The sequence below is a fragment of the Bubalus kerabau genome, chromosome 7 (genome assembly GCF_029407905.1).
Source record: "Bubalus kerabau isolate K-KA32 ecotype Philippines breed swamp buffalo chromosome 7, PCC_UOA_SB_1v2, whole genome shotgun sequence".
Classification (NCBI taxonomy): Eukaryota; Metazoa; Chordata; class Mammalia; order Artiodactyla; family Bovidae; genus Bubalus; species Bubalus kerabau.
The window spans coordinates 88,336,318-88,393,904 of NC_073630.1; the positions used below are offsets into that span (position 1 = coordinate 88,336,318).

Genomic DNA, 57,587 nt, shown 5'->3' on the forward strand with positions numbered 1-57,587 from the left:
CTCAAGCAACTTAGCACACACACATACATGTATACTATGAAATGATTCCTGCAATCAAGTTAATATGCATCTCTATCCGTTCACATAGTTATAGTAACTTTTTTTTCCCCTTTGGTGTGGTGAGAATACTTAAGATCTACTCTCTAAGAAAATCACAAGCATGTGTAAAATACTATGAACTATAGTCACCATGCTGTACATTAGATCCTAGAACTTAGTCATCTTAAAGCTGTTGTAGCTCTCCTAATATTGTACTCTCTTATTTTATTAAACTTCTTTTTTAAAATATGTATGTATGTATGTGTGTTAGTAACTCAGTTGTGTCTGACTTTTTGCTGCCTTATGGACTATTTAGCCCACCAGGCTCCTCTGCCCATGAAATTCTCTAGGCTAGAATACTGGAGTGGGTATCCATTTCCTTCTCCATGGGATCTTCCCAACCCAGGGATCGAACCCAGGTCTCCTGCATTGCAGGCAGATTCCTAACCATCTCAGCCACCAGGGAAGTCCCTTTTTAAATAGATGTATATATTTGTATTTAGCTGTGTCAGGTTTTTATTGCATCACGAGAGATCTTTCAATGAGGCGTACAGGTTCAGTAGTTGTGGTTCACTGGGTTTAGTTGCTCCTCATCATGTGGGATCTAGTTCCCCAACCAGGGATAGAACCCAGGTCCCCTGCACTGCAAGGAGGATTCTTAACTAGTGGACCACCAGGGAAGTCTCAGTTATACTAAACTTTTTGATGTTATTATTTTATAAAGACACATCATCCTTACCAGGCATAGGTGAAGATGGGAAAATACAGAGGCAGGAGCATAAAATCAGGTCCTATTAAATTAGCTCACATAGTACTTTACAGAGGCACTCAGGCTGGCAGTAAATAGAAAAGAGGGTGGAAGGTGAAGGCATGCTAGGCTTTATGCATCTGGAGGTCCAGATAAGCATTTCAGTAAAAGATACAGACTCCTATCTCCTGCTCTCCTCTCACCTACATGCACTTGCTTAGAAATAGGAAATGTTCTCATCTGCATCAAACTCTTCAGAATGAGCAGAAACAAGGCCTCTAGTGGAAAAGGCCTCGAAAGAATGACAGTGGAATGCTCGACTTCTTTACTACTGCCTTGAGTGACTATTTTAAACACAATTGCATGATCTGTTCAATGATAAGTTCAATTTAGAAATTTGCCTAAAATTCTTCATATGTAATTTTTAAAAATGAAATATTTCAAAGACACTGAAGACAGTAACGTAACCCTCATATTAATGTATTAATAATTAATAATACTTAATGTAGCATGTATTAATGTCATTGCTTTGACATGTATTTCAGTTCTTTCTTGTCTTTAAATAAAGCATATCTGATGAGCATTAAATCCTCCTTATACCCCTTCTCAGTTCTATTCCTTCCTCATGTCCCATAATTTTGTATTTTTCATACATTATTTCTGTATAAAATAATACATTACTTTTATGTGTTTTTTACATTTAAACAATATTACGATAGCGATCTGAAAGCTCCTGTTTCACTTAACATTATGTTTTTGAAATTCAGCCATGTTTTAAAGGTAGCTCTTGTTCATTTTTAATGCTGTATTATGTAACTGTGTATGAATATAACAAAAATTATCTAGACATTTAATTCTATATTCCATGCCTAGGTATGATTATATCATACTTTCAGTTCAGTTCAGTTCAGTCGCTCAGTTGTGTCCGACTCTTTGTGACCCTATGAGTTGCAGCATGCCAGGCCTCCCTGTCCATCACCAACTCCCGGAGTTCACTCAGACTCATGTCCATCGAGTTGGTGATGCCATCCAGCCATTTCATCCTCTGTCGTCCCCTTTTCCTCCTGCCCCCAATCCCTCCCAGCATCAGTCTTTTCCAATGAGTCAACTCTTCGCATGAGGTGGCCAAAGTACTGGAGTTTCAGCTTTAGCATCATTCCTTTCAAAGAACACCAAGGGCTGATCTCCTTTAGAATGGACTGGTTGGATCTCCTTGCAGTCCAAGGGACTCTCAAGAGTCTTCTCCAACACCACAGTTCAAAAGCATCAATTCTTCGGTGCTCAGCTTTCTTCACAGTCCAACTCTCACATCCATACATGACCACTGGAAAAACCGTAGCCTTTACTAGATGGACCTTTGTTGGCAAAGTAATGTCTCTGCTTTTGAATATGCTATCTAGGTTGGTCATAACTTTTCTTCCAAGGAGTAAGTGTCTTTTAATTTCATGGCTGCAGTCACCATCTGCAGTGATTTTGGAGCCCAAAAAAATAAAGCCTGACACTGTTTCCACTGTTTCCCCATCTATTTCCCATGAAGTGATAGGACCAGATGCCATGATCTTCGTTTTCTGAATGTTGAGCTTTAAGCCAACTTTTTCACTCTCCTCTTTCACTTTCATCAAGAGGCTTTTTAGTTCCTCTTCACTTTCTGCCATAAGGGTGGTGTCATCTGCATATCTGAGGTTATTGATATTTCTCCCCGCAATCTTGTTTCCAGCTTGTGCTTCTTCCAGCCCAGCGTTTCTCATGATGTACTCTGCATATAAGTTAAATAAGTAACTTGACAATATACAGCCTTGATGTACTCCTTTTCCTATTTGGAACCAGACTGATCTATTAATCTATCTGTCTTACTTTACCACACTGTGTTACTATAGTTTTATGATAAGTGTTGAAGTCAGGTAGTGCTAATCCTCCAAATTGTTCTTGTTTTCCTAAATTATTTTGACTCTTCTAAGTCCTTTTCACTTCCCTACAAATTTAATTTCACCTTGTCAATTTCTTTTAAGAAACTCCACTGGGATTTTGAATGAGATTGCTTTGAATTTATAGATCAATTCAGCGAGGGTTGACATCAATAGTGAGTCCTTCAATGCATGATGAGTATCTTTTCATTTATTTAGGTCTTCTCTAATTTTCTGTCTTCACTGTTTTATAGTTTTCAGTATTCCTAAGTATCTTATATTTTTAATGCTATTGTAAATGTTTTTAAATTTTATTTTCCAATTGTATGTTGCTATATTTAGAAATACAATTGACTTTAACATATGGCATTTTATATTACTTCTCTAAGTGCCATGTAACAACATACCCCCAAGTTTAGTGGTTTCAAGAACAACCTTTATTATCTTTTGTCATTTCTGTGGGTCAGGAATTTTGGAACCACTTAGCTGGGTAGTTCTGGCTCAGGAAATTGAGGTCAGATTAAGGCTGCAGTCATATGAAGGCTAATCACCTTGAACTTCTGTAGGTTGCATATTTATGTTTTTTAATCTTTTCTAATATGCAAGACTCAACTTCCACATTTTGTTTCCTCTTGTGGCTCATTCTGGACCTTGGTTTTAGTCTGTTATACAAATTAGCAACCATTAATATCTACTGTCTTGATCTGTTTATCTCATTCATGGTTATAAAATGATGACATCCTAACTTATAACATTGCTTTGTCCTGGACACATATTAGCTTGAATACCTCCCTAAAGAGAAACTTTCTTTCATCAACTACTTGCCTGGTAACCATGAGATACAGTTCTAATTTGAAAGACAGGTTAAATGATTACTTCTCTTGTTTACCATTTTTCAAAATAATGAACTGGTTCCCTAGCATAATCCAAAGGGGACTGATAGATTTTTTTGAACTATGATGAATTCAAGGATTTAAACATATTTGGTATATTTCAGTCCACTGCAATTTTATCTTTACAGCTGCTCAAAATGCCTCATAGTTTGATAGGGCCCTAGCATTCTCTCTCTTCAGAGAAGGCAATGCCACCCCACTCCAGTACTCCTGCCTGGAAAATCCCATGGATGGAGGAGCCTGGTAGGCTGCAGTCCACGGGGTCGCTAAGAGTAGGACAAGACTGAGCAACTTCACTTTCACTTTTCACTTTCATGCATTGAAGAAGGAAATGGCAACCCACTCCAGTGTTCTTGCCTGGAGAGTCCCAGGGACAACGGAGCCTGGTGGGTTGCCGTCTATGGGGTCGCACAGAGTCGGACACAACTGAAGCGATTTAGCAGCAGCAGCAGCAGCAGCAGCAGCATTCTCTTATTACTCCTTTCTAATATGACAAGATGTTCTAGGTTCATATTGTATAGTCCCTTTATTGATATTCTCTTAAGACTCTGTACTGAGTTTCCTTTACTCTTCACTCTACATAACCTTCCCAGGGCAACAGAATCCAACTACCATTTTTTTTTTTTTTTCTGAATCCACACACTTCATAGATACATACTTCAGTCAGTAACGTTGGACAAAGGTAAGGCAGTTGAGAGGGATGGTGGAGGAAGAGTCTTACTGGAAAGTGCCTGCCCCAATTAAAGGAATTAAGCTTCAATAAAAGCACAGAACACTGATGCTTCAAGATGTCTTAGGTTAGCAGGCACCAGTTTGCAAACTGTTCTATAGGACCTGGCCCTGGTCTGATTTAACAGTAAACGTTGTGGAAAATGTTTCAGAGATGTTTAAGATTTTGCTGTTTTCCTCTTAGGTGTGCTGCTCATCTTGAACTTGTGTTGGCTTATTTTCACATTTTATAGGTGTGGATCTGTGGAAAGCCAGAGGTGTTTTCCATCTGCCTCCAGTGGGCTCACCCCTGAATTTATGTCTCTCTGTAGATACTGAGCTGCTTTTGTTTTTGGTTGGGTCCTGATTAGGCCCTTACTCCTAAAGATGTGGCCTGTTTCTCAAACATTATCTCAGCCACTTGCTCTCTCACTATCTGGGTGGTAGCTCAGTGATGTTCTTTGTGGATCCTTGACCACACCAAGGCCTCCTTCCTGATCAGAGCCTTTGGGTGTGCTGTTCTCTGCCTGGAAGACCCTTATCTCCACCTTTTACTTGGTATCAGTCTCAACTTTATCTCCTCAGGACTTTTTATAAAAAGCCTTCACCTATCCCCCCTGCCTTGCCATATTAGCTTTTTCTTTCTTAGAATTCATCATGATTTTTAATTTTTTACTTATGCTTTGTCTTCCTCAGTAGAACATAAACTAACTCCTTGAAGAGAGAAACCAATCAAGGTCAAAGAACAAGGCAGCATAGATTCTGCCTTTCTTTGAATTTGTTATTAGTTTGATTTTATATCTTAACAATGTTACTTTTTTTTTTTTTGCGTTCAAATTTTCTTTCCCTTGTAAACTCAGTTATGGAACAGTGAAGCAAAATTACATTTTCATCCCTTTGACAATGAACTTTAAGCAAGTGTCCTCAAAGATCTTACTCTATCATGTAAAATGATTTTTGGTCACTTTCGTAGTTTTAATTTCTCAAGTATATTTAACTCAACTGTGTACCCTAGGAGCTCGATACATGTTTAAATCAAATTTACGTGACTTTACAAAGCTATTTTAAAATACAATATAATTCCTTTCCCCAGTGAAAAACAAAACTAGTAGGCTTTTGTTACAAGTGAGCTGATTGCATCCTGCGCTGCCTTTAGGTAAGCCTTCAGCACCAAATTAGAAAGTACATCTTGTACTTAGTGTAGAAAGTGGTGGCCGCACAGGGACTGGCCTAGACTTGTCCTAAATAAGCCTTCAATTTTCAGAACTGAATCAGGTGTCCTGCGGAGAGACAGGAAGCATCTCTGCCTTGAGGCTGGAAGGTACTTTAACAGGCGCTTCAGGTGAGAAAACAGAGAAACCTGGGAGTATGCAGGATAGCATGTAACTTGGAATACTTGATCACTAGAAATGAAACGCACTCCAGAGACTTCCGGGGTGCAGGGGGGCGGCACGACGTGAGGACGTTACGTCACGTTCCCTTGTCCGTCCCGCCTCCTCGCCCCTCTCCGCACTGTGACGTTCCCAGGGAGGAACGTAGCGTAAACAGCGCAGGGCACTTCGGGAGCTGGATTGTTTCACGCAGGAAGCAGGCTCCATTTTAGCACCGCCCGCCGTCGCCATCTGTTTCCCTCCCCCCAACCCCTCGCCTTTCCCCCCCTCCCGTCTCTAAGCCCCAACGGGAAGGCTGGGCCTAAGCTGCGGGTGGCTAGAGTGAAAGGAGGGAAGGGGAAAAGAGAAAGGGAAGAAGCGGGGAGAAAGGGTGAATCGGGAAGGGTAAGTGTAGAGGCCACGGTGCCGAGCGCGCAGCCCAGCGGACGGACTGACGGACGCGCCTGTTTTGCTGCCGCGCCTGCGGCACCCGCGCGAGTCGCCTCGAAGCCGCGGCGGCGGTAGCAGCAGCAGCGGAAACAAGAGGGGAGCAATGGCGGCCGACAGCCGAGAGGAGAAAGGTTAGTGCGGAGAAAGGTGACGGGCGGAGTCGGGGCTCTGGAGCGGTCGCCCGAATCGTGGTCGTCATTGTAAGTTGGGGGTTGAGGTGGTTAGCTTGCTCCGCGCGGAGCCGGTCATGGAGACTCTCGGACTCACTGGCAAAGACCAGGCTTGCCCTTTCGTCCTCGGTCTCCACATGACCTAACACTTCATCTAGCCTTGGATTTTTTCTCTGATCCTAATTTCCTTCTTCACGTAACGTTTATCCGTCCTGGGCGCGGCTGAGAGAAGGCCTCTCCTGAGTTGCAGGCCCTTGGGTTTATTTCCTGGTAGTATTATGCGGAGGTAATGCGTATTTTCAGAACAGTCTTTTCTGTTAGGCTGAATTTCGAAAACCCTTAATGCCACGATTAAAGCTGGTAGTCTAGTAAGTAAGGATGTTTAAGACGTGGTATAGATAGATGATTAGTACGGGGAAATGTCGACAAGTAATTTCTGTTCCTGTTAAGTAGGCAGTGGCAGGAATGGCCTGTTTGGTTACATATTTACTTATTTTGGGAAAGGTAATGTTTGAAAAGATGATTATGTGGTTCAGGCCTGGTAGAAAAAATCTTGGCCGGTATTCTGAAAGACACACGTTTTGCATAGTTCTTGGAGGGTAACTAGGAACAAATGTAATTTATAGAGTCGGAGGGATACAGTTGCTTTGAAATTTGGGAGGAACTGATGTTGCCAGAATGAAATATCAGGTCTTTTGAAATACTGGCCTTCCGGGGCCTAGATGTAGATCCAGACTCAATACAAGTTTGAAGAGTGGCCTAGATTGGATGGTGCGTTAAGGTTTTTTTTTTTACAACCCAAAGATTACTATAATGGTTTTGGGAAGGATATAGCTGATTATTAAAAAATATATACATATATGGCCAGCTACTGCCCTGTGTTTCTCGAATCTACCCTTTTGTGTGGTGAGGGGAGCAATTTGTTAAATGGACTGTAGAGTCAAGTTCCATTATATTTGTGATCTCTGATTTTGCTCCTTAAAAGAAGAAAGAGTCAATGAACTGGAAAAATCAGTGAACTGTTCTAGGGAAAGGGACAACCTTGGGAAATGGACTGGGTGGGAATATGTTTAAGATAACTGCTCCTGGTTTAAGCAGGAGATGGTGACTGGGTTTAGTAGTTGAATTTTCCTTCCTTAAATGAGTCCTAAAAATCCTCTCCCCTGCTTTTGAGCGATCCAGAAGGAATGCAATCATGGGATTGATTAGGTTTTAGTAGTTTAATTTTCCTTCCTTAACGAGCCCTAAAAATCCTCTCCCCTCCTTTTGAGAAATCCACAAGGAATGTGATCATAAGATTGCATGATGTTAGTAAATACAACAAACTGCTTTTAATTAGAAGTATAGTAGTATTAAATAGATGATTTTAATCAGTAAGAATTAACTCAGTCAACGATTGTTTCAAGAGTGTTATCTATGAGCTGTGTGTGGGGTGACGGTTGTGGTATGTGAGATGAGCTAGATAAAAAATGAGTAAAACTCGGTACTTCTCAAGAGTTCATTGTCTCAAGATGAACATAGTTGTAAGTCAGTTATGGAGTAGACACAGTTGCACACGAGGAAAAAGAGTAGGTGCTATATTGAATTTTTTGCTTTGGAAATGGATTTAGAGGTGAAAATGTCTAACTACATGAACTTTGTCACTTACTGGGAAGTAGTAATGCCACCTAAGAGCAATACTTAGGATAAATTGTCCAGCTTTTGAAAGGCCCCACATTTGTGTAGTTTTTAAAAACTTAATTTTCATAATTCAGCTTTTTTCAAAATTTATGATAAAAGTGCTTATCTTATAGTTTAAGATTGTCTATAGTTTACTGGGAAAGCTAGGAGATACCTACTGGAGTTGCTTATATAATTTTGAAATGGGAAGATTTCTAGAATAGCTTACTTTGCAAATAAGGAAACTGAGGCCTAGGGTGTCTTATTTTCTTGATATTTGTCAAACAGCTGGAAAATAGCTAGAATTAGAATTAATACTTGACTTTATTTTCACATTGAACAAGGAAAAATGAACAGCTCAGTACTTACTGTCATCAGATGTCTTGAATGAAACGTTAAGAAATTATAAAGATAAGCCCTGTAAGAATCTTAGACATGCCACACACCTTAGGCCTTTCTTTAAAGATTCTATAAGTGGTGTAAGATCTTGGTAAGAAATGAGTTTAAGTTGCAAAAATTTGCTGTAAATAACAAAACAGTTAAACTTTTGGTCATAAACCCCTTGTATTATTGGGCTTTGCATATTAGCTATATAGTAAGCAGACATTACCTTGTATAAATGCTTATGTAATACCTGTACTTGAAAGCTCAAGCCTGTAATTGGAGAAATTGCCTGCTTAATTCCTGTGGTGATTATCCAAAATGGAGATTTGTAAGATGTTGAAATGTTGGTGGTATTATCGAACGTTATTTGCCATTTTTCTGTATAAACATCTTTGCATTTTATTTAAGTTCTTATAAAGTTCTTTCTGGAGAACAGTTACACAAGTTTAATATATCTAAAATGTGGATAATGAGGTACCACTTTAAAAAGTAACATGTTTTTTGCGTGTTACCCAACTGGAAGCTCCATGAGGGCCAGGAATATGTCTGTCTTGTTTACCCGATTCCTGGTGTACAGTAATTGTCTCAGTACCTTGAATAAATGATTTAGAAAATTGTAAATCGTTAGTTCAAGGTTGGACTTCATTAAAAACTATTTATGTGATATTTGCTATTCATGTCCAAAGTTAAGAGTTTCTCAGTTTATACATAACACACGTTCATGCAAATACATACAAATATGTGCATTTGGTAACACACACACACACACACGTCCTCACTCTAGGAAGTCTTTAGGGCTAGATAGTGTTCGTTCACTTTAGGGCTTTATAAAGCATAGAGTATGTTTGATAGTCCAATATATTTGTTTTATCCATAATAGAAGTAGGACAGAAAGCTACAAATGCTCTCCGTAGACTTCAGTTGTTTGTTTTTTGAAAGACAGGAAGTTTGGATGGGATGGGAAATCCAAGTCTCTTCTTTTAGAAGAATGACAATTTGAATGACAAAAAAATAACTGAGAGACTGGTCTAATCTAAAACAAAACAGAATGGGAGGCTCCAGGAAATGTTGCTCCATAGCCAAACCCTACCATATTAACTGAATTAAAATAACAACTGTAATGTATTGGTGCCATATGTTTAGACACAAAATGCACAATATATTTAACTGCTCAGGTTTTTTTTTTGTTTTTCCTCCCTTTAAATACTTAAGGTCTTAGTCTGAACCTGGATCCTGAAATAAACAGTACTCTGTATCTCCGGATCCAGAAGCTTCCAGAGTCCAAAAAAACAAACAAAAAGCGAACCATTTCTCAGATAAATATTATTTTCAACACTGGTATCCCTGAGTTAAGGATTGTGGCCTTTTAGGCCAGGAGTTTCAAGGTTGAGGTGTAATTCTGGTACAGTGGAAAGAGTACTAAATTTGGATTCAGAACTGTGAGATTTTATTCACAGTACTTGAATTCATTGGGCTTCTTTTTGGAATACTTGTTCCATACATAACCTTCTAAAGGTTAAAAACTACTTTGAAAGGCAGTTAGATTTTAAAGTTCCTGTGTTTATCTTATCCAAACAAATACTCCCATCTACAGACGACAAGCTTTGTTAACTAACACAGTTTTGAACAGGTTCTCTAAAAACAGTGATTTTTTTCTTTCTTTGTTTTGTTTCCTGTATTGTGGATCTGTATAGTTATCCCAAAACTCAGTTTTTTAATAGTTTGTGATGGTAACATAAGATGATGCTTGTTTAACCAGTGATGATAATGAAGTCCATGTATGAGCATCATACATTGCGAATGCAAAATGTTCACAGATGATTGTATTTCCATAAAGGAATCAAGCTAGCACCAGCCTGCTTTGTTTTGTTTTAAATCAAGGAGTATTTGAAAGTCAGACCATTCAAGTAAAAATCTGAATTTAGAAATCCTCTTGAAAATTTATAAGATTTGACAGGGTCTTGGATTTCGCTTAAGACAGTGAATCCACTGGAGTTGAGTAGACTTGTCCCCTGTAGCATTCCTACTCTTTCACAAGGTATCCTGTGTACTAAAAGTATATATGTTTGGTGTTCCTGTTACCTCAGTGTCTTGAATTGAACCATAAATTTTTTTGTAGTTACTTAATATCAGTGTTGTTTAAGAGTTAAGGGTATATGCATTCTAGGGTCGGGCAGATAAAATGCTTTAAAAATAGTGTGTGTTTGTCTTGGCAAATAGATGTGTGTGTGTGGCAAATAGATGAGAAACAGTGGAAACAGAGGCTGACTTTATTTTCTTGGGCTCTGAAATCACTGCAGATGGTGATTGCCGCCATGAAATTAAAAGACGCTTGCTCTTTGGAAGAAAGCTATGACCAGCTTACACAGCATATTAAAAAGCAGAGACATTACTGACAAGGGTCAGTACGGACAAAGCTATGACTTTTTCAGTAGTCATGTATGGATGTGAGAGTTGGACTATAAAGGAAGCTGAGCGGTGATGAATTGATGCTTTTGAACTGTGGTGTTGGAGAAGACTCTTAAGAGTCCTTTGGACTGCAAGGTCATCCAACCAGTCCATCCTAAAGGAAATCAGTCCTGCATGTTCATTGGAAGGACTGATGCTGAAGCTGAAACTCCAATATTTTGGCCACCTGATGCAAAGAACTGACTCATTTGAAAAGACCCTGATGCTAGGAAAGATTGAAGGCAGGAGGAGAAGGGGACGACAGAGAATGAGATGGTTGGATGGCATCACCGACTCAATGGACGTGAGTTTGAGAACTCCGGGAGTTGGTAATGGATAGGGAGGCCTGGCGTGCTGCAGTCCATGGGGGTTGCAGAGAGTCGGACACCACTGAGCGACTGAACTGAACTGTGTGTGTCTTAGTTGCTCAGTTGTGTCTGACTCTTTGCGACCCCATGGACTGTAGCCCACCAGGCTCCTCTGTCCATGGGGATTCTCCAGGCAAGAATACTGGAATGGATTGCCATGCCTTCCTCCAGGGGATCTTTCCAACTTGGGTCGAACCCAGGTCTTCCATATTGCTGGCAGATTCTTTACCATCTGAGCCACCAGGGAACCCGTATTTAACACAATAGGTAATGGCAAGTACGGAGAAGGCAAGGGCATCCCACTCCAGCACTCTTGCTTGGAAAATCCCATTGATGGAGGAGCCTGGTAGGCTGCAGTCCATGGGGTCGCTAAGAGTCGGACACGACTGAGCGACTTCACCTTCACTTTTCACTTTCATGCATTGGAGAAGGAAATGGCAACCCACTCCAGTAGCCTTGCCTGGAGAATGCCAGGGACGGGGGAGCCTGGTGGGTTGCCGTCTATGGGGTCGCACAGAGTCGGACATGACTGAAGCAGTCGAGCAGTAGGAATGGCAAGTATTGAGGTAATAGAGAATAGAGGGATAAGTATGGTCTATGTTCAGGAAATATTGGTAAATACCCTGATGTAAAAAACATAAAGCTAGATTGTCTCATGCACAACTTTGACATAAATTACCTTGTGTGTGTCTTTACCAAAGACTGTCAGGACTGCTCCAACTGGTAGTTTTCAGGTAAGAATCTGGGCCCCTAGGGAAATGGCCACCCACTCCAGTGTTCTTGCCTGGAGAATCCCAGGGACGGGGAAGCCTGGTGGGCTGCTGTCTGTGGAGTCGCACAGAGTCAGACACGACTGAAGTGACTTAGCAGCAGCAGCAGCGATCAAATAGTCTTTTTTTAAAATGTAGAATATATGTTCTTACTTTAAACCCTTGGAGCTTTCAAAAACAAAGCATCTGTGAGCTAAATTCATTCTTCAGGCTCTTAGTGTATAACTTTGAATGGATTTGAACTTTAACTATAAATGGGAATACTGTTTGTGTTTCATTTGAGTTATTTTGTTGCATCGACACATTGTGAAAAATTCATTTTTTGTTGTGACTTTAAAAGGGTGTTTTTTTTTTTAAACACTCTATATAGATTTCTCAAAAAATAAATAAAGCACTTTAAATACTGCATTTGAGGGGCTTCCTTTGTGGTCCAGTGATTAAGAATCCACCTTGCAATGCAAGGGACTCGGGTTCAATCCTTGGTTGGGGAAGATCCCACATGCCACAGAGCAGCTAAGCCCATGAGCCATAACTGTTGAGCCTGTGCTCTAGAGCCCAGGAGTCTCAACTGCTGAGCCCATGTGTTGCAGCTGCTGAAGCCCTCACGCCCTAGGGCTTCTGGTCCGCAACAAGAGACGCTACCGCAATGAGAAGCCCATATGCCACCACTCCTGAGCCCAAATTCTAGAGCCTGTGCAATGAGAAGCCACCACAATGAGAAACTAAAGCACCACAAAAGAGTAGCTCTTGTGCAGTGAAGACTCACCACAGCCAAAAAATAAAAATAAATAGATCTTTAAATAAATAAATTCATCTAAAAATCCTATTAGGAAATGCTGCATTTGAGTTATATTTTATATAGAATTCTTAACCAGGCATCTGCTAACCTTTGTTCATTTTATTGCTAATATTCTTATGGTGCTGCTGTTCAACTACTGTGATGAAATTGAACATGTGCATATCACTGTGCAGAATAATGTTAAATTTCAGGATAAAACGAGTGATTTAAAGTATAAAAGAAGTCACACTGGAGAACCAGTGGATGCTACTTTCTCTTTTCTTCCCCCAAAAGATGTACCAGGGGTAGGTTAATCTTTCATAGTGGTAACTTCTGAGATTACTAAAATAATCCTTTATAGCTAATTCATTTTAAATTAAAAACATGAATTAAAATATATACAATGTGTACGTTTTCTAGCCAATGAATGGTCATAGGAAGCAGTTAGCTTTATAACCCAATATCGTTATTTTAAGAATACATCTTAACATTTATAATTAAATAAGCAAAACTAAGCAAGTGGTGATAGTTTGGATAACACCTTCCAAGTATTTGGAACATTTCTTCTACAGTAGTTGGAGTCCCTGGCTCCTCTCTTTGAACCTGAGTAGACTTTTATGACTGTCTTGGAGTAAAATACTATGGCCCTTTTTCTTTTGGGCTGTATTAATGTATCTTTAGAGCTCTAAACCACCATGAAAGAGGTTGACCTATGCTGAAGCTGTCATGGTAGAGGGTGCCATTGAAAAGCATGGCCTAGGAGCCCCAGCTGTTTTGAATCTACCCAGCCAGCGTGAATAAGCAAGCCTTCAGATGGTTTTAGCCAGCCTTTAACTGCAGCCACATGCGAGACTTTAGTTGAGCCTCAGAACCATAAGCAGTAATAATAAATGACTGTATTGTTTTAAGTCACCAAGTTTTGGGATGGCAGGTTAAATTTACTGCAATAGTCAGAATATTTATGTATTTTTGTTATTGAGAAAAGATTTTGTTTTATATTTAGGACTATATTTTGTGTATCATGTACCCTAGTTGTTATATTAATGCAAGGTTCAGGAGGGTCAAATACCTGCCCCCCCGCCCCCACCCCAAACAGTGATCTTTTTATTCTAATTGCCTCTTACCAGAGGTGAAGAAACTGGAGCTCAGATTGGGACTTCCCCAAAGATAACTAGCTCTTAAATGATGACCTGGATTTTCTTCCTTCTAAACACAAATCTCGTGTGTATCATATTTCAGCAAATAAAAGATTTCAGTGGTGGAGAAAAGTAACATACAATCTTTTATATCAGGGAGTCAGAAAATAATATTTTAGGCTCTGTAGGCCTCCTAAGATCTTTGTCATATATTCTTTTCTTTTTTAAAAACACAACCTTAAAAATGTCGAAACCATTCTTGTCAGTCAAAAATAGGCTGTGGGCTGAATTTTGTCTTGCAGGTCTTAGTTTGCCAATTTTGTGATAAAACCAGTTACATTTTTGTTGTCATAGAGTATAAAATGGGTAAAAATTTATAGACATCAAATGAGGATATTGTGGTTGAACTTAAAGTAAATTTAAGATGCTGCAATGTTTAGGATACAGGGCTTTCTGATGCACTAATTTGAAATTAATTACTAGTGCACCCAACCTTTCAGTGATGTTTTGTGGTTTTGTTTTCTTACACTTTGTTTAAAGGTGCTTCTATTGTTTACATGTAATTTAACCATATATTTAGAAAGCCTGAACTCTAGACAAGTGAATTTGCATAACTTGAACTTCTGAGCTTCTATTTATCTGCAAAGCAGTCTAAAATATAGTTTATGTGTGTCATGTATGATGTGTATGAAAGTGATAAAATGTTAGAAAAGCAAGTATTGATTAGTATTTTAAAAATTTGTAGATACTTTCTAAAACTGCAACTAATCTTTGGATTTGTCTAATAAAATTATTGAAGTTTTTAAAGAGAGTAGTACCCTTTTTGTAGGGAAACCATGATTTAGGCATGTCTGAAATTTAAGTTGATATAATCAGCTTTACAGTATTTCTTTCTGTGTTAGATTTAGCATGTATAAAAGTATATAATTTCATGTGACTGTTCAAGCTTTTGGGTGGATATTTCTAATCAAGAACTAGCAATTTCTTGCAAAGATTTAGGTAGCACTGTATTAATTGTCTTACTTGCTGTCATGTCATAGTTTTTATTTATTTATTTTTTCTTTTTTTTTTTAATTTGGAGGGGCGGGAGGAGGAAGAGGAGGAGGTTGGAGGGCGCTGTTTTTTTGTTTTTTTTTTTTCTTTTGGTTCTACAGATGTCTTATCTTTCAGGATTTGTTGGACCCACTTTTTTACTGACTAGAGAACTTTGACCCAAAGATGGCTTAATATCTGAAATACATGGATTTCTAAAAATCAAATTATATGTTTTTATTTTTTATTTATGATATAGTATCCAAAAATTGTGTCTGCACTGTTCAGGTTTCAAGGGGATTTTCTTCAGTGAAAACATGAACCCAGAGGATGAGAGAAACCATTTTGGCTTACATATCTTGATTTTCAGTAACATTAAAAAAAAAAAAAAGGAAGCAGTCCATATAGTATATATTCATTTTAGAAAAATAGTAAAGTACAGGTAAGCATTTTTATGGCTCAGGGAAATGAGTTACCATTCTATTTCAGGCATATGTAATTTTCAGTGTTCTAAGTAGCAACTGTGGCTCCAAGTACAGAAGATTTGTTTTCTGTATCCTGTGTCACCTTGCTTTTCCTCTTATTTTACCTACATTATCTGCTTTAGTTCTCTTCAGTACCTGATTTCTGTCCCTCTTTGGGGAAATTTGAGTTATATCTAACCTGTTCAAAGACCTCAGGTTAATAAACCTTGTTATACTTTGAATGGGCTTTGCTTTTTGGCTAGAGCCATGGGTACAGTTGTCCTGTCTCATCAGTTTTTATGATTTTATACATCTTGTTATGGCGCCTTAAATTTGGAAAGATATTTTTGGTGCTTGTATGCGTAGTGTTTAAAACATTGACCATTAACTTTAGTGCCTTATTTGGGGGGAAGAAAATCAAGTTTAAAGTAGTAAATACATAATTGCGTATATTTCTAAGAATTTTTTTGTCCTTTTAGGATGGGGGAGGGTATAAAGGAGGGTGGGATGATGAAACTGAGTTGTAAGTTTTCGTGATCATTGAAAGTATCAGTTACAGTCAATGGTTTCTTTGTCTGGACAAGTTACACTTTTTATAGTCCAAACCAGCATCACTAATTTTCTTCTTTTAACCTGCTTCGATGTTATTTCAGACAACAGGATAGCTGTAGGGATAGTACAGAGATTTTTTTGCTTTTCAACCACATTTCACATGTTAACATTTTTTACCATATTTGTTTTTCTAATTCATTCACACTCCATCTTTTGTCTGTTGCAGACATGATGCTTCTTTGGTCCTAAATACTTATGTATGTATTTTCTAAAAAGTAGAATTCTCTTTTACTTAACGGTAGTACTATCAAAATCAGGAAATTAACATTGATACTTGTAGTCTGCAGACCTTATTTAGATTTCACTAGTTTTTCCAGTTAAGTCTCAGATCATGTGCTGTATTGCGTATCTTTTAGTCTCCTTTAATCTGAAGTGTTTCCTTAGTGTTTGTATTTCATGATATTGATGTTTTGGGATGACTCTAAATTTGGGTTGGTTTTGTATTTGTTTCCTTATGTATAGGTTTAGGTTTTGCATTTTGCATAGGAATATTGCAGAATTGTTCCATGAGTAGTGCGTCATACCAGGGTCCATGATACTGATTTGATCCACTGTGGGTGATGTTAACTTTGATTACTTGTTTAAGCTGGAGTCTGCCAGAGTTTCTGAATTGTAAAATGGTAATCAGTAAGTATTTTTCCCGAAATACACAATCTTTGATAAATATGCGTGCTGTCGCTTCAGTTGTACCTGATGCTGTGTGACCCCATGGACTGTAGCCTGCCAGGCTCCTCTTCTCCATGGGATTCTGCAGGCAAGAATGCTTGAGTGGGTTGCCGTGCCCTTCCCCCAGCGATCTTCCAGACCCAGGGATCAAACACACATCTCTTCACATCTCTTGCATTGGCAGGCGGGTTCTTTAGCACCACCTGGGAATCCCTTTGATAGATATGTTTATTTAAAAGTTATGCACCTGTATTATTATTTTTTTTATTGTGCACATTTTAAAGCAGTTGACAAAAAACTAGAGATGAAAGGATGATGCACAAATAAGTTCTGACTTTTTCTTTTTGTACCCCAGTATATATCCTTTCATACCCTAGTATCATATCCTCTACTTTGTATGGTTTTATAGGAATTATTCTGGTGTCTTGATCCTGAAATAAAAGCTCCTTAAAGGTTATGTTCTCATACTTAAATAGCTTCACAGTAAGTACTCAAAAATAAATGCTTAATGGTAATGATTTTTCCCCATTACTTTTTAATTTCCTTGCTTTCAGATGGAGAACTTAATGTTCTAGATGATATTTTGACTGAAGTACCAGAACAAGATGATGAACTCTATAATCCAGAGAGTGAACAAGATAAAAATGAGAAAAAGGGTAAGATTTCTGTTTATTTTGTTAAAATAACAGTGTACGTAGAGATAAATATCTTAAGTCTTTGCTTTTGTACTTGTTCCTTGAGGCTCTTAACACCAAAAGCACAATCATAACAAGCAGTAGTACCCAATTCCACATGAAAGAGAGTAATATATATTTTTTCAAACATGTGAAATGTCTTAGATAAGTGAATTTATTCCAGTATTTGAAAGCTGTGTTTTCTTTATAATTAACTTTGGAGTACAAATATTTCAGAAGACATTTTAAAGAAATGAGGCTTTTTTCCTCTCTGATGTATTTACTTGTTGAACTTTGGTGAAATAAGTCTAAATACCCAAACTTTTTTTTTGGTATTTTTAAGGTTCAAAAAGAAAAAGTGACCGAATGGAATCTGCTGACACAAAGCGACAAAAGCCTTCTGTTCATTCAAGACAGTTGATTTCTAAGCCACTGAGCTCATCAGTTAACAACAACAAAAGAATGGTTAGTACAAAAGGAAAATCAGTCACAGAGTATAAAAATGAGGAATATCAAAGATCTGAAAGAAACAAGCGGTTAGAAGCTGATCGGAAGATTCGTTTGTCAAGCAGTGCCTCCAGAGAACCTTATAAGAGTCAGCCTGACAAAACTTGTCTGCGGAAAAGGGATCCTGAAAGGAGGGTCAAATCCCCTACACCAGATGATTCTGAGGTAGTCAATATTATTGCAGATATAATACAGAGAGCAATTCTTTCATTTCTGTGTGAGGCTAGAACTATTTATTCACTCTGACCTTGTCTGTTATATGACTGCTGATTCCCTTTTTCTTTAAACATCAGAGAATTGGGCTTGAAGTGGATAGACGTGCAAGCAGATCCAGCCAGTCTTCTAAGGAGGAAGTGAACTCTGAAGAATATGGCTCTGACCACGAGACTGGCAGCAGTGGTTCTTCTGATGAGCAAGGCAACAACACTGAGAATGAGGAGGAGGGGGTGGAAGATGTGGAGGAAGATGAAGAGGTAGAAGAAGATGCAGAGGAAGATGAAGAGGTGGATGAAGATGGAGAGGAGGAGGAGGAGGAAGAAGAGGAGGAGGAGGAGGAAGAAGAGGAGGAAGAGGAGGAAGAAGAATATGAACAGGATGAGAGAGACCAGAAGGAAGAGGGAAATGATTATGACACTAGAAGTGAGGCTAGCGACTCTGATTCTGAATCTGTTACCTTCACGGATGGGTCTGTCAGATCTGGTTCAGGAACAGATGGATCAGGTACTAATTTTTATATGTTAAAGTTTGTCTTTATTTTTTAATTGACTTGTTAGTAAGACTCTGCTGTGTTTTTGTTCTTTTTTTTTTTTTTAATATGGTGTGTTTTGGGATGTATTATGCAATTGAATAAGATTTACATATCTTAGTAAAGGTGTTTCTCAGCTCCAAATTGATTGTATTGCAAATGCACATTACTTCATTTGTTTCTCTAATAAGGAAGTATATCTGAGGTTTTATTGTTATAAATTCTTAGATTTACATACTAGTCGACACTAGCTTAAACACTGCTGTACTTAAAGTATATTCATATGGAACCTATCTGCTAGGTATTACAGTATTTTCATGTTAAATGCCTCTAGATTTCCATCATGTGGCAACAGAAATCAAAATAACTTTGTTTTTCTTTTGGGAGCATAAACTTTCATTTTTATACCTTTGGGTTGACTGACTGAGGCAATGCCTCCAGAGGGCTGGGTATAAAAGGTATTAGATGGAAAATAAGAATATAAAATTCGTGTGGAGAGACTGGGAAAGAATACTAGATGCTTTGCCACTTTCTCTGACCCAGGAGACTTAAAGTAGGAATGGTAGATAGTTGTAGTCACTAGGCTGAAGGGACCCTCTTTTGGGGAGAAATTCAGAAGGTAGAGCGAGGAGAGGTCAGGGTCCTTAAAGATCATTGGCCACTATATGATGATTATAGTGCCATGGCTGTCTTAATGTAAAGGTGCAACCAGATCTGCTACATAGGCCAAATGTAACAAACATTGGAACACAAGAAAAGTTCTATTCTTTTGATATATGTGATAGTTACAATGTCATTATAGAATTTTATCATTTTAGTAGTACATTGTTGGTTAATCATATTCTTGATAGTGTAAATGTTAGAGCAGATGGCCAGGTATTCTCCAGTTGACAGCTGAAGTGCTGCTAGCCTTTTACTCACCAGAGTTCTAGGTTTGGGAGTTAGACAGGTTTTTGAAGGTGGTTAAAGAGTTAAACTGAACAGATGGGTAGTTGGGTTTAATGCAAAAAAACTTGTGGAATCTATTACTATTATTCCATCATACTTTGCACAGACTGATGGGATATGCATTTATAATTTATGATAATGGATGGAGAACAAAAATTGCATAGAAAGTATGAATGAATGTTCATTTATTGTGGAGAGTGTGAAAATATAAAAGTAGGGGACATTTTATTGTAGGAATCTTCTTTTTGGTGTCCGTATTAGGAATGATATTTCTTTGACTTAAATGTTTATCTTGTTTAAGTTACATAGGGGAGACTTATTTGGAGAAGGGAATGGCTACCCATTCCAGTATTCTTGCCTAGAAAATCCACGGACAGAAGAGCCTGGCAGGCTATAGTCCATTGGGTTGCAATGAGTTAGACATGACTGAGCAAGTAAACACACATGCCAAGGAGATTGTATAAATAGATCAGACCTGAAATCGTGTATTTTTAATAAGCTCCTAGATGCTGATACTTAGCAAGATACTTATTCATACTTTTTATGTTTTTTGTAGATTAGATATTTTGTATTGAATACTAACCAATGGTTTTTAGAAAACCTGGATATTAAAACTGTTGAGATTTATTGTTAGAGATACCTGGAACTCTTACTTTCCTTATTAAAGAAAGCTTTGTGACTTTTCTTTGGAAGAACTCTTACATGGAACATGTTTTAAAGACTATTTAGTATGCAGGATATTATTATTTTTATCACGGAGCAGTTTCTATTACTGTGAAAGAAAAAGAACCTGAAACTTCAAAAGAGGGGTACCAGTTTTTAAATACAAAGAATGACAGTTTAGTTTCCTTGTCATGAATTTTCTAGACTCTGGTTTATTTTACCTTATTTTTTCCTCTGAACTTTAGCAACTTCCTTTTATAATAAAAGTGACACAGTTGGTGCTTGTTAAAGGTTATTTTTTAGGTAACTTTTTTTTGATCTGAGAATAATAGTCAGGAGAGGGGATTATAAACTTAAGAACAATGAAAGTTAGTTGTACAAAAAAGATAAAAACTCCTTGGAGATTTTTCATGGTAATACAATATTTAACGTTATATAAAAATTGTTGGGCAAGATCTGCTTCTGTTATTTTTCCTGCATCATCTTAGTTGAGAGATTCTTTTAGTACTTATAATCATAAAGTATTATTTTTAAACAGCAGTAGGAGTTGTATTATTCTTTGTGATCAATTTGTAATGTTTGGAAGTGGAAGTGTTAGTCACTCAGTTGTGTCCGACTCTTTGCAACCCCATGGACTGTAGCTCCCCAGGCTCCTCTGTCCGTGGAGTTCTCCAGGAAAGAATACTGGAGTGGATTACCATTCCTTTCTCCAGAGGATCTTCCCGATCCAGGGTTGAACTTGAGTGTCCTGCATTGCAGCCAGATTCTTGACCATCTGAGCCACCAGGGAAACCTTGTAATGCTTAGATTCCCTAACTGTTCAAATAGGAAAAAGTAAAAGAAACATGTTAGACATTTTGAAAGAAATAATTTAGAATGATTTTTTTAAAACAAAGTTTATTTTTGTAGTCTCCTTCATGTGCATGTCAATTGATTCAGTGAATTCAGTTCCTTCTGTATGCTAGATGCTATATAAGAATGTGTAGTCAGTGAACAAAACAGGCATGATGAGAAAGAGATTTGGGATGTAACAAAAACTCCTGTTTCTCATCTGTTTGGTTGAGGTTTTCAGTTATTTTGTACTAAAACTTAAGTTTAATTTCTTTTGAAGTCTTAACAGTTTATCCTGAGGGAGAAGATTTTAAAACTTGAAAGTTAGGTCTTATTCAAAGCTGGCAAGCCTAGGAATACTTTTTTCTATAGCTAGCTATATGAATATCAGTATGTTCCCCAGTTGCTAGCTTTAAATGGGCTCGGTTTTGAAATTGTGTCAGTATGTACCGCCTTGCCTTTCTCTGTTTGCCAGAGTTAGAAACATCAGCATCATTTATAAACTTCTTGTTAACAATCTTATTTGGAGAAGGTATTAGTAGTAAATTACAAGGGGGAGAAATGCTTACTTAGAAGGAACTTATTACCTTATAGTTTCCCTCTTTAAACTAGCTTAAACTTAGAATCCCCTTTCAAGAACAGTAGTAAAATATCTTTTCTATTCTCTTAATAAGAATAGAGCTCTTGGCTTGTACTTTCAAGTTAGAAACTAGGATCTACCACTCAGGAACCATGGGACCCTGGCCAAGTTTCCTAACCACACCACTAAGTTGAGGTTTCCTTTTCTATAAGTGAGAATAATGGTATTATGTATCTTACGAGATTGTTTTAAAGTTTAAGGGAGATAATCTATTTAAAGCTTTTAAAAAGAAGTTTATATGAAAGATCGTTGATTATCGTTTTAACATTCTCTTATTTTTATAAAAATAAGTATATGTGTTTTCTCCCATCATATTCCTTTTTTTAGCTGTGAAGGTGCTTATCATGAAGTAGTTAAAATACTGATAAACAGTGACAGGAGAGCCTAATTCCATTTTAGGTCTTCATTTATATGCTTATAAAGTTCCAAATTAAGCTTGAAGTTGTTTTTATATGTCATGCAAACGTTTTCTGTCTATTGAAGATTCCCAGCTTTTTAATAGCACTATACAGACTATCACTGAGATTTTAGAGATAAATTTTGAATTGAATTTGAAAAGCAGTAATTCAGGAAGGAAATGGTCAAAAAGAATGTATTTGAAGACACAGAAGCAAGCAGTGACAACCAGAAGGGAGTTACTAGTTTAGTGTAATTTTTTTTTTTGAACAGTTGAAAACCTTTGAGTTCTGGGGTTCATTGGACATCTCAAATCAGACTTGGAATTTTGCTGAAGAATGATAGTAAGCTTTTTAAAAAGAGGACTTAAAACAGTGATACTTGGTGCATAGAAGGGAACGTTGTAATTTTTTTTTAACTTTATTTTGTATTGGGGTATAGCTGATTAACAGTGTTGTGCTAGTTTCAGGTGAACAAGGAAGGGACTTAGCCATAGATACACAGGTATCCATTCTCCCCCAAACTCCCCTCCCATCCAGGCTGCCACATAACATTGATCAGAGTACCTACTCTGCTATACCGTTGGTCTTTGTTGGTTACCCATTTTAAATACAGCAGTATGTACGTATCAATCCCAAGCTCCCTAACTATCCCTTCCTCTCATTCCCCACCCCACACCCCCAACCATAAGATGGTTCTTGAAGTCTATGAGTCTGTTTCTGTTTTGTAAGTTTGTATCATTTCTTTTTAGATTCCACATATAAGGGATGTCATAAGATATTTTTCTAGGTCTGATTTCATTCAGTATGACACTCTCTAGGTCCATCCCTATTGCTGGAAATGGCGCTTTCTCATTCTTTTTAATGGCTGAGTAATACTCGGTTGTAGATATGTATCACATATTCTTAATTTATTCCTCTGTTGATGGACTGTATGTTGCTTTCATGTCTTGGTTGTTGTAAACAGTGCTATGATGAACATTGGGGTGTATGTATCTTTTAGGATCGTATTTTTCTCCGGATATATGCCCAGGAGTGGGATTCAGGGTCATACTAGCTGAATGTTTTTTAAGGAACATCCATACTGTTCTCCATAGTGGCTGTGCCAATTTGCATTCCCAACAAAAGTGTAGGAGTGGTCTTTTCTCCCCACACCCTCTCCAGCATTTATTATTTGTGGATTTTTTGATGACAGCCATTCTGGCTGGTGTGAGGGAACACCATAAATTTAATTGAAAGAAAAGTAGTGTTTGCTTTGCAGAATTTTTTTTGTCCCCCTTTTAAAACTTTTAAGACTTCCTTTTATATATAGGGTAAGTAATTTTTAATTAATGGCTGTGCATTTTTATTTGATTCAAATTGGTGGGAGAAATAAAAAATGGGCTTAGCTTTTGAACAGTGTCCGAATTGGAACACTTTCTTCTGAGGAAGTTAAGTGGATCAGGAGAGGTTAGTAATGAAAATCCAGAGGTTAGGGAAAATCCAGATGTGATGATACATTCTTATTTGATTAATTTGCATTGTAATGTTTTTAAAAATCTTGTCTTAATTCTTTCTTAGATGAGAAAAAGAAGGAAAGAAAGAGAGCTAGAGGCATATCTCCTATTATTTTTGATAGAAGTGGAAGCTCTGCATCGGAGTCATATGCAGGTATTCTCATTTACTCTTATTTGTGATCATATCTCACTGATTCTAATGTAATCTGCTGTAAAAAGTGTGGAGGCTGTAGTTTAGTGTGAACTTGTTGATGTTCATTAGTATTGATTTCTGGCATGTTCAGTGTAATAATTCTAGAAGAAACTAAGCTTTTTCTTATTATTTTAATCCTGTTCTGTTACTGCTTAAGTGGAATTTCACTTTTTTTTTTTTTCTTGGAAGATGATGATTCAGTGACTAGTTTTCTGAGTGAGAAATTGTTCAAATATTTTTAAAAACATCCAAACAACCCAAAAAGCAAAACACTCGTACACATTGAGAAGTATTTTTTTTGTGTGTGTGGGTGCGCCAGGAAGAATAATTTGTCTTGAATGAGAACTTAATGTGACAAGACTGTAGAAATTTTGTCTTATCTCTATTAAAGCCCAATCTGAACAAATGTACTTTGGCTAAATACAGGTTCAGAAAAGAAGCATGAGAAATTATCATCTTCCGTTCGTGCTGTCCGAAAAGGTATCATTTAAATTTGAAATTGTTTTCATTGCATGCTGCCTTAAAGTCATTATTTTGCCTTATTGGTTCTCCATTAATAGTTGGTTTTAATGTAGTAATGTTCTGATATATTGCATTAAGGGGGAAAATATAATGTCTACACAGAGCTCCGTATTCACTTTTTACTGCCATATCTTTTAGAAAAATAGCAAACATCTTCAGCTACCTTAGTTTCTGGACAGAGTGGATGATGTGTGTGTGAAAAATATGTATATATTTTAATAGCATAAGAATTTATTAACAATTTTAAATGGTTAATGTGATAAAAATCCATAAAATTTATAGCTGTTTTCACACAAAATATGGATCTGATATATCGGAACATTACTATATCAGGTTTGCCTTCTTGCAAAATGCTGGTGTCTTTTCTTAGCTTTGCTTTACTACGTGTTGTGGCTTAGCTTTTCAGGATGAATGGGTGATTATGAATTTTAAAAGTTTAGCTGGGTTGTGGAGGGCTACATTTCAGTTAGTACAACTTAAATTCCTCTGTGTGATAATGGCCTCTGGTTAATCAGTTTGGATTTCTTTTTTTCAGATCAAACCAGTAAACTCAAATATGTTCTACAGGATGCAAGATTTTTTCTCATAAAGAGTAACAACCATGAGAATGTGTCCCTTGCCAAAGCTAAGGTATTAGCATCAGTTCTGTTGAAACTATCCTAACCTTGAAAATTTTAAATGTGAAGGTGGATTTAACTATCACTTGAGTACATGAGATACTGTAATATTCATTAAAGCTTTAAAGCTCTTTCCCCCAGTTGCCCTGCAGGGTCTGCTTTTTTTGACTGGTTAAGCAACCCAAGTAGTAACTTTAAGTTTTCTTTTAAGTCTTCTGAAGATGAGTTTAGAAGTAAAATTACTCAATATTTGAAGAATATATTTCATTATACGTTGAAATGCAAAAATGGTTCAAGTTTTGTGTTTCTTTATTCAAGTTGCTAGTTTATTATACCAACACTTTTTAAAAAGGTTCTTTAGTCAGCCAGTTTTTGTTTTATATTACTGCTTGTTTTCCACCTTGAAGTTTTCTTGAAAAGAAGGTGTTCCTCTATGGAGAATCTCAAAAGTAAGATCATTTGGATTACAAAGAAAAGAGAAGACTCAGTTTACAGGCCCACCCTAGCCTTTACAAAAGGGATATACCTGGTTGCTGTCAGATGTTGTAAGATTAATTTTTTTCTAATGTTTTGTTGTAAAATACATCTACTTTTTATACAGACTATTACAGTGTTTTCATATTTTTGGTTTAAGACAGTTTCCACTGACTTCAAGAAAGGTAAAACTAAACGTTTTTTTAAAGATATTTCTGTCAGTATAATGATTCTGTATTTCTGATTTGCGGTTAACCCATTCAGTTTTACAGATGGAAGGAATAATATGCCAAATAACTATCTAATGGAAATTTATTCTGTTCCTCAGCTGGAGTGGATTTAGGCAAAAGTATTTAAACATTTAGTGTGAATGAGATCTAGTATGTATCAGCAGATCAAACTGAATTGGAGCTTCTGCTTTACTTTTACCATTCTGCCTCTTAATCTTTCATGAAGAAAGAATTGATTAAAATGCTTTGGAAATGGTAGCTGTGTTCCAGCTCTACATAAAACACAAGTCTCTTCAAACTATTGGTATATGAAAATTTGAACTTAAATTGAAAAGAAAAAGGATTCAAACTTAATAGAAATTCTTCCCTGTGGTTTACTCACATATTTTTGCATCATTAGGCAGTTTTTATTTTACTTATTTTTATTTTATTTTTTAAATTAAAAATTTTTGGGGCCCTGATGCACTACATGTGGGATCTTAGTTCTCAGGGATTGAACCTGTGTGCCCTTCAGTGGAAGTGCAGAGTCCTAACCACTGGACCACTAGGAAAGTCCTTGAGCAAGTTTTGTTTTTGTTTTTTCAAATTATGAAACTAGGATAACACATTTATTGGAAACTACAGAACAAAATTACAAATAATTCCACTACAGATTACAGTCTTTTTAAGTAGATGAATTAAGATTTTTTTGTTGGAGTTTCAGTATCAAACTCTAAAATTAATAGAGTGAATATACCAAAGTAGAACGGTATAGTAGACGTGAAAAGCACTATGAACCAATTCAACATAATTAAGATTTTATACAGTTTTCACACAACAGCAGGGTACAAATTCTATTCATGTTCCCATAGACTGTAATCCAGGAGACAATTGGAACATATCCATGGATGTAAAACAAAGTGAAAAATTTCATAGTCTAAAGGTATTGAAATCATACAGTCTGTTCTCTTATTGTGGAATTATGTTAGAAATCAATGTCAAGAGATACTTGAAAATAATACACATATTTTCAAGTGCATTGTGACATTTACCAAAAGAGATCTCTGACAGCCATTGAAAGTCTAGACACAATTTTTAAAGAAGAAATGTACACATTGTGATTCACTTTCAAACAAAATGTTTTTCTGGTAGTAAATGGTTCTAATTTAGAGTAACTGTAGGTGATTGTTTTTATTGTATAAAATTCTAGCTCATATGTTTTGGTCAGCTCCTGCCCTCATGTGTTTCACTCATAGTTTTAATATTTTTGTTAAGTTTGGTTAATTTTCTCCATATTTTTCCTGAGTATTATATTATTTTGACTGCTGATAAATAGGACCTTTATTCATAATAGCTTATTGGTAGCCTTGGTCTTTTGCAAATATAATTGGAAACATAAAAGATTTATATTAATTGCAATCTGTGATCTTCACATCATTTATATAGGGTGTATGGTCTACACTGCCTGTAAATGAGAAGAAATTGAATGTTGCATTCAGATCTGCAAGGAGTGTTATCTTAATATTTTCTGTGAGAGAGAGTGGAAAATTTCAAGGTAAAATTTCATTGTTAATTTTTCAAGGGAAATTTCAGGGTAAAAATACTTTGGATATGTAAAAACATTAATTATATTTGCATGAATACATTATAATTTATTCCCTTAGGATTTGCAAGACTTTCTTCAGAATCACATCATGGAGGATCTCCTATACATTGGGTACTTCCAGCTGGAATGAGTGCTAAAATGCTGGGAGGTGTCTTTAAAATTGATTGGATTTGCAGGTAAATTACACACTTCACTGTAGATAATTAAAATTGCCCTTGTTTTAAGTGGGCTACCAGTTGATAATGTTAACATTACAGTTATGTAGTTGTAATTTATGATCCTAATTATTCTCCCCTTTTTTGGTCTTACTCCTAATCTGATTGGGACCTGTGGGGTTTATTCAACAATATTGAAAGTAAAAATAACTATATACTTTGTTTACAACCTTTATAATCTAAGATGCATAGGGCAAAGATTTAGTCAAGAGTTTTATGTATTTCATTGGTTCTCTGTGTTAGTAACATAGAAATTTATGAACCAGACAAATGCTTGGAATGTTACTTAACATTTATATTTAGTGGTTTAACTTGGCATTTTATTACTGTAAAGTAGGAAAATAGTCACTCTTTGGCTTGGCTAAATAACATTTTGGAGGTGACTGATTTAGTTGTGAACAAGTAGTGTTTTTTAAGGAAGTTAGCAAAGTCATGTTAGCATTGTGATCCTTGAAACTGAAGTAATTAAGATTTAAATGTTTGTTATAAAAATAACTTATTTTGAACTCAGATTTATTTACTACTTTTTTTGACTTTACTGAATGATTGTACATTGTTTTAAAAAAAATGATTAAAACAGTCAGTTTAGATAATGCAGAAAAACTTAATACTTCAGGAAATGGACAGTTTGTTGTCTGAAACTGCCAGCTGGGGTGAAGGCAGAAAGCTTTTATAGGATAAATAGTAATGAATAAGAAAGATACTAATAAGAGGTTATTTGGGTGGGGTAGCGTTGTCAACCTTGCTTGGGATGAGGAAGCCCAGAACTGGCTTCATGTTTGGGGATTGGTTGGTAGGGCATACTGCATTTCTGGTCAAATGGAGCATTTACAGGGACATGAAAGGTACCTAAATTTCAGTTTGCTGGTTTGGCACCTTGGGCAGGAGTGACTCCATCTTGGGCCTAAAAAGGTATTTCAACAGTCTGAAAAGCTAGTTATTTAAGTGATCTTGGCATGCACAAATCTACTACTTGTAAAATTAATTTTAGTTAAATAAGAATTACCTGAAAGGAACCATAAGGATTTTTTGGTATTATAAGTTGACTTAGGTGGATTTTGAGGGGGATAGAGGAATTAGATAAGAAGGAAAAATGCTATTTGTTTTCAGGAAGGCAAACTAACACACAGAAGAACCATGAAATCAGAAACCTTGGGGGTGGGAGGTGTGGGGTATGTTGGGTGATAGAGGGAGCCACCTTTTTAATGAAGCAGAGTCAGTAAAGAGAACAACAAAAGGCAAAGATTATTATTAATGTGGGTCAGCCTAAGGAGTTAAACCTTTACTTTGGGACAGTGAAGAACTATGAAAATACATGGGCAGTGATACAGCAGACTATGTTGATATTTAATAGAATAGCAAAATGCTATATATATATATATATATATATATATCACCATTACTTTCTATAGGGAAAAATTAGAAGCAATCTAAATTCTCTTGTACAGGAAATTGGTTAAGTAAATTATGGTTTGTAATGTAATACGTGTAACATGGAAAGATTTAACAGATGAAAGGATACATAATTACATTGAAATGCATTGTTAGCATGGTGAGACTATAGATAATATTCCCATGCTCCATTGTACCCAGGGTTTTAAAATGTAGTTCTTTATTTCTAAAATTAATCATAATCAAAATTACAAAGTTTAGAAATCTGGTGGTAGTTTATAGGGAAGACAAGTTATTTCTTAGAGATGAGACATTTTACTTATAATTTTTTTGATAGATAAAGGCCAAAGGAAAGGTTTGCTAAGTCTATGGTTTTTTGACTAGAGACATTACTGGTGTCACTGAAAGATATTTGGAGATGATGCTTTCTTAGGAATAGAAGAAAAGTAATTACCCAGTTTTAGATTGGTGGTAGCAAATTTTATTTTGAATGTTACTTATTTAACTTTTATTTTCAAATTATTGATAAAGAAATTTCTCAATTTTAGAAAATTAATTTATACAGAGATTATTGTGTCATTTTCTTCTTCATTGACTTACTGGCAATTTTACTATCTTATTTATATTAGCAACAGAAGAGGTAAAAATTCAAATAGTCCATCCTTCTAGCACTTTGCAAAATTTGGGGTAGTAATTCTTATTTTTAAGTAAGTTTTAAGGTTTACCTGAAAAGAATATTTTTAAATTAAAAAAATTACAGCTTTAAAAAGAAAAAGTCACAAGTATGTTCAAGAGTAATTTTATAGTACTTAAAAGTTCTGAGGAGGCACATGATATTATTACATTGATATTTCTTTGGGTAAGTCACTTGAACTGTTCTCCACATGAAATGAGAATTACTTTTAACTGTTAGTGTTAAAAGGATTCAGTTCAGTCACTCAGTTGTGTTCAACTCTTTGCGACCCCAATGAACCACAGCACACCAGGCCTCTCTGTCCATCACTAACTCCCGGAGCCTACCCAAACTCATGTCCATTGAGTCGGTGATGCCACCTAACCATCTTATCCTCTGTCATCCCCTTCTCCTCCTGCCCTCAATCTTTTCCAGTATCAGGGTCTTTTCCAATGAGTCATCTTCACATCAGGTGGCCAAAGTATTGGAGTTTCAGCTTCAATATCAGTCCTTCCAGTGGACACCCAGGACTGATCTCCTTTAGGATGGACTAGTTGGATCTCCTTGCAGTCTAGGGGACATCAAGCATCTTCTCCAACACCACAGTTCAAAAGCATCAATTCTTTGGCGCTCAGCTTTCTTTATAGTCCAGCTCTAACATCCATACATGACTACTGGAAAAACCATTGTCTTGACTAGACGGACCTTTGTTGACAAAGTAGTGTCTGCTTTTCTATATGCTATCTAGGTTGGTCATAACTTTGCTTCCAAGGAGTAAGGGTCTTTTAATTTCATGGCTGCAGTCACCATCTGCAGTGATTTTTGGAGCCCAGAAAAATAAAGTCTGACACTGTTTCCCCATCTATTTCCCATGAAGTGATGGGACCGGATGCCATGATCTTAGTTTTCTGAATGTTGAATTTTAAGCCAACTTTCTCACTCTTTTCTTCTTCGCTTTCTGCCATAAGGGTGGTGTCATCTGCATATCTGAGGTTATTGATATTTCTCCTGGCAATTTCGATTCCAACTTGTGCTTCCTCTAGCCCAGCGTTTCTCATGATGTACTCTGCATATTAGTTAAATAAGCAGGGTGACATTATACAGCCTTAATGTACTCCTTTTCCTATTTGGAATCAGTCTGTTGTTCCATGTCCAGTTCTAACTGTTGCTTCCTGACCAGCATACAGATTTCTCAAGAGGCAGGTCAGGTGGTCTGGTATTCCCATCTCTTTCAGAATTTTCCACAGTTTATTGTGATCCACACAGTCAAAGGCTTTGGCATCATCAATAAAGCAGAAATAGATATTTTTCTGAAACTCTCGTGCGTTTTTGATGATCCAGTTTAAAAGGATTAAACTTTAATAAATATAAATCAGATATGATAGTTACTAGAGTTTTATTTAAGTGCCTTTTGGATTTAATAACTGGCTCTGAGTTTGTTTTAGGTGTGGTCCTTGGATCACTTGCATCAGTAGTATCTGATTATTAGAATGTAGGATTCTGACATGCGCCTCAAACCTGTATGCACACACTCATGCTCACTCAGTTGTGTCCAACTCTTTGTAACCTTTTGGACTTTAGCCCGCCAGACTCCTCTGTCCACAGGATTATTTTCAAGCAAGAATACTGGAGTGGGTTACCATTTCCTCCAGGGGATCTTCCCAACACAGGGATCAAACCCGAGTCTCCTGTATCTACTATATCTTCTGATTTGCAGGTGGATTCTTTACCACTGATCCATTGGAGAAGCCCCATAGGCACACTTGAGTTTTTAAGACTAGATGGTGCATGGTAGCACATAAGGAAGGAAGCATGCATAAAAAGTCCCAGTTGCCACTGGGAGTTAGATCAAAATAAGACTAAAATTATAAAATATTATTCAACCAGAATTAAATCTGTGTTTTAACCTCACCCCTATCGGGTCCATTCCAAATAACCCATTTCTCTTTTCTTTCATGGTTTCTCTGCTATTCCTATTAGCTTTAATGACCAACTATTTAGTACATACAGAGTCTTTGTACAGTTCATGTTCTTTTTTTAAATACGCCCCATTTACTAAGCTCCTTAAAGTAGAGAATCACTGCCATGTCACCTAGAATACTCACAGTAGAGATAATCATCTGTAGGCCTCTTCATTACATGTCTGCTCAAAAGCTAGTTTTTAGGATGCCTGCTATATACTCGTGATAACCACAGATGTACCATTTCTCTTAGTTTTAACCTGAGCCCTGTTTTACTTAAGGCCTCATAGTTCCCTGTGATGTTCAGGCTGAGATTAAATAATTTGTCAAAACAGTGGGCATATGTCTCTGGAATTCATTAGAACCAGTGCCATCAAAGAACCATCAAAGAATTTTAACCCCAACTGACTCAACCAGCTCAACATAATGCCTTTTTTTGGGACCAAGGGTAATCCATGGCTAATGTTTAAATAACAGTGATAATTCTGTGCAATAATAACTTGAAACCTTCCTGTGCTTTGGTAGTTGAAAGTGAAAGTTAGTTGTTCTGTCGTGTCCAACTTTGTAACCCCATGTATTGTAGCCCTCCAGGCTCCTCTGTCCATGGAACTCGAGGCAAGAATACTGGAGTAGGTTGCCATTCCCTTCTCCAGGGGATCTTCCTGACCCAGGGATCGAACCCAGCTGGGTCTCCTGCATTGCAGGTGGACTCAACCGTCTGAGCCACCAGGGAAGGTTGTAGGTTATTCCTTTCTGTAACTTATTAATTGGCAATTTAGAAGAAAAATATAAGAAACTTAAAATACAGTTTTTAACTATAGATCTGTGTCTGGATATTCTGGGCTTTGCTATGGATTTAGTTTAGCTTAATGATGATCTCTTTCCTCCCAGCCCTCCCTGAAGTGGCGGGGTGGGGATGTGTGTATATATGTATATATGTACATATGTACACATATATTTTTGTTTGTATACACTCTTGAACCACTCTTGATGTGTGAGGTAAGATGTCTTTTAGATGAAGATTCAGGCCTTTTAGTAGTACCTAGTGGGCATTTATTTCCACCACTCATTGCTCACTTTTCCCATACATTGACATCACCACCACAACAGATCATGCCACTTTGTAACTTTAATCTTTTCCTGTAGATGTTCAAAATATTTTCTGAGGTTTAAAAAAGTCCAAACTTTGAGCATTTAATATTCATCTTTAAGAAAATTTACATAAGGCTAGAAGTAAATGGTTGTATAGCTTGTCCATTGGACCAGGTCATTTGCATGTAATTTTTCTTCTCCGTTATGTCTTCGCTCAGGTCTTTTTCGTTGCTTCAGAAATATCTCTGCTTTACCTTTCTACCTATGACTTTTCCCGAGTCACTTTTCTTTCAGGCTTATCCCTTATGCCACCTTTACCAGGAAGCATTTTCTATTTGTTTCTTTCTTGCTTGCCAAGATAAATACGACCATTCACATTAAAAGCAAAAGTTCTATACTCTGTTTATGGTACTCATTCTTTTTACAAAATACTTGTGTGTGCTTATATATTGTTTGGTGAAAGCTGTTTAAAAAAGGTTAGGAATTAAAGCTTTTTATCTTACTCATCTTTGTATGTTTTTTGAGCAGTTTTATTTGTAGATATAGTTCTTTAATTAAAGCATTTCTTTAATTTGGCATTACTTTATACACAAATAGATGAAACATTATTGAATGATGTTAATTTCTGATTTTTTTGGCAACAGGTATTTATTACTTGTCATGTTTATGTTCATTGTTGTGCTATAAAAATGCAGGGTATCTTTTTTTTTTTTTTTAAACTTGGTGAGACTATTTTGCCCTGTGGCTCAGAAACTGGAGCCTATAATATAGAGTGAAGTAAGTCAGAAAGAGAAACACCAATACAATATATTAATGCATATATATGTAATTTAGAAAGACAGTAACGATGACCCTATATGCAAGACAGCAAAAGATACAGCAATGTAAAGAATAGACTTTTGGTCTGTGTTGGAGAAGGCGAAGACAGGATGATTTGAGAAAATAGCATTAAAACATGTATATTACCATATGTAAAATAGAGGACATGAAGCAGAGTACTCAAAGCGAGTGCTCTGGGACCACCCAAAAGGGGGTGGGGTGGGGTGGGAAGGGAGGTGGCAGCGGGGTTCAGGCTGGGAGGACACGTACATCCGTGACTGATTCATGTCGATATATGGCAAAAACCACCACAATATTGGGAAGTAATTAGCCTCCAATTAATAATTAAAAAATGAAGTATAGCATTGTAGTGTAAGAGAAGAGATAGTGCATAATTAATACATGCAAATATGTAAACTTATAAGTATAAAATTTTGTATTATCAAGAGCTGTTCTATGTGTGGTAGAGAATATTGCTTTAGCAAAAGGGGAAGATAATTAAATTTGGGAAAGCAGTCTTGAACCAAGAGTAGGGGATATGTATTCATGTGGTATTAACTGCCTGGTTAAAGTTCATCTCTTTATTGATCAATTATTAAAATATACAAGATTTTTAGTACATAGATATAAGATGTAAACATTTGATGTGTTATTTCATTTGCAAGCTACCTAAAACAAGTTTGAAGAGAGTGGCACTGTCCTTATATTTATAAGATGAAGAAACTCAGGCTCAGAAAAGTTGAGAGGGACCAAACTGTCTTGGTGTCTTAGCTCATATTTTTAAGCATATTTAGCTTTTTTTTTTTTTGAGAATACAGGAGAATGTGAAAAGTGTGTCTCTGAATGTGGCTTTGTTTCTGGGAAATAATCTCTATCAATCTTATTTAGTCGCATTTAAGTCATGATTAATAGGAATTCATTACTAAAGTAGTATAAGGTCTTTAAAAGATTCTGCAAAATAGTATAATTGATATCACTTTGTGTTTAGGCGTGAATTACCCTTTACTAAGTCAGCTCATCTCACCAATCCTTGGAATGAACATAAGCCGGTAAAGATTGGACGTGATGGACAGGTTTGTTATTTTAATTGATTCTAAAAAACATATATTTAATCACTTTATAGAAATCTTTATTGAAAGATATTTTAAAACCATTTTTGAATGAATTTCTGAGAATGGGGAAAATATTCTTATTTGTAGTTTGTGATTACTGTAATTATGACTGATTTGATATGACCTCCGTTAATGTAGAAAGGTAGATTTATGTGGTACTGGATTTATACAATTGAAGGAAAAGTTTTTGAAGAGAACTGGCACGATTTTAAAAACCTTTTAGGTTTAGGTTTTTCATTGTATTATTACTGCTTAACAGATTCTGATACATTTTAGAAATGCCACTTAACATCTTTACTGAAGTTTTCTGAATAGAAAAAAACTTTATTAAAAGGAGATGAGTATGTGTATACACAGGTTGTCAAGTCTGCAGATAAAATTAAAAATGTGCAGTGATTTAAAATAAACCTAGGCCTGTGACCCTTAGTTTTCTAAATGTAATTTTGAACCAAGTTTTTATTGCTTGTAAGTGAAAATGTTGGTAATTTAAAATAAAAATTATACAAAGCCCATAGATTAGTTTGCCCTTGTTAATATATTTCAGTGCATTTAGCAGTTTATAACCATGAAAATTGTTGGCACACGAAACATTTTTTCTCCATTGTATTAAGATGGATGACTTCATCCTGATACTTAATGTATTTTGCACAAAGAAATATTCCTTTGTTACAGAGGGTGACTGTCACAGATTCTGTAGTTAACCTTGGAGATTCTGTGCTGTGCTTAGTCGTTCATTTGTGTCTGACTCATTGCAACCTCATGGACTGTAGCCCACCAGGCTCTTCTGTCCATGGGAATTCTCCAGGCAAGAATACTGGAGTGGGTTGCCACGCTCTTCAGAGTATTTTCCCAACCCAGGGATCAAACCCTGGTCTCCCGCATTGCAGATGGACTCTTTACTGTCTGAGCCACCAGGGAAACCATTTTTCCCCTTACATAAATACATGAAACACTTTTGAAAAGTTTTTAAAAATCTTTCAAGGAAGTTGATTGAAATCTCATGTGATCATCAACCTTGGGAAGGAAACCTCCAAGTTAGCCTATTTTTGTTTTGTACATCAGGAAAATACAACAAGTCTATCAAAAGTTTCTCCTTTTTTTCATTTTGTAAATTACTGCTTTCTTATTCCAGGAAATTGAACTTGAATGTGGAACCCAGCTTTGTCTTCTATTTCCCCCTGATGAAAGTATTGACTTGTATCAGGTCATTCATAAAATGCGTCACAAGAGAAGAATGCATTCTCAGCCCCGATCAAGAGGACGACCATCCCGTCGAGAACCAGTCCGGGATGTGGGAAGGTTAGAAACGTTCTTTGGACTGATAATAGGCACATATATCAGAATAACATGATGGAGGAATATGATTCGTCAAAAGTTTGTCCTGCGGTAAAGAAGAAAGAGAAAATCCTCAAATCAAGCTGCATGGACTAGTTTGTGGCTTCATTGAGGATTTCAGATGGTCACCTTGGTCTCAGTCATTTTTCAAGAGGAAAATGGGGATCTTTCCTTATGCAGAAAAAATTATCTGCTAAAGAGTGATAACCAGTTTAGATTAGATAGTAATCTGATAAAACAATGTATACCATTGAAATGAGGTAGGCCTTTGTTGCTAAGAACAGGCTAGAAAGGAGGAAGAGAAGGAAGTCTTTATTTGCAAAAATTGTTAATATTTTGTAAAAAGCCTTTTCTTTCAGGTGTGTCTCTGGATAAACCTTATCAGATATGGGACTTTTATAAAGGATCACTATTATTTTTTCAGAAGATGACGCCTCATTTATTAGAGGATAAAATATTTTAAGTTATTTTGATATTCAAGAGGAGCATTGTTGGGACTATTTCAGATTTTACCATCGTGATGTGTTAACCCCATTCTCAATATTGTCTAACATGTACCCCGTGAATTCACACATCTTGCTGAGCTTCTGAAAACAATAGGTTCTTTCCAAAGGGGATCAAGTGGCCCTGGGAGACCCGGCAACAAACCAAAAAGAAGGGCTGTTGCTGTGTCTGTTTACAGCTTTTCCAGATGCTGGCAGTACCTGTGGACTTAAAGTGTTTTTTAGAGGATCGCCATGGTTGTTGATCACTACTTTATGAACTAAACAGCATTTTCCAGGAAAAGGGGTTTTAACTTGTTACAGAATTGGAGAAGTCTTTGCAAAGGACTGATTTAAGCCCTTCACCCAACACCTTACCCTGAGTAGATTTGCATACAGCTAAATCTAAAATATTCTGCTAAAGACTGTTGGATGTGTGGTTGATGGGATGAAACCTTTGGTTAAGTTTCCTTTTGGTGGAAACATCCTGTGGTAGGTACAGATAATCCAACAAGAGTCCCCATTTCTTTGAGCTTAAGAAGGACACTGTCAAGTAGGTAGGAGGAAACCTGGCAGAGCCCCCTTACTTTTGGCCTAAAAGGACTGATCACCAAGATGTCTTTTGAAGTTTTAAGCTAAGAGATTTCCAGTGCAATACAGTACATACAAGTGAAGTTTTTACCTCAGATTTGCAATGGACTGTAAACTATACTTATTACACCACTACTCCTCTCAAGCCTGCCAGGGCCTCCATATTTGTATGTGGCTTACAGCTTAAAGTCAGTAGTTGGACTACTTTATGAACTGTTACTATCATGTTTTATACCGGTCGTAAATGCACTCCCCAAACTACAGGAAAGCGGTATGTTTATTTTTTAAACCAGTTTTTAATTTTCTTAGTCTTATTTATTGTAGATGCAACTGTTTTTATTATGTTGGGGGGCTTGGGTTTATTGCAGCTTTGTAGTTTGAGTGAACTTGTGTTGCAGAAGTTTATGAAAGCAGTAAACATTCAGAAATAACTGGAAAGCTAGTGATGCCCAGGTTATTACAGAGATTTTGACAATAAGGGTAAAAATACATATTTATTATTACCTTAAAAAACCTGAAATTTTGTTTTTTATTTTGTATAGCTCTTTATTAAATGCTAAGTATAATGAAGTGTATTTCATGATGTATATACATTAACCTTAATGGTTACATTAACCGTTGAGATTTATGGAAGATAGTGAAGAGCAGCCTGCTGCAGATAGTAAAGTTTCACCTTCTAAAGAATACATTTTGAATTTGTATTATGAAACTCTGTTAAAACTCTGCCCCATTATTTGCCAGTTTATTTTAAGGCATTGTTTCTGGGAAAAAATTCCCACAATTTGTAAATGTTATTAACTTCAGAAATTAGTTTTTCAAAGTATTTAAACATTTTTAAAACTTTCCTGTAAAATAACTTTTAATAAGTATCAAATTTTCTGTATGATCATGTGAAAAGTATAATTTTGTACAAAGCAGAAGAAAAATATTTAAGAAATACATAATTTTATTCAGATTTAACCTAAAATGACACTAATAAGTTTAAATACATAGATTTTAGGGTTACCTGTTGTGTAATGATGAGAAGTTTTTTCCCCTTTATTTTACCTGAATGAAGACTTTATTCAGAAAAATGTTTTAATTGTTAAACTGGATATTTATATTAGCTTTAGCTCATTTACTTTTGTTTAGATAACTAAAATGTGATATACGTATTTTGAACAGATTACTTTTTAGTGTCTGATCATAGCACAAGGATTAGAGAATATATTTCTTTCTAGCAATACATCTAAAGATTGGTGTATAAGAATTTGAGGAATTAAAATTTAGAGATTTTAAGATGTTTGTCCACCAAAGACAAGGCTGTTATTCTAAAGGAAATAATGAGCTTTTCTTTGTACTTATTTCTGTCAGAAACTCTTGCTTTGCTGTTTGTTCTCCTAGCAGTTTTTGGTTTAATTTCTAATGTGTCTAATTTATGTAGGCGTCGACCAGAAGATTATGATATTCATAACAGCAGAAAGAAACCAAGGATTGACTATGCCCCTGAGTTTCATCAGAGACCAGGTTAATATTTTATAATCCTGCAGATATTTGACTTGAAATTATTAAAAACAACAACAGCACAGAATCTTCTATCATGACCCTATAGTTTTAAAAGTGAGAAAACTTTAGGATGCAGCTATTAATGACCTGAAATTGTAGGAAATGGAAACTGCACTTGTGTTTTAAGATTAAATGTAGTTAGGGAAAGCAATGAACTTACACTCTTATTAGGATTTTTATTCTCTTTGATACTTAGTATTTCCTGTGGTAGAGAGCTTTAATTGGAAATTGAAATTATGCTATATTTTTCTAAATACATCTTTGATTTTCATATTTTTAGAGAGGAATGGGAAATGCTTGGTTTGTAATCTAAAAGCAGCTTTTCAGTTAACCTTTCCCTTACTGGAGTTGAAAAAGGCACACTGTAGTTAAGAGAAGATATTTATTTAAAACAGTCAGTGATACACTTATAAAAATCAGACCATTTGGAAGTCGGTGTTAGGGAGCATTACAGCATTGTTACATGACAGATGGCTTGATAAGCCTCATTCTTCTCTAAAATGGGATATTCTGAAGAAGTAAAATTTTCCCCAGTAACTTGGCCACTTAAACTTTTTCACATTTTAATTTACTAAGTTCTTATGAGAAGAAGAGGGGAGAATATTTCTCTGATTACCGTGGTTCTTTCATTTAAAATGTATATATTTTAATTTTTACAACTTTCGTTAATTTTGTTTTTCTCCCCTTAAGTTTGCATTTTTTAAAGCTTTGGTTGACTTAGCAAGGCTTATGTATTCTCAAGGTGGAAGGTAAATATTTGCTTTAAGGAAGACCTATTACAGTGTCCTCAAGATAATTCCTCTGTCCTTACCTTCCTATGGTGCAGCATGAAGAAATTTCTGTCTAGCAAGAATTGGGGTGTGGATTTAGAAGATCCATATGCAAACCTCTCTAACAGTTTATAATTCTGTGATATCAGTAAGTTATTTAGTTACTTTATAATTATCATGTAATCCGAGAAGAAAATCTGAAAATGGAACAGTATGATAATAGTATCACTTAATAGCTTCACTATTATATCATGGGAAGAATTGAAATGAGTGGTAAGGAATGTTTAATTATGATGCCATAATAAAAAATATAAGTTTGATATACTAAAATGCTTGATGTTTGAACAGGGTATTTAAAGGATCCACGATACCAGGAAGTAGATAGGTAAGTTGGGTTCATTTTTGTTCAGTTTTGAATTACATTCTTGGAACTAGTTTATGAACCACCTGAATTTAGTTTCACAAATCTTATTCCCAACAGACGGTTTTCAGGAGTTCGCCGAGATGTATTTTTAAATGGGGTAAGCATTCCTTTTTTTTTATTTAATGCACATAAAATCAGTATCTGCTTTATTTTGTAAGTTCTGGGTTTTTATTTATTGACATTATCATCTTTCATTTTAGTCCTACAATGATTATGTGAGGGAATTTCATAACATGGGACCACCACCACCTTGGCAAGGAATGGTTTGTATTAATTCTGTTTTTGCAAGTTATATAATTTCATTTGCAGTTCCATACATTTTGAATGCTTACTTGGAGTCTGGTGATAAGAAAATTGCATGCTGTTTTTAAAGTAAAGGCTAATGAATGATTGGATTTGTATTAATAGTGGAGGCTTAGTTGATAAATGTTATGATTTATTATTGTGGTGGCTAGTAGTGTAAACTCTTCAGGGTTCAAATACCTTCCCGTCTCAGCTCTGACTTTAGATAAGTTTCATAATACATTTTTGTCTTAGTTTTCCTTATCTGTGAAATTTGGATATCCATTCATTCTTTGACTCATCAAACTATTTAGTACCTACTCTGCACGACACTGTTTGCTCTGGGTGTGCATCAGTGAATAAATTGGGACAGTATGCCTATGCTTGTATAGTTTAAAATTTAATGGAATAGTGTCAACCTCGTAGGATTGTCAAGAAGCTAAGTTTGCAAAATACATGTTAAGTTTAGCATAGTGCCTGACCCTGATATTCAGTAAATTCTCTATGTTAAATAAGGTTAACTAAATCTTGTTCCTAAACTTTAATTTTTTTCTTTTTTTAAGAAAACTGGATGTTCTTCTTAAAGTATATTTTAAAGTATTAAAGATAGCTGAAGCATTAATTCCTAATAAAATAAAACAACTTAGAAGTTTAATTTGTTCTGATTGTTTCTTACCTTTTTATCTTAAAATGCTGCCTGTAATGTGGCCTTTTCATCTGACTTTTGTTTCACTTAAGGTACTGTATACAGACAGATGAATTATTTCTTTCCTTTAGAGTATGAAATTTAAAAAATAATAGTAATATCTTGGCCCTAACTAGGGGGAGAACTACCTTGATTTTCCATCATTCATTTTATAATTGCATTTATAATTGCATTATTCATTTTATAATTGCATTAGCTCTTTAAATACATTTGTGCATAGTATTAACATGACTGATTCTAGAGTCAGATTGTCTGATGTTGTGTCTAACTTCTACCCTCTTTAGTAGCAGTGTGAATTTGAGCAAGTGACCTAACCATTTGGTGCCCCAGTTTCCCTTTTTGTAAACTAGGATTACATAATAATACTATTACCTATAATTCTAGTAGTACCTATCTGTAGGGTTGCTGTGGGGATTAAATGAGACTTGTAAAGTGCTTAGGACAGTGAATAGTAATCACTCTGTAGGATAGGCTTTTGATTTCTAGTGGTATTTTATGGTATGTAAGTATAAATGTTACATGTTAGATGATGGGGTTTAAATATTCAGGAGTTTATTACACACATTTTTTTTTTCCAACAAGCAAATAAAGAGGGTATTTTAAAGAATGCTAATGTCATTAAAGTAAATGGCTTCAACAGTAAATTCTTTGGGATGGGTGGTTTGGATAGGGAATTCTAAGAATGGTTTGTTACAAGGATGTTTTTTAGATGCTTATGGAAATGGTTTTCATTTTTTAGACTCCTTATCCTGGAATGGAACAACCTCCACACCATCCTTACTATCAGCACCATGCTCCGCCTCCTCAAGCTCATCCCCCCTATTCAGGACATCACCCAGTACCACATGAAGCAAGATACAGAGATAAACGAGTAGTAAGTGCACAAGAAGGCAAAAGCGTGAGGGAACTACTTAGAATCCTGTAGATAATTTAAATGTGGGGGACACTGACTTACTGGAAAAGACCCTGATGCTGGGAAGGATTGAGGGCAAGAGGAAAAGGGCGACAGAGGATGAGATAGTTGGACGGCATCCCAACTCAATGGTCATGAGTTTGAGCACGCTCCAGGAGGTAGTGAAGTACAGGGAAGCCTAGTGTGCTGCAGTCCATGGGGTCAAAAAGAGTCTGACATGACTTAGTGACTGAACAACAACCAGATTATGTTGATTAATAGATAATGGTTTCATATTTCTACTGCAGATTGTTTAGGCTAATCCCTTTGATTATTTAAGTGGATTATTTTTGAGTAAATATTTCTGGGTCTTCAATATAATAGTTGGGCTGAGTTTGTTTATTAAATGCTACACACATGATGACTCTGCTGGGCCACATAAACTTCTTTTTATCTTCCCAGATGATAAAGAGCATGCATGTCTGAGAACCAGTCAGAGCGGTAGTTTCTTATCTTTGAGATCCTTTCATCTGTCATTTATTTCCTTATCTCATGAAGTTATTAAGCCTTCAAAATAAAGTCACACTAGGACCATTAATATTTAGTAAAACAATCTGAGAATTCTAACAAACAGACTTTTGGAGAAGGAAATGGCAACCCACTCCAGTATTCTTGCCTGGAAAAGTCTGTAGACAGAGGAGCCTGGCAGGCTGCATGCAGTTCATGGAGTCACAAAAAGAGTCGGATGTGACTTCACAACTGAATAGCAGTAGACTTTTAGTAGTTTTTTTTTTTTTCCACCCACCACTCAAAGAAGTATACAGCCAATGTATGATGAAATCTTAGTTGAATAGCTAGCTTGTGGTGTTTTTGAAAATGCCTTTTTTAAATGATCACATTATTTTCAAAAAGCTTTTCTGAGACTCTTAAACTGTTCTTGTCCTTTTTAACAGGTTGTGCTTCATGCACCATTATATAGTAGCTTTCTGGTTAATACATATGTGTAATATATTTTGTATTTACTTAATCACTTTTTTTTTAATATATGAAAGGTAGTGTGAAAATTTGAACCTTATGAGCTGACTTTTGAAGAAACAAAGTTCAGTAAGTAAAGATGAGTTGAGAACTGAAAGAGGAACTCTAGAGCAGGGGTCAAGCTTAGTAGTAGCCACAGTGACAACCTTGCACCTCACTTAGTTGCTTATCTTACCCTTCACTGTCCTCCTCAGCCTTATATGTATTATTACCTCTGTGTGAAATAGACTTCACAGTCTTATTGCAGTACATATTTTTAAAAAATTCTGTCAAATTCCATAAATTGTTAACAGTGATTTAGTTTGAAAGAAAATCAGGAATGGGAGAATTCCCAATTTCACCTTTAGAGGGCGCAGTTGGTTTGCTTTAGTTTGTAGACTCAAAGGAGGAAAAATTAAGTAGAATCCACCAGTTGCAGAAAAACATTGACATTTAGCATAGGTGGCCCCCATGTATTGATGTCATTCATCATGCAGTTGGAGGTCATAATTAGGTGATTATTTGGCATAAATCTTATTAAAGAGATTGGTTAGAGAAATTAAAAACTGACTACAAGAAATGATTTTTTAATGAGATCTGAGTAAATCATCTGTTGTGTCTAATTAGTAAGACATCAGAATCCTTTTTCTAAACAATGTCAAAATTGCTTTCTGTGAATTAATGCATTAGGGTATTTCTTTAGATTCTTCTCTCTACCAGACAATAATTACTGTAAATGGACTCATAAATTCCATTTGATTTTTGACATACCTTATCCATTTCTTACCTTTCCTAGCATGATTATGATATGAGGGTGGATGATTTCCTTCGTCGAACACAGGCTGTTGTCAGTGGCCGGAGAAGTAGACCCCGTGAAAGAGATCGGGAGCGAGAACGAGACCGCCCTAGAGATAACAGAAGAGACAGAGAGCGAGATAGAGGACGTGATAGAGAAAGAGAAAGAGAGCGATTATGTGATCGGGACAGAGACCGAGGGGAGAGAGGTAGATATAGGAGATAATGCGCTTTTGGAAGCACTGATTGTTTAAAGATACAGAATCTTGTATTTTTCTTTTTGTGTGTGTTTACAAGTAGTAAATTTATTTTCAACTGTCTACTTAAAGTTCATTGTGTAGAAGGATTTATTATGACCCTCTTTGTTCCAAGCATGCAGTATAATAAGAACTGGAAAAACTCAAATCCTCCAAAAATGCACAGTTGACAGTTTGAGTTGACACTTTTATTGGGACAGAATGGAACAGTCCAAGAATGTAGATACTGATTCAGTCTCTGTAAATCTTCATCTGCTTATAGGGTGTTCATCCTAGAGTTATTTTTTGTTCATTTTCTTTCTTTTGGATCTTGATTGATGACTGCCATGATATTTTGCTTTGATGTATTTCTAAATGTAGTTGCACACGGTTCAGTAAAAATAATGCTGCTATCAAGTATGCAAATATTGAAGTATGATGGTTTGACTCTATGGCAGTGTTGTAGCAGCCTCTTGGTTTCTCCCTTTCCCTCTTTTTTTTAATCTTAAAAAAGTCACTTTTTATTTTTCTTCGTCTTCAATGATGAGAGCAATATTAAGAAGACATTGCTATCTAATTTTTAATCTTTTTAGATAGGAAAACTTCTTATGTTCAGTAGCATGGTTGATGCTATTGGTTTAGCCTTCTCCTCCAAACTGTATACATTGGCTTGGAATGTTCACAGCCTGCGTGTGTGGCAGAAGAAGATAATTCCCATATTCTACATTGCTACTGTTTTGTATAAAATAAATTGGTAAAGATTGACACTTATCTCTTGTGTTTCTTTCTTGTCTGAACGCAAGTTTGTTTTCTTGTGTATGATGTATGGGGTTGGCCAAAAAGTTCATTTGGCCAAAAAGTTCATTTGGGTGTTCCATATGATGTTATGGAAAGACCCAAATGAACTTTTTGACCAACCTATTAGTAGACATAAAAGAATGCTTTGTGCTTAGAAATTGTGGGACCCCCATTTGTATTTTTTGCGTATTTTATCGAAAATGATTAACCTAGGTCAATTATATATAAATGTTTACTTTTGTTTCTAATATAAGAACTAATGGTACATAGTGGAATTTCATTGATATTTTGGTTAAGGTATTCATTTGGTAGCATTTTTGGATCTACTTTGGTTACAGGATTATTTTTTTTTTTTCAGGTTTTGTGTTCATCTTTGATGTTAGATATTTCCTATTTTACTTTTAAAATACACCTTTAAAATTAACCCTCATTAATCCTTCTCAGTAGTAACAAGCTATATAAAATATAGTTTATAAATAAATAAGTTTATATTTAAAAAAATAAAAAGATTTAAACTTTTTTTTCATAAATCCACGTTTATTTATTTACTTTTTAGTAAGTTTAAATACTTGAAGGATGCAACATCACACAGGTTCTACGTCCAGTAGCAGGAAGGTTGCTTTGAAATTCGGCATGAACCATGCCTCTGTTGCTGTGAGCGTGAGTTATCTTTTTCCAGATTACTCTGGTTTTGTTAGGTTATCTGCCAGGAGTTACTGTGGTGTTCTTTGCTTTGTGCACATAAGCAGATCACTTGCCTAGATAGAATTCATCCCAAGCATATACACCTTCAGTTTTCAGCAGAGCTGTGTGCTCCCTCTGGTTCCATAGACCCCACTTTTAGCCACCAAAAATGGCCTTGTACCACAGCCTTCCAGACATATCTGTTGTTTTAGACATCCTGCTCCGAGCAGGCCTCCACAGGATCCAGGATGGCTGAAAGAACTGGATTTTAAGTTACCATTTTGGCCTTTGTTATGTTGAATATTTAAATATTTGTGATATTTGCATGTTTGATCACATTTTTCCATTTTCATACACTGTCATAATTCTGTGCCAGATCATGTTCATAATTGGTGTCAAAAGAACACAAGAACTTCACTGTTGAATGATTTTTAAAACTGTCAGTTTACTGCTTTCATATTCTCACTGACATTTAGAATATTTTTCCATGCGCTCCCAATTAGTATTTAGGTTGGTGCAAAAGTAATTGTGGTTTTGCATTGTTGAACTTTGTCGTTTGATATTGAAATATATTCTTAAATAAATGTTATGTTTACATCATTTTAGCACATTTCTTGCTTTATGTTTCTACTGAAGATTTATAGCTGTTTAATTTAGACTAGAGAAATGATGTTAGACAAAAAGCACATTCAAGCGATTTTCTAATTCGAGTTCAAAATGGGTTTTATGCGACAACCAGCTCTGGTTGGACCAAGAAGCTCCAAAACACTTCACAAAGCCAAACTGGCACGCCCAAAAGGTCATGGTTACTGGTGGTCTGTTGTCAGTCTGATCCAGTACAGCCTTCTGGATCCTGGCAAAACCATTACATCCAAGAAGTATGCTCAGCAGATTGATGAGCTGCACTGAAAAGGCCCAGTTCTCTCCACAATGTCTGACCGCTCAACCAAAGCTTCAGAAGTTGAAAAAATTGGGCTATGAAGTTTTGCCTCATCCACCTTATTCACCTGATCTCTTGCCAACTACCACCTCTTTAAGCATTTTACAACTTTTTGCAGGGAAAATGCTTCTACAACCAGCAGGAGGTAGAAAATGCTTTCCAAGAGTTCATTGAATCCTGACGCATGGGTTTTTGTGCTACAGGAATAAGCAAACTTGTTCCTCATTGGCAAAAATGTGTTGATTGCAGTGGTTCCTATTTTGATTAATAAAGATGTGTTTGAGTCTAGTTATAATGATTTAAAATTCACAGTCCAAAACCACAATTAACATTTGTACCAGCCTAATAGATATATATTGTTCAGTTGCTCAGTTGTGTCTAGCTCTTAGTGACCCCATGGACTGCAGCACATCAGGCCTCCCTGTCCTTCACCATCTCCTGGAGCTTTCTCAAAAACTCATGTCCATTCATTCGGTGATGCAATCCATTCATCTCGTCCTCTGTCGTCCCCTTCTCCTGCCTTTCAGTCTTTCAAAAAAAGGATTTATTTTAAATCTCTGCAGTGGGGTTGAGAAGAAAGAACACTTATGTATTAAGAAACCTGGATTCTGAATCAGCATTGCCTTTGATTAAACCAATTGGTAATAAATTTCACTAACGTTTATATTCACCAGTACATTTTACAAGTTAATATCAGTTCAGTTGCTCAGTCGTGTCTGACTCTTTGTGACCCCGTGGACTGTAGCACGCTAGGCCTCCCTGTCCATCACCAACTCCCGCAGTTGACTCAAACTCAGTCCATTGAGTTGGTGATGCCATCCAACTCTCTCTTCCTCTGTCGTCCCCTTCTCCTCCAGTCTTCAATTTTTCCCAATATCAGGATATGTGTACATATATTTAATTCATTGACCCAACCATCATAAAAAATTTTGCTGCTTTCCATATCAGCTGTATTTTTTATCTCAATTCCTCCACTGAGGAATTGTGACCACTATCTTTTGCTTCAGAAAAAGCTTTGCTTGTCTCTTTATCTTCCTTTACTGCAGATTCTCTTACTTCTCTCTTTGCCAGCACTTTGGCTGTTCTAAGTTGCTAGTCTGATGGGATGATATGAACCTTGACCCTCAAACTACCCTACCCTTGTCAGTTCATGGTTATCACTAGCACTGAGTTCTACCCCACTAAATTTTAGGCACCCCTTTGCATCCTGGGGCTTCCCAGATGGTGACGCTGCTGCTAAGTTGCTTCAGTCGTGTCCGACTCTGTGCGATCCCAGAGACGGCAGCCAACGAGGCTGCCCTGTCCCTGGGATTCTCCAGGCAATAACACTGGAGTGCGTTGCCATTTTCTTCTCCGGTGCATGAAAGTGAAAAGTGAAAGTGAAGTCGCTCACTCGTGTCGACTCCTAGCAACCCCATGGGCTGCAGCCTACCTAGCTTCTCTGTCCATGGGATTTTCCAGGCAAGAGTACTGAAGTGGGGTGCCATTGCCTTCTCTGCAGGTGGTGCTAGTGGTTAAGAACTCACCTGCCAATGCAGGAGATGTAAGAGACTTAGGTTCGACCCCTGGGTTAGGAAGATACCCTGGAGGAAGGTATGGCAGCCCATTCAGTATTCTTGCCTGGAGAGCCCCTTGGACAGAGGACTTTGGAGGGCTATAGTCCATGAAGTTGCAAAGAGTTGGACATGACTGATAGATTTTAGCACACAGCATAGCACGCTGCATCCTGAGTCTCAGATTAATCCCTTCTTTCCCTGTCATGTAACTATGATCTTATCTCCTGACTTGGATCAGGGTCCATTGTCCACTCTAACAGTTACTATTTTCTTTGCCCACCGAGTCACTGGTATGAAGAGTCCAGGATGTGATATTCATAGCTTTATGTTCAGTGGTGACTTTACTGTGACCCCTGATAGAACTGTCTTCACTACTGTACCCCCAGAAGCAGAACCTAGAAAAACCTGGGTATTGAGCATTTTCAGGCTTACTCCCCCAACCCAGGTTTCACGAGTTCCCCATTTTTCTATCTAGACCCTGACTTTGGTAGGAAAACTGTTGAGCTTGAGTCTTCTCTGTAGACTTCTATCTTAGCAATTATATTCTAAGCCTGGTTTTCTGCTGCTGCAGAAGAAAGAGGCTAAACACCGCCAAGGAGAACTTCTGACTTGCACAGTGTATTTTGATTTGATGTCTACTTAAACTGAGTTTGTCATTTACAAGACTTCTAAAACTTTTTGTTTGTTTTAAAAAAAACCCATGTCACTCTGTAAACTGTATTATTACCAATAGTAATTTCCACATACGCATTATCTGGTGACTCAGATGGCAAAGAATCTACCTGCAATGCAGGAGACCCGGCTTCCATTCCTGGGTTGGGAAGATCCCCTGGAAAAGGGAATGTCTACCCACTCCAGTATTCTTGCCTGGAGAATTCTGCTGGGAGCCAGCGTGAGGAACTCCACCCGTGGCAAAGGTCATGAGGAAGGAGGCTCAACATACACAAAGGCGGGCTCAAGCCTCAGGAGTCCCCCTGGAAATTCTCGAGCATCTACTCCCAAAACCAGAGTCTGCCTACTTGACTGCTTTGTGCTCCCACCTACACCTCTGACTTTACGGGGGGGTTGTCTCCCACCACCATCTCTCTCCTGAATAGGTTCTTCCAGCCACATGTGATTGTTCAGAGCCTCCCAACTGTGAGAGGCATAAGATAGTTCTAAACTGTCTACAGATTCCTTTGAGTAGTTAAAAGATTGATTAGAAATTGTATTGGTGAAGGGTTTTTCACTTTCTGGGCCAATGTTTGCTGCTAAGTTTCCATATCCCTTACCTGCTGTGTCCCTGGCAGTGTATTGATTAATATAATTGGTGTAAGTAGTAGCTTTAATGTTTGTAACCTTGGACCCTTGAGTTAATTCTTTTTCTTGTTATAGTCCACCACACCTTTGCCCTGTAGTAATGCAACTTTATCTAATACTTTTGGAGGGTGGGGCCTGACTAATCACCTTTAGAGAAAAATAAGTTTTCTGAAGAAAGGGTCTTAAAATGTTAACAGGCCTCCGGGCCAGAAGATGATGCAAATCACCTAAACTTTTGCATATGATAAGTTTGCAGGAAGAAAGCCTGGCTTACTGCATGACTCTACCCCTTCCCCCATTATCTTCTATGCATAACTTAAGGTATAAAAACTGCTTTGGAAAATAAAGTGCGGGCCTTGTTCACCGAAACTTGGTCTCCCCATGTCGTTCTTTCTCTCACCTTCTGGCTGAATTATTCAGCCTCTTTTCTCCACTGAACTTCCTCACTGAGCTATCCTTATTTAACCACTCTTTATATCCTTAATTAACGTTTAATTAAGCAATTGTTTCCTGATCCTTGCCGACGCCGTCCCCGCTTCGAATTCCCTGGATCCACCGGGGCTGGACCCCTGCAGAATTCCATGGACAAACGAGCCTGGCAGGCTATAGTCCATGGGTTGCAAAGAGTTGGACATGACTGAGTATCTAACACTTTCACAGTGTACTGTCCATAAATGAATACTTTTTATCTTCTCCACATAACCTCACTGGTTGTATGATTCTTATAAATTATAATGTTGCCAAATGCTAGGATCTGTCAGTGTTGCACATGTCATCAGGAGTGAGATTGTTATTGCTAGTTATCAATGAGTTAGCCAGTTCCCACAACTTACCGTGCAGGTCTGCTTTTTAGAGCCAGTTCTGGTGCAGCCTATTTCAGTATATTCTCAGAAAACAGAGCCTGAGATAAGGATCAGAAAGCAGTAGTTTATTTTGAGAAATCGTAAGGTACAGGAGTAGGGAACAGGAAAGGATGAAACAGGAAGCGAGACAAGTTAGTACATGTATTACGAAGCTAATGAGCACGTGGAACCTAAGTCCACTGGGACCCAGTAAGAAGCCATGTATAATATACTCACAAATGACCACCTGAACGATGGGAGAGGGCGCCTATCCAACATTCTGCTAGATTATGCTTGTGTGAGATGCGTTCCTTCAGCAGTTGCATGCAGTGGTGTTAAAGAAGCTCTTGTGTACAAAGGGAGAGATCTGTACTATCCAATTATAACTGCAGAAGCTCCTGGGCACAGCAAAAGCTAGTGAGCAAAATCGGTTTAAAAAGGTAGGAGATAGGACATAGAGGTGTGAAATACACAAGAGCCCTCCCTTTTTCCTCATTTCATTTTGCAGTAATTATGAATGAAATTTTTGACGACCTCTGAGGTTACTAGGGAGAAGGCAATGGCAACCCACTCCAGTACTCTTGCCTGGAAAATCCCACGGACGGAGGAGCCTGTTTGGGCTGCAGTCCATGGGGTCGCGAAGAGTCAGACATGACTGAGCGACTTCCCTTTCACTTTTCACTTTCATGCATTGGAGAAGGAAATGGCAACAACTCCAGTGTTCTTGCCTGGAGAATCCCAGGGACGAGGGAGCCTGGTGGGCTGCCGTCTCTGGGGTCGCACAGAGTCGGACACAACTGAAGCAACTTAGGAGCAGCAGCAGAGGTTACTAAATAAGGTTAAACTTTATTTTTTAAAATTCTCATTTGTTCATTATGTTTATTCTGGTGTGTGTGTCTGTGTGTGTGTGTGTGTGTGTGCTGGCTTTAATCTGGCATTTTATAAGCTATCCATAAATGTTTTCTGATCTTTGCTTGTCTCTTCATATTTAAGAATGAGCAATAGATCAAACAAATCACTGGGAACACTCTGTACTTGTAAAGGATTTGCTAATCTTCTGGCTTTGATTTTTATGCTGGGTGTGTATTACTAGATATGACTCAAGGGACTCATATGTGTCAGAACGAGAAAGGATTTACTTTGATGTGTTACACTGATTTTAGGTACTTTATTTCTCCCTGGACAATTTTTCAATTTCTTTACAAAAGAACTCTAATTCTGGGAGTTGGTGCGTGGGGGTGGAAAATGAGGGTAGGTAGAATGTAGAAACCACAGTGTTAACAGTCTAGCTACAGATTTTTCTATTTCTAACTTTTTCTACATGAGGATCCAGTCCAGGTTCATAGATTGCATTTAGTTGTCACATCTTCTTAGTCTCTTTTAATCTTAGATAATCTTTTAATCTTAGCATTAGGTTGTTACACCCTTCAGTTCAGTCAGTCGCTCAGTCGTGTCCGACGCTTTGCGACCCCATGAACCACAGCACGCCAGGCCTCTCTGTCCATCACCAACTCCCTGATCCACCCAAACCCATGTCCACTGAGTCTGTGATACCATCCAACCATCTCACCCTCTGTCTTCCCCTTTTCCTCGTGCCTTCAATATTTTCCGGCATCAGGGTCTTTTCCAATGAGTCAGCTCTTTGCATTAGGTGGCCAAAGTACTGGAGTTTCAGCTTCAACATCTGTCCTTCCAATGAACACCCAGGACTGATCTCCTTTAGGATAGACTAGTTGCATCTCCTTACAATCCAAGGGACTCTCGAGTTTTCTCCAACACCTCAGTTCAAAAGCATCAATTCTTCAGTGCTCAGCTTTCTTTATAGTCCAGCTCTCACATCCATACATGACTACTGGAAAAACCATAGCCTTGACTAGACGGATCTTTGTTGACAAAATGATGTCTCTGCTTTTGAATATGCTGTCTAGGTTGGTAATAACTTTCCTTCCAAGAAGTAAGCGTCTTATAATTTCATGTCTGCAGTGATTTTGGAGCCTAGAAAAATAAAGTCAGCCACTGTTTCCACTGTTTCCCCATGTATTTGCCATGAAGTGATGTGTCCGGATGCCATGATCTTAGTTTTCTGAATGTTGAGCTTTAAGCCAACTTTCCCACTCTGACTTTGATCAAGAGGCTCTTTAGTTCTTCTTCACTTTCTGCCATAAAGGTGGTGTGATCTGCATATCTGAGGTTATTGATATTTCTCCTGGCAATCTTGATTCCAGCTTGTGCTTCCTCCAGCCCAGCGTTTCTCATGATGTATTCTGCATATAAGTTAGATAAGCAGGGTGATAATATACAGCCTTGACCTACTCCCTTTTCCTATTTGGAACCAGCCTTTTGTTCCATGTCCAGTTCTAACTGTTGCTTCCTGACCTATATACAGGTTTCTCAGGAGACAGGTCAGGTGGTCTGGTATTCCCATCTCTTTCAGAATTTTCCACAGTTTATTGTGATTCACACAGTCAAAGGCTTGGGCATAGTCAATAAAGCAGAAATAGATGTTTTCCTGGAACTGTTTTGCTTTTTCGATGATCCATCAGATGTTGGCAATTTGATTTCTGGTTCCTCTGCCTTTTCTAAACCCAGCTTGAACATCTGGAAGTTCACAGTTCACGTATTGCTGAAGCCTGGCTTGGAGAATTTTGAGTATTACTTTACTAGCATGTAAGAGGAGTGAAATTGTGCGGTAGTTTGAGCATTCTTTAGCATTGCCTTTCTTTGGGATTGGAATGAAAACTGACCTTTTCCAGTCCTGTGGCCACTGCTGAGTTTTCCAAATTTGCTGGCATATTGAGTGTAGCACTTTCACAGCATCATCTTTGAGGATTTGGAATAGCTCAACTGGAATGCCACCACCTCCACTAGCTTTGTTCGTAGTGAGGCTTTCTGAGGCCCACTTGACTTCACATTCCAGGATGTCTGGCTCTAGATGAGTGATCACACCATTGTGATTTTTTTTTGTCTCTTTTAATCTTAGATAATTAATCTTTTAATCTTAGATAGTCCATTTGTCACTTTTTTTTTTTGGTCTTTCTTAAATTTGACACTTGATAAATTTATTGGCCAATTATTTTATAGGATGACCCTTAATTTAGGTTTCCTTGATGTTTACTTATGATTCATTTCAAATTATGTATTTTTGGCAATAATACTGCAGTGATGTGCTTTTCTCAGGATATCATTTTCAGGAGACACAGGATATTTCTGTGTCTCATTAATGGTGACACTATCTTTGATCACTTGGTTAAGATGATGTTTGCAGGTTTCTGTACTGTACAATTATTTTTAAAATTTAAAATGAATTCAGTCAGTTCAGTTCAGTCACTCAGTTGTGTCCAACTCTTTACGACACCATGAACCTCAGCATGCCAGGCCTCTCTGTCCATCACCAACTCCCTGAGTCCACCCAAACTCATGTCCATTGAGTCAGTGATGCCATCCAACCATCTCATCCTCTGTCATCCCCTTCTCCTCCTGCCTTCAATATTTTCCAGCATCAGAATCTTTTCAAATGAGTCAGCTCTTCGTATCAGGTGGCCAAAATATTGGAGTTTCAGCTTCAACATCTGTCCTTCCAATGAACACCCAGGACTGATTTCCTTTAGGATGGACTAGTTGGATCTCCTTGCAGTCCAAGAGACTCTCAAGAGTCTTCTCCAACACCACAGTTCAAAAGCATCAATTCTTCAGTGCTCAGCTTTCTTTATAGCCCAGCTCTCACATCCATACATGACTACTGGAAAAACCATAGCCTTGACTAGACGGATCTTTGTTGACAAAGTAATGTCTCTGCTTTTGAATATGCTGTCTAGGTGGGACATAACTTTCCTTCCAAGGAGTAAGCGTCTTTTAATTTCATGTCTGCAGTCACCATCTGCAGTGATTTCAGAGCCCAGAAAAATAAAGTCAGCCACTGTTTCCACTGTTTCCCCATGTATTTGCCATGAAGTGATGGGTCTGGATGCCCATGATCTTAATTTTCTGAATGTTGAGCTTGAAGCCAACTTTTTCACTCTCCTCTTTCATCAAGAGGCTTTTTAGTTCCTCTTCACTTTCTGCCATGAGGGTGGTATCATCTGCATATCTGAGGTTACTGATATTTCTCCCAGCAATCTTGATTCCAGCTTGTGCTTCTTCCAGCCCAGTGTTTCTCATGATGTACTCTGCATATAAGTTAAATAAACAGGGTGACAATATACAGCCTTGATGTACTCCTTTTCCTATTTAGAACCAGCCTGTTGTTCCATGTTCAGTTCTAACTGTTGCTTCCTGACCTGCATACAGGTTTCTCAAGACGCAGATCAGGTGGTCTGGTATTCCCATCTTTTTCAGAATTTTCCACAGTTTATTGTGATCCACACAATCAAAGGCTTTGGCATAGTCAATAAAGCAGAAATAGATGTTTTTCTGGAACTTTCTTTTTTGATTACTTAAAATTATGTATATATTATTAAACATATACATTCTAATACTAATGAAATAAAAATTCATGTAATACTATTAATTTCAAACAAGTAGAATGAAAACCGAAAAATAAAACGTGATAAACACAAACATTTCTATGGGTAGAAGTAACTGACTAAGAATTAACATGTAAGAATTGTGATATTTTAATGTACTCTTGGAAATTGATCAAGCAAACAAAAATTAGTATGAAACTTGATTGTTTTGAGAAAACAAATTTCATCCGTTGAATTCTGTAGCTCCATATAGAGTATATACATTCTTTTCAAGAGCACACACATGAAACATTTGATAAGATTGACCTTGTTCAGGGTCACAAATGAAATCTCAATGAATTCTAAAGTATTTATAGAAACATCTCTGACTTCAATAAAATTTAAAAAATAATTAAAAGGGAATGTCTTATCTGAAAATGCTGTAATTTGAAAAGATGGAATCACTCCAGTATTCATAGCAGCACTATTTAGCAAAGATGAAGCAACCTAAAGGTCCACTGGAGGATGAATGGATAAAGAAGATGTGGTGTGTGCATGCACACCCACACACACACACACACACACACACACATATAGTCGAATATTACTCAGCCATAAGTGCATGCATGCTCAGTTATATCCTACTCTTTGTGACCCCATCCATCTGTAGCCTGCCAAGTTCCTTAGTCCATGGAATTTTCCAGGCAAGAATATTAAGAGTGGGTTGCCATTTCCTACTCCAAGGGATCTTCCCAACCTAGGGGTTGAATCTGAGTCTCCTGAATTGGCAGCCAGATTCTCTTACACTGAGCCACTTAGAAAGCCCCACTCAACCATGAAAAGAATGAAATAATGCCATTTGCCACAACATGGATGGACCTCGAGATTATTGTACTAGGTGAACTAAGTCAGATAAATATCATTTGATACTGTTTATATGTGGAATCTAAAAAATAATACAAATTTATTTACCAAAACAGAAACAGACTCACATAGAAAACAAATCTATGGTTACCAAAGTAGAAGTGGGGGAAAGGATAAATTAGGATTTGGGGATTAGCAGATACAAAGTACAAGCTGCTATGTATAAAATAGATAACTACAAGGTCCTACTATATAGCACAGGGAGCTGTATTCAGTATCTTGTAATAAACTATAATGGAAAAGAATATATATATAGTTTATTTACAAGATATAATATGTCTATTATATATATATATATATCACTTTGCTGTACACCAGAAATTAACATTGTAAATCAACTGTATGTCAGTAAATTTTTTTATTTAGAAAAGCATGTTTAGACTATTCAGAGATGAAAGTGCAGGTAAGAATGGGTTGGGGTGGGAAGTTGACTATAAAAAGAACCATTAGAAATTCTAGAAATCAGAAATATATTCATTGATTATATGAACTAACATGGAACTGAATGGATGAAGAGAAGAATGAATATGATAAGTTGTAGAGAGAATTAGTGAATTTTCTGTTTTTCTGACTGAATCTTAACAGATAGAGCCTCTAGACCTGAAGGCTCTAGGAGTTTTCAGTAAAGTGATTAGAATATGTGTTTATTTGCTAATACATTATATCAGAGCTCTCCTGATTATCTGTGGTGCTTTTAAAGTTCTCATGTTTCTAATTATTTTCCTGGCCATACTTACCCATCCTGTGCTACATTGCATTATTTGTGATCTGATTCAATGTGTTTGCCTTCCTTTTTATTTCATTCTTTCTTGGGTCATGTAACCTGCATGTCCTCATTATGACTGATCAACCCAGCTCCAAAGCCCAACTTCTCTGACCTTGAATTTCTGGTTAATTTTTACCAGTTAATCTGTCTTTTGTGAGTCTTGTTTCTTTGCCAGTCACTTTCACTCATGGTCAACCATGACTCTGGGATTCTAGATTTTTTGTTTTTCCAAATGACAAATTGACCTTTCATACCTTCTCTAAGCCAAGGAAGAGTCAATAGAAAAGCATCACAATAGAAAAGGAGTTCAGTACGTACATAAAAGAGACTTGAATGGATAAAAAACAACAAATCAAAACCACTATACAAAAAAATGGGCGATCATATTAATAGAGATTTGCCAGTTAAATCAATAAAATACTGTATTTCCATTTATTTTGGATTGTTCGATTTAATATCCATCATAGAGGAGACACCAATTATCTGGTCACTCTAGTGCTGGTTTGATGGATGTTTGAACAGATTGGTGATCGGTTCAGAGATGAAAGCTTATGTGGGCTTTTAGGGGAGGAAAACTTTCCTTCTCTTTCGGGTTCATTGTCTGATCTAATAATTAAATTTACGTAAGACAGATAAACAGGGAAAAACATTTAATTTTGTATATATGAGAGCCCATAAAAATATGAGACTCAAAGAATTGACCAGACAGGCAGATGTTATACCTTTTAGACAAAGAAATAATACCTTGATGAATAATTGACAAGGTAAAGGGGTTTGCCCTTGGCATAGCAAATTCATGAAAAAGTAACAAGTTTTGTTTAAATAATCTTAGCCCTAAATTCCTTATCTCTGTTGATAAGTATGCCTTCCACTCTCCTGGAATAGAGGGTAGCCTCACAGGGCGATTTATTTCCTGCTATCAGTGGGGACAGAGGAAAGTCAGAGTATCCTTATACCAGTTTTCTCCTAAGTAACTTTACTTTCCTAAGTATTTAATTCAAAGTAACATGCCAAAGTTGGCATAGTTTGGGATGGCATATTCGGCTCACCTTTAGGTCCAACATAATGGATTTCCCGTAACCTAGGCTGAGCTAGCTATTACGTAGAAAATCTAGTCTATTCTACCATACATTTGGACATTAAAGAAGAAAGTCATCATTTTTGGTTGATGTAAGAGGAAGATGAAATTTGAATTGGGTTTTGAGAGAGAGGCAGGATTTGAAAAGTTGAAAAAAGAGAAAACATTATTCTGGGCATCATTCCAGAAATAAAAGACAGTATGAATATTTACATGGAAGGTGAATATGAAATGTTTGGAGGCACAGCGAGTAGATCAGTCTGGCTAGAGGAAATGAAGTTGAGGCATACAGTTCAATTCAGCTCAGTCGCTCAGTCATGTCAGATACAAGACAAGGCCAAAAAGGTAAGAGATAAGGCTAGAGGGCAGGTGTAGAAAGCCTTGTAATCAGTCTGGATTTTATGTAACAGATGATAGGATAAACTAGTTAAAACTGGAAATTAAAAGAAATTAGGAAGATTATGTTTTTTTCTTTTTCTGGCTGCACTGAGTCTTTACTGCATGCAGGCTTTCTCTAGTTGAGTCATACAGGGGCTTTATGCCTGGGACAGGTGAGATCTTACTTCCCAGATGAGGGATCGAACACACATCCCTCGCATTGGAAGGCAGATTCTTAACCCCTGGGCCACCAGGGAGTTCCCAGGAAGAGTAATCTAAAAGAACATTTGAGATTACTTAAGGGCTAGACTTTCTCCATCTCTTGTTTTTTTTCTTCCTCCATTTCCCTGCTCCACTTGCAGTTAAAATTCAGTCTCAAAATAATTTTTATTGAATTATAATTAAAATAGATAAATAAATTATTA

General features: G+C 36.9%; 1 protein-coding gene and 1 pseudogene across 5 annotated transcripts; one reads left to right on the forward strand and one right to left on the reverse strand.

Moving 5' to 3' along the window:
* The first annotated feature begins 5,796 nt into the window (after positions 1 to 5,796).
* YTHDC1 (YTH N6-methyladenosine RNA binding protein C1) lies at positions 5,797 to 44,224 on the forward strand. 5 transcript variants are annotated; one of them, XM_055588702.1, is made up of 17 exons: positions 5,797 to 6,243; positions 17,154 to 17,255; positions 17,617 to 17,945; positions 18,074 to 18,500; positions 23,563 to 23,652; positions 24,118 to 24,171; positions 24,749 to 24,843; positions 26,960 to 27,068; positions 27,178 to 27,295; positions 34,260 to 34,344; positions 35,516 to 35,682; positions 38,215 to 38,297; positions 39,455 to 39,491; positions 39,564 to 39,627; positions 39,731 to 39,793; positions 41,258 to 41,392; positions 43,221 to 44,224. In XM_055588702.1, the coding sequence occupies exons 1-17, from the start codon at positions 6,216 to 6,218 to the stop codon at positions 43,443 to 43,445; spliced, it is 2,211 nt and encodes a 736-aa protein (XP_055444677.1). In that variant the 5' UTR covers positions 5,797 to 6,215; the 3' UTR covers positions 43,446 to 44,224. The 5 variants fall into 5 exon arrangements, with proteins under 5 accessions (XP_055444677.1, XP_055444678.1, XP_055444682.1 ...); XM_055588703.1 differs by having other exon boundaries at positions 39,588 to 39,627; XM_055588707.1 differs by having other exon boundaries at positions 17,617 to 17,738.
* Positions 44,225 to 44,814: 590 nt separating this feature from the next.
* On the reverse strand, positions 44,815 to 45,135 carry LOC129657935 (60S ribosomal protein L35a-like; annotated as a pseudogene).
* Between the last annotated feature and the right edge of the window lie 12,452 nt (positions 45,136 to 57,587).

What these genes read in the sequence shown, in the direction of transcription:
- YTHDC1 (XM_055588702.1), top strand. Translation starts at nt 6,216, where the DNA reads ATGGCGGCCGACAGCCGAGAGGAGAAAG. An exon ending in AAAATTGATTGGATTTGCAG is followed by an intron (nt 27,296 to 34,259) that starts GTAAATTACACA and finishes CTTTGTGTTTAG; the next exon opens with GCGTGAATTACCCTTTACTA. An exon ending in CCAGTCCGGGATGTGGGAAG is followed by an intron (nt 35,683 to 38,214) that starts GTTAGAAACGTT and finishes TAATTTATGTAG; the next exon opens with GCGTCGACCAGAAGATTATG.